Here is a 72,089-nt window from a genome sequence, read left to right on the forward strand (position 1 = left end):
CTACCTTCAGTTGGTGGCGATCTATAGCCCATTTTTATATTGTGTTGTCCCCTATAGTTAAAACGTTTTAGATTCTAGTTTTACATACATATCTGTGATATTCTAGTTGCTTTACTGTCCTTTGTCGGCAGGTTTTATAATCTCTATATATATTCTATTTCAAAGTCAAGTGTTCTCGTCACGATATGGCTGAAATATTGCCGATGTGACGTTAAATAATAACTCACAGTCACAGTCAAGCAAGTTAAGGTTCATATTTCTACAAACAATCATACAGATGTCTGCATTCTTCCTCAACTAGCTATATCAGTATATTTCTGTTTGAAAAATAACATCTGAAACTAAAATAAAACGTTTGGATACATTTATATTAAATGCACTTATGAAATGTCCTACTTGGTATTTGTCAAAAAGGCAGATTGGACACAAGAGATATTGCGGATGATTACCGCAGTTAAAACAGTTAGAAGGCTTTCAAATAGGCATTGCATGACAACATCAGGTTTTCCTCTGTTCCAGGCGTCCAGAACATCTCCCAAGGTACTCCAGCTCTCTTCTTGTCCGGCGTCTCAGACCAAACACCATTGGGATTACAGGGGGTGCAGCTCTTGAACCAGAATCCAGACTTGTGTTCTTGAGCGCAGTTCAGAAGACTGTCATCATTATCTCTATCGAAGGTAGAGAAGGGCTGACCCTTTAGTTCGGCTAAACAATCACCTCCATGTTTTTCAGGAAGTGTGGCCCCCCATGATGTTTGGTATGTCATTGTGTAGAGGCCGTCTTGGGATAGGGTGAAATGTTTGTATACTCGCTGTCGTGTAGAACTCATATCCTTAAATATAAAGGTAAGCATCTGAGGACGTTTATTTGTCAGGTAAACAAGTTTGTCGTTTCCAAGCCAGAAATCCTTGGTGACATCCCCAAAGCCATCTTTGTACTCTTGCCACGACCGATTGAAATTGGTAGATCCGTCTTTGTGCATTTGAATATATGTAAGGCCACGGTATTGCATATTGCACTTGACTTTGAAAGGACTGGGCGCCATATTTGGGTAAATTAAGTATATTCCGCTCCCCTTCGTATAATGGCCTGTGTCATATCCTTCAGTACAATCTGAAAAATGTCATGCATATTTTATTAAATGCTGTACAGGAAAAACCGTTGGTTTTAATGAGTGAATTCTTCCCAGATTAATTAAGTTCAGTGTAGTCAGAGGTAGATGCAATTACAAATGTATGTATATTAATAATCAACTTTCTCTTCGAATTATTCAAAAACAAGAGTATCTTCATCGCATGATTATGTCTGTACTACACACGTATGAGTAGAAATGACAGTTCAGTTGTGATTTAACGCCCTACCCTGCATGATTCTTTCACAGAACTGGCCGATATAGCCACCATAACATTGACAGCTTAGCTTGTCCTGGTCATATTCGCCCCCATTCATGCAGCGGTTCTGGACCTGTAAGTTATAAGCGTGACGTGTAAGTGTAGATATATTTTGGTGAAATGAGAGTTGCTGTGCAAAAATGGCAATCATGAAACTGTCCCCCTAGGCCCCCGTGCCCTCCAATTAAGGTGCATTCTGATGGTGAAATTATCTTATGGTGAAATTTTCCGATCAGTACTTGAGGTGGAGACCCGTGAAGGTCCGGGTTAGAATATTGATCTTTAGTAACGCATGCTTGTCGTAAGAGGCGACTAACGGGATCGGGTGGTCAGGCTCGCTGACTTGGTTGACACATGACATCGGTTCCCAATTGCGCAGATCGAAGCTCATGCTGTTGATCGCTGGATTGTCTGGTCCAGACTCGATTATTTACAGACCGCCACCATATAGCTGGAATATTGCTGAGTGCGGCGTCAAACTAAACTCACTTGCTACTTGAGGTGGAATTGGCAATACTAATTAACGGATAGATTGATTGAGATCAATCACATACATTAAACACAAAAGTAAATTACAGCAACCCAGACAGTGAAATATCAGGACGAGTACTGATCAGAATATTCAGTACATATGTCTTGGCACTTTCGGCTAGCGTGTGCGTGTGCAATGTGCATTCGCCACTATATGTCATTGCCTGGCCATATAACGTTCATCCGCCTCCCATCTCATACCCTGTGTGTAGAATGAGCACCCGTCTCTATATCTCATTGCTGGTGCTTATATTGTGATCCCACCCCTACATCTCATAACCTGTGTGTAAAATGAGCACCGGTCTCTATATTTCATTGCTGGTGTGTAATATTGTGTTCCCACCTCTACATCTCATAACCTGTGTGTAAAATGGGCACCGGTCTCTATATTTCATTGCTGGTGTGCATATTGTGATCCCACCTCTACATCTCATTACGTATGTGTAAAATGGGCACCCGTCTCTATATCTCATTGCTCGTGTGGATATTGTGATCCCACCTCTACACCTCATAACCTGTGTGTAAAGTGTGCACCTGCCTCTATATCTCATTGCTGGTGTGTATATTGTGTTCCCAGCTCTACATCTCATGACGTATGTGTAAAATGTGCACCTGCCTCTATATCTCATTGCTGGTGTGTATATTGTGATTCCACCTCTACATTTCATAACCTGTGTGTAAAATGTGCACTCGCCTCTATATCTCAATGCAGGTGTATATAATGCTCCCCAACAACTAAATCTCATTACGCGTGTGTAAAATGTTCTCATTGCCCGCGTGTATAAGGCGCACAGGTCTCTTCTTATTGCATGTGTGTAAGTTCTGTACCCGCGTCTTTCTCCGCGTGTATGATGCGTATCCACACGCATGAAGAGCAACTTCCTTCGTGTCGATCTTTTTCCTCGGCACCCTCATTCCTGGTCGTAAGAGACTGCTATACTGGACATCCCGCGACCCGGAGGACGGGAATGTGGTGGTTTGAGGCGTTGGAGACAGAAACATGATTAGTGACTCTTTTTGCATAACTTGGCTTCAAATGATACTGAATTAACAAGGGTATCCTGGTCGTAAGATACGAGCGAATTTGGCAAGCCGTGTCCCTTCGTCAGTGGAGAACGGGAATCTGGCACTGGTTCCGGGATGGTGTTCCATTTGCCCAACGTACCACGTTGACCCTTCCTTCACCTGCACGGTTGGTAGAATGGGCCAGGTTCTATCAATTAAATGGTGCGACTTGTTTATGTGCTTGAACATTTCATCAACGCTGTATTATTCGTTTTGGCAAGAATCCCACGGGCCAATCTGGTGACATATACATTTTACATTTTTCTTAAGAAACTTATCATGGGCCAAACCAGACATTTTTCTCAGGTGCCTTAGCTATTTAAGTCGTTATGTCCGTAATATAAAATCCCTGCAGCTCTGGTGTTGCAGTTTGGTCTATACTGCAGCATCGTCCTTGTTGGCAGTCGATGGCGTCCTTGTTGGCAGTCGGTTATCTATCATGGCTCAAAACTATTTCTCTTGTTCAGAGACAAATATACGAAAATATGTTTTCTACATCATATGATCACTTCAGTAATACTTGATTCTTAGTCATCGAAACTACAGACAAAAGTCCATTGACAGGAATCTCTTTGCTACCTTTCGGGGCATCAAATGTGTAAAATGAAGAATCACAAGCAACCAAGAATCACAATCAGTCTCAAGCTACTACCAGTAGAACATATTCAGCTGCCGTTTCGACCCCTGTTCATGCTCCAGTTACTAAAGTTTAAACTTAATGCCGAAAGCCTTATCTTGTATAAAGAACCAGATCCCAGTCAATGAACTGACTCAAATCTCCCAAAATGAGCAGGTTTTGTTCACCTCCGTATCACAGACAAAATCAAATAAATAATCAAAACCAGAAATGAAATAATCAAAACAAAGAAATGACCAGCGACTGACTATCCTTCAGGTAGGTGGAATCTTAATACGGGCAACTGGCCAATGCTTCATTAATATTCATTTGCTGTCGAATTCAATTTGGACATGTTGATCTATGTCAGTTGCTCCCGGAAAAAATATGACATAGCTGATGAAACTATTCTTAAGTGCTCTGCTGACAAACACATCAGTAATAACCCAGGGTTCAGGGACGATTGCAAACAAGCTAGAGTAGGAAACAGGCAGAAATATGTTTGCCATCATCGATATCCAAGTGTTTGTATTTTAATATAAACGGCAAAACCGTTTCCACATCCATAAGAAATCGTCTGTACAATTCCGAATAAATCATAAATCATACCGGAAATTAGAAACGTAAGGTACAAGTAAAAATAGGAAATTGTATCGGACATCACTTTTGTCATTGATATGTATACTTCTTGAAACCTTTACTAAGATTTGAATAATAAAGATCAGTAAAGATTAGACTTTGGTTCCATTGTGTATACCGCTACCAAGGTCTTAGATTATGTCTGGATTATGTTCGAACTGTTGACAGCCTTTATGTGTGCTGCCTAATGAACTTTCTTTGAAAAAACCGCGGTAAAACTCTTATCTTTAACCCTTTCTGTGATGACCACTTACTTAGGAAACACTAGCCGGCTCAAGCTGATTGGGATCTGGATCAAATCCCACACTACTGCTGCTAATCTTGACATTGATATCATCGCTCCTACCAACTTTTGACTACTGCCTCCCTAGCAGGTGGTCAGACCAGCAGTAGACCTTTCCCTTTCAAGTTTTAAAAGTTCTGATACAAACCCGCTAGTGTATATACCAGCAGGTATATGTACAATTACAAAGTAAATTCTATTCCCATCGTTCGATATTAACCTATCTACAATCACTGGATCGAAAACGACATCCTCTAGAATACCAGAATGTAGCGCTACTTTTACTGCTGACGCCCATGTTATTCTTACAGCCTTGATGTACCGTAGATATTTCAACTGGACAATAGGACTCTCAGTTACAGGATTAATAGACAGACATGTGCAAAACACATGATTTTATATATATTTAGAAACCATAAATATATACCATCAACTCCTTGATTGGCCACACGCAGGGAGAGTTGTAAAAGCAAACATATAATTAGCTATCGGATATTATTTGCAACTGATTACTTCTTTCTTCCATGGCAAACAATTCATACTTTGCTAGACAATTGATAACATCTGGGTTTTTGGATGATAATAGCTGATAAAATTTAGGGTATGTTGGATTAACAATATAATATCCAGGTAACAATTTTCTCAAATCTGACAAAAGGACATATTAAGCAGAAATGGTACTCTGTTTCAATACAGGGAACAATGCATAGGAAAAGAATTTGCTGTAGGAAATTAATGTATACCCTGTCTATATCCTGTGAGGGATGAAATCCCCATAATTCTGAGCCGTAAGCTAAAGCTGGAAATACTTTGTGGTCAAAGATGTTGAGAAGAACAGATAATATTAGTTTTCTCAAATTTGGTAGCTCGGGGGAAGGTAAAATATTTATCTCTTTCTGGGATTGATATGACCAAACATATATTGTGTTATATGCCATGACCCACTGCTTGACAACTGAACACCCAAATATTTTTGTTACTCCTACTTGAAAAGGGATATGAAGGTGATACTTCAAAACAGACCAGATGTTTGTTTTCGTTTTCGTCTGCTATGCCAGTAGCAGGCATCATGGCCGGTCTGTTGTCAGGGACATAACTCTGAGTGTGTGTGTGTGTGTGTGTGTGTGTGTGTGTGTGTGTGTCTCTCTCTCTCTCTCTCTCTCTCTCTCTCTCTCTCTCTCTCTCTCTCTCTCTCTCTCTCTCTCTCTCTCTCTCTCTCTCTCTCTCTCTCTCTCTCTCTCTCTCTCTCTCTCTCTGTGTGTGTGGTAGCATTTTATATGACGAGTCGGTACGTTCTAGGTTCCACTCTTTTACAACTTTTTCAGCAATATCAAGGCGGGGGACGCAAGAAATGGGCTTCACACATTGTACTCATGTGGGGAATCGAACCCGGGTCTTCAGCGTGACGAACGGACGCTTTAACCATAAGGATACCCCCACTGCCCCACAATTGTTTATGAAGCCAATATTTTGTTATGAAATTTTAGTGCTACTATTTGTCACTTAACTACTTTGAGTGACATTTTGAAGTTGGTGTGATGAACAACGGGTATTTGCTACCTGACATAATAAGTGCAAAGACACTAGATCATGGAGAGTTGTCAAACGCTTCTGACGTTTGTTAATGTATCGAAACGCCAAAGTGCTTCGTTTCTAAAGCAATTGTACAATAAAACACCCTAAAGTTTCCACTTACATTGAAATGGCGCCACCCTCCACTGTAGCAGACACCTGTCAGAAACATCTCACGGTGGATCATGCACGTGTCACCAGCCACAGACACGCTGAAAGCCACACATTGGGTTTCCGTAGAACACTGCACACCACACGCGGCAACGCTATGTATGCCTTCAATGACGGTAGCATTTGTGGTGGAGATGAACTGAGTGCACTCAGAATACGCTTTACTAGAGATAATCCTTGTATCATCACCAGCATTAATTTTGAAATGAAGGACCAAGGTGACAATAGCCAACATGTGTAAGGCTGCCATATCTCTTACAGGAATAACTCTGTTACTCTTCCACTTGCCATATAAACATGAGTGTTGATCGATCAGCAATTTGATATGCTTAGATGACATATGATAATTGTTTGGGAACGCCCTCAATTTAAAAATATCTTGATGTCATATCTTAACGAATAATCTGAAAAACACGCTTCTGAGATGAACAGTGTATTACTGGCGAACACTTGTAGCCATGAAGCATCACCGTGCAAATGGAATACCAAACGATTATGTTTGGGCTTGTTTTATAAAATTGAAGTATGTCCTTTTATCTCCCGATTCATCGACTTGATAGATGTATCTTCCTTTAATACAGTAATTTGTATTTCTTTAAATACCAACCGTAGCGCTATGTTTAATATTGTTGTGAAATGTATATCAGTTGAGATACATTATCTGATTGGCCAACCAAACTCCTGCACTCCTGGCCTATCCCGGCGGTCTGCGCTCCTGCCTACCACGGCGGTCTCCGCTCCTGCCCTATGTCGTGGTAGGGCAGGAGTGCAGACGGCGGTAATTGGGCAGGAGAGCAGAACGCCTGGGTAGGGCAGGAGGGCAGACCGCCAGGGTAGGGCAGGAGTGCTGAACGCCAGGGTAGTGCAGGAGTGCAAACCGCCAGGGTAGGGCAGGAGAGCGGAACGTCAGGGTAGGGCAGGAGTGCTGAACACCGGGGTAGGGCAGGAGTGCTGAACGCCAGGGTAGGGCAGGAGTGCAAACCGCCAGGGTAGGGCAGGAGAGCTGAACGCCAGGGTAGGGCAGGAGTGCAAACCGCCAGGGTAGGGCAGGAGTGCTGAACGCCAGGGTAGGGCAGGAGTGCAAACCGCCAGGGTAGGGCAGGAGTGCTGAACGCCAGGGTAGGGCAGGAGTGCTGAACGCCGGGGTAGGGCAGGCAGGAGTGCTGGGAACGCTGAACGCCAGGGTAGGGCAGGAGGGCAGACCGCCGGGGGTAGGGCAGGAGTGCTGAACGCCAGGGTAGGGCAGGAGGGCAGACCGCCGGGGTAGGGCAGGAGTGCTGAACGCCAAGGGTAGGTCAGGAGGGCAGACCGCCAGGGTAGGGCAGGAGTGCTGAACGCCAGGGTAGGGCAGGAGGGCAGACCGCCAGGGTAGGCCAGGAGGGCAGACCGCCGGGGTAGGCCAGGAGTGCTGAACGCCAGGGTAGGGCAGGAGGGCAGACCGCCGGGGTAGGGCAGGAGTGCTGAACGCCAGGGTAGGGCAGGAGGGCAGACCGCCAGGGTAGGCCAGGAGGGCAGACCGCCGGGGTAGGCCAGGAGTGCAGAACGCCAAGGTAGGGCAGGAGTGCAGAACGCCAGGGTAGGGCAGGAGGGCAGACCGCCGGGGTAGGGCAGGAGGGCAGACCGCAAGGGTAGGCCAGGAGTGCAGAACGCCAGGGTAGGCCAGGAGGGCAGACCGCAGGGGTAGGCCAGGATTGCAGAACGCCAGGGTAGGGCAGGAGTGCATCAAATGCCAAACATTCAAAGGAACTTGCACGTTAAGTTTAGTGATTTTGGAAAGGATAAGACCTTTTTGATAATGCTGTATTTTATGATTTTGCCTCATGCTGTGTCATTACAACATTTCCATTGTGTTCCGCAGAGTCGAAATACATTAAAGGTTACCATAACAAATTGCTCAGGGTTTCGATTTATGTCATAACTGATCCATGATTGTGTGGGTATTCTCCAAGATCTCTCTTCAGACATGTCGAGGAGGAACAAGTTTATCCGCTTAGCGTATCGTTCACCATCTGGCTGGACCGTTGTAGCTGAACTAGAGGGAGACGATATTGCCTCTGGGTCCGAGGAAGAACGTAGATTCGAGAAAGCTGAGAATAAAGCCCTCCGTAAACGACGTGCGTCCTCGTTCCGGTCCAGAGGAAAACCTAGCTATGTTTCACCAAGCGCTACTGTGTCTTCTGCTAGCATGGTTGATGCTTCTAGGGAATCTACAGCCGGTCACAACCAGCCTTTTCGTCCCATGATCAAACGAGGTCCATCTCCCAACCAGCAGTGCTACTTCTGTGGAGGTTTCGGCCACTGGAGGATCTCCTGTCCTGCGGCAGCTTCACTACGTGCAGCCCAGTCAGCCAGCTCCGATTCTGTACAGTCCAACCAAGTTGTCAAGAAGTAGAGAATTCACTTCAGGTAATTGTGTTGCTGTAATATCTGAAGTTGTTCCTTAGTCAATTAAACAGTGTGTATCTTTCCTGAGAGTATTCTTTAAAATTGTTTTAGATCGAGTTTCTGTGGGAAGTTGCAGTTCCGATGTTCAGGTGCCAGCAGTCCATAAAACCAAGATACGACAGAGGGATGCTACCTGTGCTCCAGATTTTGACATTGATAATTCTGCAGGTTTAGGAGGTACTGACTTAGATTCTGAATTCATTCAACTAAGGTCTTACGAGTTTGAATCCAGCACTTCGTGCATCGTGAAAGGCAGTTTAAAGAAGCATGTTTCCTTTTGGGTTAATATTGGAGCCCCTCAGTTTGTAATCGATACTATTACTGATGGTTATGTTATTCCATTCGTTGATAGTCCTCCTCCATCTTTTTCTACAAATAACCAATCAGCATTGAGGAACGATACTTTCGTTGTACAGGCTATTGAAGAGCTCTTAAGAAACTCTTTTATCGTCGAGCTTGATAATCCCCCTTTAGTTGTTAATCTTCTTTCGGTAGCTACACAGCGTTCAGGCAAAAAGAGGCTTATCCTTGATCTTAGGTATGTCAGTCAGATTGTTTCTACAAAAAAGATTGTATTTGAGGGCTATAAAACAGCGTTGGTTTTTTATGCAAGATACAGGTTTTATGTTTAAATTTGATTTAAAATCTGGTTACCATCACATTGATATACATCCTAGTCAACAACAGTATTTGGGTTTTGCTTGGAATGCTAACGGCATTATTAAGTACTACTGCGTAAACATCTGTAGTATACTTCGTGCATGTGTAAGTAGTCTTTTCTGCTGTTGAACTTGTTTTGCAGGGATGGCTGGAGGTGTAGACTTAATGAGATGGATACGTACTATAATAATCTGTCAGTTCTATGTATACTCTTTCTGTGCAATAAACCTGCTCGCCTGTGAGCTGCCATAGGCATTACCCATGCGAAGTGTTTTGTTGTACATAAATAAAAAAATTATGTTCGTTTGATCGAAGAGAATTAGAACATAAATGTCATAACTGAGCCATGTGATGAAACCAAGAAACTAAGCACATTCCATCTACTGACACCATTGATTTAGTTATGTGTGTGAACATCAGCTCTTATAATTGGTCAGCCATTATAAATGTATCGCAATCAATGGTTGTTTACTTGGATTAGTTGCCTTAACAATCAACACCGCATGTATGTGTAAAAACTGCATCTCATTTCAGCTCGTGCCTCTTTATCTCCATAACAATGACTTGAAGGCACTATTTCACACCACACTTCTCTAAAAGACTATCAGCCCTCAGGGAAGCTACCATATAATTAATTCCCAAAAACATTACGCATTTAGATTACAATATTAAATTAAAAAGTTCGAATGAATTAATGCAACGTTGCATTAAGTTAACTTTCACGCCCTCTATCGGCCGAATATTATTTCAAGTGAATCCCACAGAGTTATGTCCCTTTGAGCGCTCTTTACGAACATCCTTTAACTCCTTTGGAGACAGAACTTAGTCGTTGACAAAATGACGCAAAAACATAAGCGCCACTTGTGATTTAAACCAGTTAGGCAAACACCTACAACACCGCGTGCGACAGTTTTCGATGTACGGAGCAATTGTTTACATTCCACATATGGCAAGTGTTCCCTGTTTGGAAGCTGTTCGCCTCGAAGTTTCAATTATCGATTTCAGATAAGTCGTAAGGGATAATAACTTTTTGATTGCATCAATAGGAAGATAAAGTAAGTGCATATGCCCCAATATATATAATATAGGCCACAATATTGTCGTAGAAGTTCGTCCTTCGCATGCGAAGATGACCATTTAAAACTACGTATACTAGACCACAATATTGTCGAAAATGTGTGAAATTGTGCCTTTAAACCACAACACCCCTGCCAACATTTATGAACAAATCTTGTATGCATATATTTGCATGGTTTTAGCTTTGGTATATCTTGACCCACAACGGAGAGGCTTTATCATCAGGCCATTATTATGGCACACACATACATGCATACAGACCTTCATGCAGGTAGACCAGTGAAGATTCGGATTAGAATTGATCTTCAGTAACCCGTGCTTGTCGTAAGAGGCGACTAACGGGATCGGGTAGTCAGGCTCGCTGACTTCGTTGGCACATGTCATCGTATCCCAATTGCGTAGATAGATGCTCATGCTGTTGGTCACTGAATTGTCTGGTCCAGACTCGATTATTTACAGACCGCCGCCATATGGGTGGAATATTGCTGTTCATTACCCACGTGGTCAACATATGGGTAGTTGCATACTGATCTCGTACGTCACACGAGTGTCGTATCGCGTTGACCTGTGTCGTAACGACTTGACCTGAGATTCTAACGATTTGATTGGATAACCGATGACCTCTCAATAAGGTCACATTCTGACGTAACTATTTTTTCATTCATAACAAACACGCGAATTCATTCATTCTACAACTTAAATGCATTGTGGGAATGTAAACATTGCAATCGTTTGCCGTGTCGCTGTTTAATTGTGAGTCGAACTGAGACATTATATCCGTCGAAATACATAAACGCAATGTTTCCACCAGTGATCTTAGCCGAATAAAGCAACTGCAAACCAAGAAACGGGGTGCTACGGAGTAGTTTACTGTAGGAGGCTGTACGAGGCGATGACAACTGACATGCATCGTGACGTCGGTTACCAAGTCAGTGACGTCATTACAGTGTGACGTCATGCAAATATTGTACTACAGTACAAAACTCTTCCGCAACCTCTTTATGAAACCGGTTTCGGTTTGAAACCAAAATATGAACAAAAATAAGCTATTTTGTCAATTTAATGCATGTAAGACGTGGGTAATAAATAAAATACCACACTCGGTCTCATTACATAAGAATTATACGAAACTCGTGACCTTTCTATGTTATCTGACCTCGATTTCGCTCGGTAAGATACCATAGAAAGGACACTCGTTTCGTATAATTCGTATGTAATGAGACCTCGTGTAGTATTCTCTATGTGCTGCGTAAAACTAAACTCACTCACTCATGCAGACATACCTACAGCTAAACCTTGTGTTCATGTAAACATACGTTCGAAACTACATCAGTGTGCCAAAAGTTTATGAACAAATCCCAAATAGTGAGAATCATGAAATTTAACGGTTCAAACACAAATTCTGTATGACACAGGCGACGTACGGTCGTGAAATTCAACAGGATACTAAATTTAACCCTGCTCTTTCAGCACGTGACAGTCACGAGACGTTTGTGTCGTCTGCTTGTGCACGCAGGCGACATTCGGTAGCATTGGGGGGAAACAAGAGAATTGTCACAGTCTGCTAAACATTTGATTACTGCGAAGTTCCAACAGCACCAAAAATACAGTGAAATTGCCAGGGATCTTTGTTTACCTCGGAACACAGTTTACAGTGTTGTAAAGCGATTTCTGGAACGTGGAAGCACAGAACATCGCTCAAGAACTGGACGCCGTCGATCGCTGACTGGTCGGAAATAACCTCAAGATTTAATCAGAATAGGATCAGAACTGTCTCCGAGCGTACAATTCAAAGTAGTCGTTCGAAAGAAAATCCGGATTAGAGATGTGAATGTAAGAAATTACGGAAGCGTAGTAGGGCCACGGTGAAAAAAAAATTTGGGGTCACTATCTCCTACGTAGGACTTACTATCTCCTACGTAGGACTTACTATCTCCTACGTAGGACTTACTATCTCCTACGTAGGACTTATTATCTCCTACGTAGGACTTACTATCTCCTACGTAGGACTTAGTAGGACTTACTATCTCCTACGTAGGACTTAGTATCTCCTACGTAGGACTTAGTATCTCCTACGTAGGACTTACTATCTCCTACGTAGGACTTAGTATCTCCTACGTAGGACTTACTATCTCCTACGTAAGACTTAGTATCTCCTACGTAGGACTTATTATCTCCTACGTAGGACTTACTATCTCCTACGTAGGACTTAGTATCTCCTACGTAGGACTTGCTTTCTCCTACGTAGGACTTACTTTCTCCTACGTAGGACTTAGTATCTCCTACGTAGGACTTAGTATCTCCTACGTAGGACTTAGTATCTCCTACGTAGCACTTACTATCTCCTACGTAGGACTTAGTATATCCTACGTAGGACTTACTTTCTCCTACGTAGGACTTACTTTCTCCTACGAAGGACTTACTTTCTCCTACGTAGGACTTAGTATCTCCTACGTAGGACTTAGTATCTCCTACGTAGGACTTAATATATCCTTTTTAAGGATGGTCATTAAGTTGAGAAATGTTTGGCTATGCAGGACGTTAGATAGTCGAAATGTGAGTCAGTGAAATTCATGACACTAACGCAGTGTTACTGTACAGTGTTATTGTGTGTGTATTACGTTAGGGTGACGTTAGGACCCTGTTCTAATTGCAGTTATGGAGGTTTGGGTATGGTTATGTTTAATCTATCATACATACATCTATTCACACACACAAGCACACACACACACACAGAGGTGGGTGGGATGGTTGGGGTGAGGTTGTGATATGAAACTCGGGTTATAACACGGCCTTCGCAAGTTGTTGCTTGTCTTTATAGGGCTAGGTTGGATCGTATGCAACGCTCGTTTGCGGTTTGATTCGTAATTGTTTACAGGTTGACTTGACTGGGGTGGACAAGTGTTGAGTGTGGCGTAAAACAATACGAAATTCAAAAAGGCAAAGAATTGTCATTATAGTTAGTTGTATAAATATAAGGGGATACGTGCAAATAGATTGCCACCTATAGTCTAGGACACGTCTGTACACGCAGATTATAATTCATGTGCAACGACCTCTGAAATATCCAATGCATAATAGTAAAGTGTAACAAAGTGCAACATATAACAGTCAACTAACTGCAACGCGTAATAGTAGAGCAACCTGAACGCAAGGCAGTAAAGTATAACAGTCGGTCCAACACAGTACTAATGTGAAACAATTAGTTGAACACATGACTCTAATAGTAAAGGAGACAGTAGACTCTAATAGTAAATTGAAACACATGATAATAGACTCTAACAGTAAATGAAACACATAACTGTAGACTCTAATAGTGAATGAAACGAATGATTGTAGACTCTTACAGTGACTGAAACAGTGAAACAGGAGATTGTGTGCGTGTCTGGGGCTTTAAGTCGACCGTTTCAGATTTATCCATATCAACGTATATCGATCATCTCCTACAGGAAATATTAAGTACTATGTAGGAGAAACTATGTCCTACGTAGGAGATACTATGTCCTAAGTAGGAGATACTAAGTCCTACGTAGGAGATACTAAGTCCTACGTAGGAGATAGTAAGTCCTACGTAGGAGATACTAAGTCCTACGTAGGAGATACTAAGTCCTACGTAGGAGATACTAAGTCCTACGTAGGAGATACTATGTCCTACGTAGGAGATATTAAGTCCTACGTAGGAGATACTAAATCCTACGTAGGAGATACTATGTCCTACGTAGGAGATACTAAGTCCTACGTAGGAGATACTAAGTCCTACGTAGGAGATACTATGTCCTACGTAGGAGATACTATGTCCTACGTAGGAGATACTAAGTCCTACGTAGGAGATAGTAAGTCCTACGTAGGAGATACTAACTCCTACGTAGGAGATACTAAGTCCTACGTAGGAGTTAATAAGTCCTACGTAGGAGATACTAAGTCCTACGTAGGAGATACTAAGTCCTACGTAGGAGATACTATGTCCTACGTAGGAGATATTAAGTCCTACGTAGGAGATACTAAATCCTACGTAGGAGATACTATGTCCTACGTAGTAGATACTAAGTCCTACGTAGGAGATACTAAGTCCTACGTAAGAGATACTATGTCCTACGTAGGAGATACTAAGTGTTGGAACACTAACTGTTGTAGAAAGTAACATTAATGCTCATAAATACATTGACATTCTTGATTCCGAGTTGTGGCCTGTTATTGTCCGGCATTTCCCGAATGAAAATTACATATTTCAAGACGACAATGCGCCTATGACAGAGCGTATCGTGGCAGAATATATACACAGAAATTACATAAATGGCACTTTATGGCCAGATGCTAATATTATAGAGAACTGTTGGCTTTTGCTGAAAAACCGACTGCGACAACGTATTGTTTTCATCAATACCCGTGTATGACAAGTATTTTCTCAAAGGCTTTATTTTGAGTGGCACATGTACTTGTTGATGGCACTTGTTGATAGTAAAATAATAACTAAATCAGTACCGTAAGACGTTGCCCGCATCCGTAACTCCTGTATGCTTTTTAACATGTTAGAAATTACATTGACACAAGATTTAAAGAAACAGCTTAGAATTATTTAAACGAAACTGGAAGAAGTGCTTTATGAAAAATAGCTTTGATTAAAATTAATTTGATGGCAGGTTGAGGTAAATATTTATTTATATGAGAATCTTGTCCGTACGTTTGAAATATTGAATTATTTTAATTGTTGCTTGAAACACCGACAAAACACATCAAATGATGTGGACTATATTCCAATTCTATTTTATTCACCAAAGAAAATAAGGCCACTGCATCCAAGATGATTGATCGAGAAAAGCGACTTTAGGAAAGACATGGAATGTCAAACGTGACCAAGCTGCAACTGCCTTACTGTCTCTTTCTGGTGTAATTTAAGACACAGTATCTCACAAAATTCTGCTTAACCTAATGAATCGTGAATCACACAAATATAGTCAGTCCAAATGCATCCACATCACGTAAAATGGCATACTGTATTTTACACAGGGTTTAAATTTGCCTTAAAAGCCAAGGATCCAGAGCACCCTTCTTCCCAATTTCAAGGGCTCTGTAACGTAATCAGCTAGTGTACAGAACTGTAAGATGAAATCATTTAATTTACGTTTATGAGGGGACCTTTTTCTGCCTCTGGAGGAATTAGTTCAGTTAATGATATTTTCTTTCTACGCCTATTTTATACTGCTGTGTTTACGGAAACGTGACACATATCTCGTGTCTCGTGTTTTTACTGATAGTTTAATTGGCCGGGGTTTTTTTTCCTCGGGACAGGGTGAGAGGTTTTGGTAGCGTGTCCGTACGTACGTCCCGATTCTTGTTAATCATGAACTGCTGTACCCAGTGTCTTCAAAGTTGGTGACGCGATATTTAATGCACTGTTGTACCCAATGTCTTCAAATGTGGTGACAGCCTACATATGGGGGGTTACGCAGACACTAGTAAATTTCAGGGTGAGCTTGACACCAGTCGATTTCGGTGACCTTGACCTTATCTTTAAGGTCACCACGACACTTTGACCACTTATCAAACTTATGCAAACGCGATATCTCATAAAACGTTGCACCCAATGTCTTCAACTATGTTGACAGCCTACATTGGGTGATTACGCAGACACTAGTAAATTTCAGGGTGAGCTTGACCTTATTTTCAAGGTAACATGAGCCTTTTTAAATATCAACCGGCTGAATACCCGGATCCGTAATGATCATGTGACTAATAGATTAAAACAATTTAATATGTTATTCTTTCATGATTAAAAGGTTGTATTGTCTTTAAGATTTAGACATATTTTACTGTCAGCTGTTTTTAATATAATATTTCGTTAAGGTATATTGAAAAACTCGAAATTTTAGCCTCCGAGATGAAGAATATATTGCCATTTCAAAATTTTGATGTCCATAACGGGTATCAGGGTAGGGTAGGGTGATATGGGCTGGGGTACCCGGGTACAAAATTTGGACCTGTCTCAGTCATAGTACAAACTGATAGACAGTGGATATGTGCATCTGCATCTATACATTCAAATCTACTATATTCCTGAAATATCTTCAAAGTTAGGAGAAGATTCTGAGAAGTAACCATGACTAAAAACTACATCACACAAAAGATAATGTTCTATGTGACCGAAAGATAAAAACTAGTAAATACGTTATATTTCATTCTTCTTTAGCGGCGGGGGACATTGCCATGTTAGTGGCAAACACGTGTTTCACCCTGCCATAGGTGCACATTGGGACTTTGGAGTAGTTTAGGTTATTTAAAGGTATTTTTACTCCAATAACAAAAGAGTTAACAATTTCATACAATACACACCAAATCTTGACATTATAGCTTCTACATGATGTGGTGAACACAATGATGAGTTGCCATAACCCTGCGTGGTAGTTGGCTGTCCAGTTGCACTGAAAAATCCTTCCGGATTTTGCACAATCACTTGACATGAGTACTGAACATACCTTCAAAATACACTAGGTCTTTGCAGCATAACATCTGAGAGAAGTCGTGTGAACCCATCCACTTTCGAATAAAATAAATTGATTGCGCGCGGGCTGGTCCCACTGTAAGGCCCCGGTGTATCGATGAGATAAGTGTACAGATCGCCGTATTGTAGATCTGGCCATTGCGTCCAAATCAGTTCATCGATTGATAATAATGTATAGATTGTCATTCAAAGAAAAGGAGAGAAGATTAAGTTTCCTTTCTTAGAGAAGTTTGTCTGTGGTGGATAGACTTTAGTAGTTGGTAGTCATCGGTATTTTAACCAAAGCTGTATCCGCCCCTGGTATTGGGATGCCTACGTCTTGGCGAAATGTTTTACCTCCAAATTTCACAAAGATGTTATCAATGAGAAAGTCCAGCATTTCAACTTCAAATGACATTTGCTTTTACTTTTGACAAGTTGTCCTGAACCTCTGAAAATAGATATACGTTTGTTTACAAATACCACATGGATCAAGGGATGAAGTTTTTCCTTAAATTTGACATGCGGGATAGTGGTATACACTGCTGAAAAAAATCAAATGTTTTGAGAGTGTATAAATGTTAGCAAATCCTTTGAGGCTTTGAGAATCCACTTGGTATTAATTCCGCTTGTCTCAAAACCTTTCAGTGAAACTTTGAGTCTTGGCAGCCACATGGGGTGGATTTTAAATCGTGATCTGCCAAGTCCACATCCTGCAGCAAATTCCTGTAATTGAACGACCTGTATGAAATTGTGTTTGTAAAGGAAAACGATTTTCTTGGTTTTTCCTAAAATCTGATTTACATTAACTTACAGTGTTGCTTATATTTAAAGCAACAATTACCTTGTTAGCAAATTTCAGATTCAGGAACATGCGTTCGTTGTCTGTTTCTTGCTTCACCCAGCGTTTTGAAGCAATATCATGAACTATAGTCTCTAGTGGTGGTCCGATTAATTGAAATAATCGAAGATTGGTCGCAGTGACTAAACGACCAAGCAATTGATCATGTTTTCTAATAATCGAACACAAACAATTCTTGAACACTTGTTTTCATAAACAATATTTTTCACAAGGTTGGTTTTGTCTGTTACATTTCATAAGCACTACAAGCTCGTTTCAAGTCATGAACTACATGTTTATTCCTTATTTTTATGTGCATTAACAAATTTCATTAATGACGCTAACCAATTTTTTCGATGATTGATCGGTTGTAATAAACCAATCATCAATTATGAGATTTTAACCAATTCCCAGCACAAATACTCTCTAGTCGATATTGTGAGCTTTTGCTGTCTGTAGATCCACCCATCAGTAAAAGTTATGACTGAGAGTATAGACTTGTTCTCACTTTGTGTAGTCCCAATGGTTTCTGCAGGAGAGGCAACAACTCACCCAAGTGAATAGTATCATTTGGCCTTCGTCCTTTCTTGTGACTATGGCTGCGTCGACGCCTTTGGGGAAGCTGGAAAGAGACTGAATGTATTGACGTTGGCAGTTCTTCAATTAGAAAGTCAATGGAGGAGCGAGACAGTGTTTTGTCCCATATTATATTAAAGTATTTCATTTCTCTGAAAACATATAATTTCTCTTCCAGCCTTTCCGGGAATAGACATTAACAAACACAACATGGGATATCGATAAATTTACATTGATTATTTTTCTATATGTATTGGTTGATCCCAGACTGCTCGACATGAAATACTTGCAGTCTGTTAGGCAATCTTTCAATAAACACTCACGGTTAATTGTTTGTTTTCTTTTTGATTCTTAATGTAAATGCTTACCAGTCGATATTAGACCATATGTGTCATATTGGGATCGTAGGAATTGCATGGATGTTGAACAAAATAAATTCCAATCAATCGAATTCGTCACAAGAAACACAACGAGAGCCATTCATCCAATTCAAACATGTTTCAAAATGTAATTAAAACGCAAACAATCTTCTAAAGTAGCTCGCTAATTGAAATAAACATGGTGGTCTGTCAATATTTACTGGCATGCTAGTAATGGCCCCAGTTAGCAACCTGCTGACTATTGGTATCTTACATGAATTACTTAAAGGCCTGAATATTCTCGAAATCACCGTACACTTTCATCCTGACATCAGAGATATGTGAGGGGTATGGTTGCAGATTGGTCGGTCACAATATAGTTGTGAATCTTAATAATTAAAAGCTACCATTTCCATAATGATTAGAACAAAACCTCATGTTGTTTTTTTCAGCTGGGTTAATTCAAACAGAGAGGAAACACCGGCAACAAACTGAGAACATCCGCCAATGTATACTGTAAAGGAACTGTGTCATAAGTATGTGTTAACTAAATGCATAAAGGATATGTCCGAAACGATACGTCTGATTTTGCACATATTTACACGCACACATATGCGTACATATATACACACGCGTGCATGCATCCGGTACTCACAATCTTTATTAATGCAGACTTGTTCTCGTCACTATATGGCTGGAATAGTGCCGATGTGACGTAAAGCCCAACTCAACAACTCACATTAAAAGCTACCATTTCCATAATGACTAGAACAAAACCTCATGTTGTTTTTTTCAGCTGGGTTAATTCAAACAGAGAGGAAACACCGGCAACAAACTGAGAACATCCGCAAATGTATACTGTAAAGGAACTGTGTCATAAGTATGTGTTAACTAAATGCATAAAGGATATGTCCGAAACGATACGTCTGATTTTGCACATATTTACACGCACACATATGCATACATATATACACACGCGTGCATGCATGCGGTACTTACAATCTTTATTAATGCAGACTTGTTCTCGTCACTATATGGCTGGAATAGTGCCGATGTGACGTAAAGCCCAACTCAACAACTCACATACATACATACATACATACATACATACATACATACATACATACATACAAGCTTTAAGCATACATACACACACACGCGCGCACGCACGCACGCACGCACGCACGCACGCACAGACACACACACACATACATACATACATACATACATAGTGATTGGCGCCACCAATGTAGGTAAATTAAAAAAAGTCAACGATATCTACCAATACGATATCTACCAATGATATCGTACTGTAGTAAGTAGGCCAAGTAACTTCAAAAACTGTTTACGAAGCTGTAGACCGCCACTTTAAAATGTCTTTAAATCATTTAATTTTTACCTTTAACACTATCGAACTGAATCATTATACTGGAGCTACGCCCATTATACTTTGGTAATTCAGGAGCACTTACGTTTCGCTGTTCAGGGGAAAATCGTTAGAAAGATAAATTGCAATCCTTATACTTCGTTGAAGGTTCAATATGTGTGTTTTCGTGTATGTCTTTATTGGTTTCTATGTTCATACTATATTATGGTCCACATTTTGAATAAATTCAAAAGTTTAGAATATGGCGTACTTTTAGACAATGTAAAAGCCAATCTTGGAGAGGTTATGTATCCAAATTCAGTTCACGAACGTCGATATCAAAGATATTGAATATGATCAAGAAAATGAGGAGAGATCAGGTCTCTGAATCCAGCATTAGCCATCGTAAAGACAGAGACCAGTTTTAACTAATAAATCGGATATTGCTGATAAACTTGCTGAACATTCTTATTCTTCTAATCATGTACCTCCATTCTAAACATATCAAGATCATCAGGAAAATATATCTATTCATTTCAATTCAGATAATGGGAAAGATTACAATGAAATACTTTCTATTGATCAATATCACGTCCAGAAGCACATACCAGAATTATGTTTTACAGACTCTTTTAAACATTTTTTATGACATGGGGAAATTTCCTTCTTCGTGGTGTGACGCTATAAGTGTCCCAATACACTAACCTGGACCAGGTCATACCGATCCTTCAAATCATCGACGAATTTCAGTAACAAGCTGCGTTTGCAAGAAAGCATGATCAATAATGGATTAGATACTGGCTAATATGCAATGTTGTTTGCATAAAAACCAATATTGCGTTTGGAATCATTTGTTTAAAAGCATACGGCACTACAAGGAAAGAGGACATTTTACAATATTTACACGATATTGGATTGCGAGCATGTTTGCCTCAATATAAATTAAATGTTTAAAATGACGGGCAATTTCAAGTCCGCGTGGGTTCTACACTGTCTGATCATATATAATCAGGATCAGGGGTTCCCACAAGGCAGTATTTTGTCTGTCACTATATTTAGCAGAAAGATTAACAGTTTATTAAAGGTTTTAACTGATCATGATTCAGTACATGGGTCTCTATTTGTGGATGATTTCACTTTCAGGATTGCATGCTTGTGCAATTATGTTTAAGGCACTTGATATGTTAAACGATTGTTCCAGACTCGAGGTGGGGAAGGGACCTATCTACCCGTCTCCATTTCTATAGTGCGCTTATCCGTTCTAAAGTCGATTATGGCAACGTTCTATTTTAAACTAGATTCTTTCTTCCATCAATGTCTGAAACGTTGTCTTGGCTCTTTTCGAAATTCTCCTGTTGATAGTCTTTACGTTGAGGCCGATGCGCTATCTTTAAAACATCACCGTGTCCAATCATCTTTACAAAGCATCACAAAACTATATTCTTATGAGTCCAACCCAGCATACAGCTGTGTTTTTAATCTTTATGAGGATCATTACAATGAAATCTCTAGTTCATTCGGTCTGTAGGAATAAGAATATAACCTTTCATTTCTGCTGCTAACATTGAGCTCGAAAATAGATCTCCTTCCCACCTGCTTCCTTTTCACCCTTGGCAATTGGTCACACAATAGGTGGATCTTACATTACCTAAATTAAAGAAATCTGAAATATAACTACAATATTCACAGGAATGTATTCATTTACGAAGCACTCGTGACACTATATTTACAGATAGATCCTAGTATGTTGACGTTGCCACTGGATCCAATATTCTGTCTCTCAGAATACCTGATAACTGTTTCATTTTACCACTGAAGAAAATGCCAGTTTAACAACTTTAAAATGAATCAATGTACAGTCTAAACACATGCTGGAGAACCGTGCAGGGAGCAGAAGGATTTACGTCCCCACACATTGACGGTTTCCTATTTTACACGCTCTCTCACGTCCAGTCGCAAACAAGACGACCGCTTTTTGCAAACCTGGAAAGATATCTATGATACACATTCAATGGTTCTCTGTAGAACTATTTACAAATAATTTAAAATCATTACTGAGCTTCCAAGAGGTCTTGATATCTGGCATACCCATGACATGCTTTGACTGAGTTTCTGTGAACGCATCATCAGTGATACACTCAGTGATCTTCAGCACATTCTACGTTGATTTACATTCATATAGTTACATTCATATACAGTTACATTCATACTGATATAAATACTATAATTGCTAAATATGTAACAGAACGGAACGTTACGATTAATGATGAATGCAGAAGATGCGAATGTTGTATTTGATATTTTGCAGTCGGGGTAAGTAGCATTACAAAAGGAAGATATATTTTAACGAGAATATTTAATGCACATATTATACATTGTTTTTCTATGAAAATCGATATAGTCATTTCTGATAGGTCAATCAGTCACAAACGATCACCTCCAAATCCGCCATTGCAATTGTGTCTGTGAGCATGTGGTGTTTTCCAGTCGTGACTCTCACGTCGAACAGTATGCCATCATTAGTTTACGTCGCCGGTATTTCCCTAAGTGCCTTTACATACAAAACGTTTTGTATTTTTATGAAGGTCACAATCTACAGACGTCCAATCTTTTCAATCAAGGTTTCACAATCAAAGGCTTGGTGAAGCCAGTCCAGAAGGACGTTAACAGGAATTTACGAAATATGAAACCTTGCTTGTCAGCGTGACGTTGGTACATGCAGTCATTACAGAACCCACACGTGTCACATTACACTTCTGTCTGTTCGATCTAACAATAATTACGGGAACATATTATACAGTGAAAACCAGTAATGATTTGTGCACGGTACGCTAGTAGTTAATTGGCTGTTCTTATGAAAATAATAGATAATAGAATCAAGAGTGCTTGTCAATATCTCTGTATTATGTATGATAATTGGTCGTTATAGAAGTTCCCCTGAGTTGCTTCCACACACATCAAACCAGTATATGTTCATCTTTGTGGATGTGGCAGAAGTGTTTTTGGATACGGTTCGCTTTGCATCGCAAAACACATTGTGAATCATTTGATTAGTTCTCTGCCCGTGGATAGGGTAAACACATTGGTAAATGCATGTAGTCTTCAACATGCAAGACGATTTGAAATAACACCCGTAAAGTTATCAATGTGTTCCATATATATGTAATATGTGAGAACTATTACGTAGGTGAGTTAGAGCATATGGCGTTCATTCGAACCCACGCCTCAAACAAAAGTTTGCTGACAAATTATTTCAGATCTTATCTACGTTTTACATACATACAACATTTATAACCTCATTCAAGTTTATGGTTTGGGTCTTACTTGCTGTAAGTTATCTGGAACATGTCGTGCAACCTTCTGACAAACACTCCGTGTCCCTATCGATAGCTAGTGAAAGCATGTTCATTCTCACAATCCAAAACGTTTGTTTGTTTGTTTAATGCGTTCGTCGTTACCGCTGGGTCTTTACGTGGCTGGGTCTGGACCAGACAATTCAGTGATTAAGATAATGAGCATCGATCTAAGATACGTTTATTTACACCAACCAAGACCACTCGATGTCCTGAGGATAGGTATACTGACGACAAATTCTAACCCGGCTGTTCACGGGCAACCGAATTCGATCGCCTCTAAGACAAGCAGTGAGGTAGCCATTCTACATGTGACATGTCTGGTAGCTGAAGATGAAAGGAATAAGAAACAGCTATTCGATATGTAGTTGATAGTTGTGTTTAGGACCCAACGTTTGCAGTGTTAGGAGTTTGTTGTGTTATAGTTTTGTTGATTGAATCGATTTTCAACATTTTCGGTAAACCTTCATTAAAGGGACACTGAACAAGAGCAATTCCCCGGGACTGGTTGCTGCTTTTGTTATTGTTTTTTTTCTCCGCGACTACCCGGATGATATCCCAGAATTCTCGAATGGGTCGCAATTTCTGCTGCGCCACTCGCAAGCGCATTTGGTAGTAGAAGTATAATGTGTATACCCTTACATTGATCAACAAAGATGAAATACAGTTTCGTTTTGGAATTAATTGGAAAATGTAATCATATTTTATACTCATTAATATTTCCATCTTCATTATTATGATCACACACACACACTAGCACACTAACACACACTAACACACACTAACACACACACACACATTATGCCCGTGATAGAACAAACCCCGCGAGGGGTGTGAGTGTTCCTGCATCGTGTATACTGCGCAGCCCGCAAGGGTGCCCACCAAACAGTCAATAGTTTTGTGGTTTCCTTTTCCTTAAAAGAAGTGGGATACAGTTCACTCGGTCAAGACGTGCTCAGCCCTGAGCAATGTCTGAAACACAGATAAGGTTGGTGATAGTCTGATAGTTGGGGTATTATCTATCTGAGAATGCTACTTCAAAGCATCCTGTAATGATCCATGTTAGAATTGATCTTCAGCAAACCGCCACTTCAAACACCAACACCAACACCACTATCACACCATGGTTTAGTCAAATACTGCATCCAATTTCCTGGAGGATTTCCCTTCACATAGGAGTAGCTAATGGGTCCAAGGGGTATTACTTGTCACTGAACGGGATGATCATACATACGCCACTACGTGTACTGCTATCAAAAGGAAGAACTGTCAAAATCCGAGGACGTCCTAGATGTAACTTTCGGGTGAATGAGTTTAGTTTTACGCCGCTTTTAGCAATATTCCAGCAGTATCAGAGGGGACACCAGAAATGGGCTTCACACATTGTACCCATGACTGTGGGGAATCGAACCCGGGTCTTTAGCGTGACGAGCGAATTCTCTAACCACAAAGTTACCCACCGCCCCTTTGGGGTACAAAGCAAACGAGGCAGGAAGTATGCATCCCAATTTACACCAACTGTGCTCCACTTCTTACCTATCTATTTCTTTACAAAATGTGCTGAAATTGACAAAAGCGTCAAATTAATTTATTTGGAATTTTGTCAACAAAGGGTAATGTACACTGTGATGTAGGCGTATGTAGGTGAATCTGTAATCAGACATTAGTGACCACTCAGACAAAATTCACTTTGAACCCATATGCAAAACAAATACAACAGAGACTAGAGCTAAATAAGGATGAATTATATACAAATATTTACGTGGTAAATGTATTTCCAAAGTTTACAATCATGCATTTTGACCGGCAGTAACAAGGCCTCAATATATTTATATTTTATTGGCGCTTCTATTAACTGTTTGTCTTGGCGAGGGACGTGAAACGGGGAGATATGCTGAGGAATTAGATTGATATGGCACGGCGGACACATAACGTTAGACTAAGGCTTAGTCTCTGAATAACTATAATTTTGATAGTAACAAACAAGCCCATTTATATTGAAAAGGAGCCCTAGGGAGACCAGAGATTCAGAACCTGAGGAAATCTAGACTTGCTTTATTTAGGGCTTTAGCACTGCAGAGAGGGCTTGGCAGTAGGGAAATTAATGTGGTTCAGGGACTGTGAGACAGACTAACATAACGTCTACATGTCTCCCTACACGCTGACACTCACTGAAATAATACAGGATGGCTGACAAGGTGGCGGTATTGCCGGCGCAGGGTCGTAACCCTGCAGAATGGGCCACTGCAATATATTCGGAAACAAACATCCTTCCATATTTTCAAAATGGAGGGTGAAGTAGTTTTATCATACTCCTATATCAACACCAACACGTCATTGAGTTACAGAATGGATCGGACGTGAAATGGGGTATAACGTCGGGTTCCATTATGAGTGAGTGAGTGAGGTGTGTGCATGGGTGCGCACCAACCACCACCTCCACCCCTTTTTTTTGTCCTGCCAGTTTTTTTAATGAACAATAAAAACAGGTGAAAATTAAATGTGCAACACCCCCACCACCACCACCACCACTTTCTCAAAAAGCTGTATCCGCCCCTGTATGTTAACCTCAAGGCCGAACTGTATGAAATAGGGTTAACTTCGTTTTCGCAGTTCTCAAAAACTGAAGTACTTTAGGCCATGAACACTTCAATCAAGTTTCGTGTAAAGGCAACTAGGCTTTCAATCAAGGTTTGATATTTATTATGAAAGGTCTAATGCCAACGCCGGCGAAACATCTGTTCCGATAATCTGTCCAAACCGACCACACTACAAAAATGGTATGAAATTGATGACATGAAGACATGGCATGAGAGATATAAGTACATTATATTATGACACGATGTTTACATAACATTAACATTCCCCCTAGTCACTGGACCATAATTTAACAGATATAAATGGTCTGGCTCGGGTGCCTCGTAAACCTGGAGCGATTGTTCATATCACTAGGGGGCGGTGGGGTAGCCTAGTGGTTAAAGCGTTCGCTCGTCACGCCGAAGACCCGGGTTCGATTCCCCACATGAGTACAATGTGGGAAGCATATTTCTGGTGTCCCCGGCTGTGATATAGCTGAAATATTGTTAAAAGCGGCGTAAAACTGAACTCACTCACTCACTCATATCACTAGGGAGTCTGTTTCACACGCAACTGTATCATCAGCCGCCCTCATGCGGCAGGCGAATATTGTCGACAGTAGCGTCAGGCAACACAAGGCACAAAGTGTTAGTGGTGAGTAGTACCAGCAGACAACGGGCATGCTGTTATAACCTCTGTTGTCATCAGCCCGATTTTTATAATTCATTCCAATAATTTTACATAATTCATAATTATTCACCTCTACCCCTAATATATCTCGACAGATATTGAAGACATATTATGCTCTAACACGGGTGGTTTGAACATATTGTAATCGTACAGTGGACTCAGACGCGAGCTGAGATGTCTAATGATCCGGATTACCACTGTGTTGTAATACCCTTACATAGGATAGACTTCTGACATGTTTGTTGCCAATGGTCCCAAGGAACCTACACCCCATCTTATGCACAAGCAAACACCACCAGACTTACAACACCGCCATGTCCCATGTTTGTGATGGCTTGCATTTTTAAAATTTGATAAAATATAGATTAGAGCAATATTGATTTTCTGAAAAAGATAATCAGTCGGATGTACTTTGACACGTTCAATGCCAGGTTTCTGGTTCATCGATCACATCAACGTCTGCTTTGTTTAAAAACCGCCGTCTAATGGCAGGAGTGGTGCTTTGTGGCATGGAATTGTAAATACTCACTCTGTGTGGCAAATCGTGTGAATGGCGGGTGCTACCGAAGGGGGCAGGACGTGCTTACCCTTTAAAGCCAACATAGATTTCCACTTGATTATGGATATATTTTTTCACATGTTGGTTGGTCGTTGTTTAACACCGTACTCAGCAATATTCCAGTTATATGGCGGCGGTCTGTAAATAATCGAGTTTGGGGGCGCGGTGGGCGAGCTGTCTGAGGGGCCAGGCTAGTAATCCAGCGAGCTTGGAGGTGACGGGATCGAGCCCACCTGTGACCCGGTGTAAGAAACCTTGGAGTCAACTTTGTGTGCAGACTCCTTCAGTGTTGTCACAACCCCTAGTGTACAGTACACAACCCTGTGCACTTACAAGAACCCACGAATCCGTTGGTATATGACCAGATGGTGGCCACATGAATACGTGCAAACACCTAGTTGCGGGTACAGCAACGTACAGTGAACTTGGACAAAGTACTGTGACTATGTGTCCCAGTCCACCCAGCTGTGAATGGGTACCTCGTAAGGATGGAAAAGCCACATTAACTCGGTGCGCCTAGTATGCAGCAAGAGTTGTATAATCCCCAGGGAGTTGAGATTGAAAAATACGATGTGCCGTTGTGATGGACATCCAATGATCGAGGGAAAACAAAGTGCCTTTGAGCAGTTGTACTGGATATCGGCGCTGTACAAATGTATTGTATGTATGTATGTATGTATGTATGTATGTATGTATGTATGTATGTATGTATGTATGTATGTATGTATGTATGTATGTATGTATGTATGTATGTATGTATGTATGTATGTATGTATGTATGTATGTATGTATGTATGTATGTATGTATGTATGGACCAGACAATCCAGTGATCAACATCATGAGCATTTACCTGCGCATATTGGATACGATGACATGTGTCAACCAAGCCAGCGAGTCTGACCACCCGATCCCGTTAGTCGCTTCTTACGACTATCATGGGTTACTGAAGGATCTTCATGGGTTTCTCACAATATTATATATTTTGGCGTATTTTGGCCTTTATACTAAATGGAATTTGTTTCTGGAATCACGACTGGGTAATCGTTTGCTGTGATATTTTATATAATTCTAAAATAACTGATAACTGATGTTATTATCATGTATTGTGTATTACTATAGAGTGCTTCGTCCTTTCGATCGAGATTACCCACAATGCATCAGCGTCGGCATTTTGGTAGGCACGCTACTAGTACTCAGAAGTCATTTCACTGCATTTCTCATCATTGTTCTCTCGCATACCATTCGACTACTCGGGATTATCAACGATGCAGAATTATAAGGCGACACTCGATAAGCAGGCACATGCAAGGTATTTGGAAAAACAATAGCGGACATTGGAGATGTGGATCCATATCAGATCGATAAGAGTGAATGGAGCGTGGATCATGCTTTGTTTCCGAATGTGACCTATCTGGACCTCGTGAACTATCTTATCTTTCATCCAAGTCCTTATTATACCATGCAAGACTTTCAAAACTACAAGAGTTTAGAGGCTTACGATCGTTTTGTGTGCGGTTGGGTGAGGGAAGTGTCAGTACACGAGAACAGGACAGCTCAGAAGTCGAGAAAAATTATGAAGGCAAGAGTTATCCATTCACAGTCCCCGTCGGATCCAAGCTTACATCCTTGGATCATATGTGATGACAACAGGATTGTCTCAGCTCACTGCAACTGTAAAGCCGGACTTGGTGAGAGCTGTTCTCATGTTGCATCAGTGTTATTTTACTTAGAAGCTACAGTAAGACTGCGGGAAGTCAGTACAGTCACCCACCAGCCCCAGCTTACTGGATGCTTCCAACATCAAGGACATCTGTGGAGTATGCCCCACTGCATAAAACTGATTTCACTTCGTCCAAATCCCTGAAGAAACAACTGGACAAGAAGATTTGTGAAGCCCAAAGAAGGTGTTGATACAGAGATTCCATGTAGGACACCTGTCAAGAAGATGCACAGTAAAGTCTCCACGTCAAGACTCAACACTTTTTTTGATGCAATCAAGGATGAGGAGCCGGTCTGTCTCTCTGTAAACAGGACATACAGTAAGCTGTACACACCAAGAAGCCTGCAGACCCAGTACCCCCTTGTGTTGACAGAACTTTTTGATGCAAGCTGTGTTACTATGTCCAAAGAAGATCGCCTACAGCATTGCAGAAACATTTTGTCGAAAGTAACTGTATCAGAGGAAGAAGCAGCAAATGTTGAATCTGCAACCAAGGATCAGGCGGATTCACCTATGTGGTATCGCTTTCGTGCGGGTCGCATAACAGCTTCACGGATGAAAGCAGCGTGTTCAACTCCCTGTGAGGACCCTTCATTAAGTCTTCTGGGATGTATTTGCTATCCGACAGAAACAAAGTTCACCAATGCTGCTACACTTTGGGGATGTGGTCATGAGGAGACAGCTCGTCAAAAATACAACAAGGTTGTCGCCGTTGATCATCAGAATTTTAGATGCGACACAAGTGGTCTTCATATAAATCCTAAGTTTCCGTACCTGGGGGCGTCGCCAGATGGGCTGGTTGACTGTGATTGCTGCGGGACAGGATGTCTTGAAGTCAAGTGTTCTTTCTGCATGAAAGATGAAAAAGTCAGAGGAGGGAAAGGTTCATGTCTGGAAGAGACTGTCACTGGTCTACAACTGAATAAGAATCACCCATACTATTTCCAAGTTCAGACTGAAATTTATGTATGTGATGTGGACTATTGTGACTTTGTGATGTGGACAACTGAGGACATCTTTGTTCAGAGGATCGAACCTAATCCTGAACTGTGGCAGAATATTGTTGAGAAGTCAGCAAGGTTGTTTTCCACAGTTGTCTTACCAGAACTTGTTGGAAAATACTACAGTGCAAGAATATCCTCTGAAGAAGTGTCAGTGAATGCTGAAGCCAACAACTCTACTTCAAGTACACCTCGAACAGACGTCGATTCAAGAAAGAAGGCCCCAAAGAAGAAAACCCTGCAAGAAATTTCACTGAACACCAGGCCAAACAATCCAACCCCAAGCACTTCCGGAACGACAGTAAAGTCTACATCCAAAAAAGCCGCAACACGCCCAAAGAAGACAGTATCAAAGAAAAACTTGTCCCTTCATCTCAAACCACCCAAGACATTGAACTGGATACATCAGATGAAAACATTAGACTGTATTGTATTTGTGCTGGTGCAAAACAGGGGCGGATGATTGCCTGCGAATCAGATGATTGTCCAAATGAACCCTTTGAGTGGTTTCACTTCAAATGTATGAAGTTGAAGATTGAACCTAAGGGTGATTGGTTCTGTCCTGATTGCCAAGAAAGACAGTTTCTGACCAATGTTCAAGGGAAGCGTTAGTTATTGTCGACTTTGTATCAGAGCAAGCATCAATGATGTGTCTGTACAATAGCTTTGTATGAATTCACAGTGGAAAGAAAATGTTTTGGTAGTGACACTGAATAACGTTTGAAAAAAAAATACTGTAGCAGTGACACTGAATCGCAAATGAAAAAACATACTGACAATGAATACTCAAGAAAATTTATAGTTGCTATTGCCGCACACACAAAATGAAGGAAGAAAAACAACCAAAACATGATGAGAAATCCAATCTGCAGTTTTCTCAGTCTTTATTGATGAGAAATCCAAGCTGCACTGATGAGCCTTGGGGAGGCGAAACATGTTTATTGCATAGGGAATCATTAACAGGGCTCGATTTAAGAGGTGTTTACCTACTTGCACCAGGTGCAACCTAAGATAAAGACCCAGTTGCAACGTCAGAGGTTTCGGTGCACATAAACATATTTCCGTGATGTAGTACCTACGAAACTATAGCCACACAGAGCTGTCATACCCGAGACGTGTCTATGAATAGCAATGCTTCAGTGCCATAGCTATTCAGAGTATAGAAGAATAATGAGCTGACATACCAATGCCTATAATGTTAGAATTATTGTTGATTGATTTCTCAAAAAAAAATTACTTGCACCATGTGCAAGTTAGACTCATAACTTAGGTTGCACTTAGTAATATTGGGTTGCACCAGTGCAAGGGACAAAGCACTAAATCAAGCCCACATTAAGATCTGAAAGTACAAAGCACATTAATATATTCTTTCATTCCTACATTATCATGATAACATACATTTGCATAAACATCATACATTACAATGGTAGACATGGATCTCTGTAAAACCACTTTCATTCATTCTTCAGTAAAGTTTGTTTTTACTGTTAACAGAATTTGTCACTCAAACATGTTTCGCCCTCCCAGGGCTCATCAGTGCAGCTTGGGTTATCCAATCATGAAATAAGAATTTGTTTTCTTATCAAATTGGGATAAACTGCAGACACGGTTTTTTTTAACTTGTTTTGTTTTGTCTTTTTTTTCCCCTTTTTCCTTTAATTAATATTAATCAAGCCCTGTGACAATGTAACTGAAACGAGCTTCTGCAAGCAAACCATTGGTGGTTAGTCGAATGGTACAACAGAGCGGCACAAATTAGTTAGTGAACAACAAACTGTGACTATCTTGTCCTGTATTACATACTCTTCTTCAGGTTTAGAAATTAGATAGTCAATTGGTGGCACGAAGGATCATGAACTTCTGCCTGACTGTTCCAATAACCCTTTCAACATGTGTAAGACTTTGGTAATTGCTGTGGTTGCGTAACAATTACGTCTCACGGGAAAAGGGATGGGCAAGTGTGTCTATTCGCGAAGTGCTCCAGTCAAAGATGACACAACACAAAAAGACAGTAATAATATGTATTAAAATAAAAGTCTTGGTAACAGAGTTGCAAGTTCCGACTGCACAGTCCAGGTGAAACCTAAAAAACAAGTTGGCTTGTTGTCACCTCGACAGTGCAGGCAGAAAGAGCCATTGTGATACAATTATGAAAATCAACAATAATCCGACTGATATATAGGATGTGACGACAATACTTATTAGGGGAAACAATATTATTAAAGGACAAATAAATACAATATTGGTACAAAGGCATATGTGCATATATGAGCACACAATCCCATAGAGTATTTACATAAATAACTTTAATTATATAACCCGAAAGAATCGTCACACCCCTCCTATCAGAGGATTTACATAGGGCCCCACCTGAGATGAGGTGAAAGTCACATTCACTTTAAGGGCCAATGGGAAATATAAAAATACATATATATACACAAAGTGGGGCAAAATATATACCCAACACATCTGGAATATATGAAAACCGGTTTGATTGATATAAACAATTGCCACGACAGAACACCTCGCCTGTACGACACATGTGGCTAAGGGAAATGGGGTTCGACTGCCTGTTGGATGATCATACTAGTCAATATGAGGCTAGCTCCAACAGAATGTCGATTCACCCAGTAGGTGACGCGTCTACTCACAGATGCAGGTTGAAGCTTAGCTCGCCCAGAAGGTCCTTGCGCAGACCTTTGATTTCATCGTCCACCATTGGAAATACTCTGGTAGGTGATGTGGTAGTTGTTGCCTGAAGTCCTGCTGGACCAGCAGTCAGGCTAGAAACCTCTGGATGGGTCGTAGTTGCAGTCTGCCCCTCTTCGTGAGTGATTGGGATGACGTTGGGCAGCAATCGTAGCGTGTAATTCAACTGACGTTTGAGTTGAACGGCTTGTTGAAGTGATTTAATGCCATTGTCTAGGTAGAAGGTGCATCAAATTACCCTGAAGGAAGGGTGAAGGAAGCTCACGATAGGCTTGGTTACCCATGTGTATAAGCACGGGCCATGAAATTGCCAAACTGTAGAACCCTCCACTGATTTTTATTATGGTTGAACAGGAATCGCAGATACTTCCTGGACCCTGGGTGGATTGGCATATGCAGATATGCATCCCTTAAATCGATGCTTGCCAGAAAGTTGTTCTGTCTTTTCATCTGCTTCAGCTGTAGAAGGTAGAGAATTCCGAACTTCTCTGTCTTCAATAAGTAATCATTGTTGAACGTCTTCATATTAGTCTGGACTTTTCTGATAAATTGTTCTTGGGAACCAAGAAAATTGGGGAGCAGAACCCTGGGTCGAGTGCCTCTTGAGGTTTATTGCTTCTTTGGATAGAAGTGACTCTATCGCATATGTGAGCTTGGGTTACAGGGTTTCTGCGTAATGTATCTGTGGAAGATAGAGGGAGCGGTGGAGTCGTTTTCACTGGATGGTATATCTATTCCTAAAGATTTGTGTGATGAATGGGTCTTCCAGAAGGTCCCACTTTGGCCAATACTTCCTTGTCTACGTAGCAAGGTGAGTCCCGCCGATGCTGAGCAGATCTGGTAGGAGATAGACTCCTGGTACTTCTCCTGGATGACCATGGACAAAAGCATATGTTCTTTGTTGGACTGTGGATCTTTGAAGTGTGATATCATCGCCTTGTTGATGGATCTGGACATGGTGAGGCCCAGGAGGACTCGTCTGATAATAGTATCAAGCTGAGCTGCATTCTGGTAGCTTTGGTTCTTGATGACTTGCAAAGTTGCTCCAGTCGGTGGTAAGGTGAAGGAGGACGATCCTTCGATGGGGAAGCTATGGTTAACACGTCTGCAATCCATTTAGGTATTTATCATCGTAGATTGGTGTTGGCCCTTCATGATACGATTCTAACCCTGTTGGCACTAATATGAGAGTTCGAAGAGTGACAGGCTTGGTCAAGTGCATCCGCTGCACATATGCAGCTTGGAATGTGTTGGGGTGAGTTGCTTTTTTTCTATTGAAGGGGAACACAAGCACTTGATTTTCCACTACTATTCGCAAATGAGATCAGATAAGCAATCAGTATGAGTCAGGATAAGTGTTTGCACTTAATCAATTGATATCTACCACTAAACGATAAAACCAATTAAGTATGATTTGTACCGGAAAATATGACTGCTCCCTTGTGAAAGACAATCTGAAATATCTCCCTTGTTTGACCTTGAGCCATGAAGTTGGGGAATAATCACAAAGATTTTGATTGTTAAACATATCCAAGACTTTTTTTATTGTGCTGCATTTCTTTTGTCACGTATTATGCTCATTTTCAGTCATTTGTAATCAGATAAATCCCAAGCATGCAAGACATTTTCTCAAAGAGTTCAATAGTCCAAACAGCTGTCTGCAAGACGCCATTTTGGGAAGAGGGAGCGTTAATTGTTTCATAATGTTTTTGTATTATTCTAAAATTATGTATTTTTTGTCTTTTCATGAACCTGTAAATCACTATTTATGAAAATTATAGGTGTGTAATGAATGGCAATACAAAGATGGAAGGGGAAACGCTGAAAATAGTATGTCATAGTTGATGTACTGCGCATGCGCACAAAATACAAAATTTGAGGTGCCTCCATATCTGAAAGTATTTCAGATATGTTCTTTTATATGATGACCGATTTTGGTGCTTTTATCATCAAATGCACAAATCTTATGTAAAATTGATCTTAGCCGCTCCACTATTACTAGCAACTGACAGTGTCACCAATGTATCAAAATTCCAATCATTCTGTCGCAAAGCTCTTACTTTATTTTTCTCAAGTTCTCTGTAATTTAATTTTCCATATTCGACCGCAGGAAACGTAGATATCACCTTTCCAATGAAGACTGCCAATTCTCTAATTGTAATTTTTCTTGTCATGTAGGAGCTTATGTCCTAAAAACACCAAAGTGCTTGCCTTCTCATCATCCATGATTACCTTCATTCTGACAGAGTCAATGGTAAATCCTAGAAACTTGATCTATTGACAGGGTGTAAGTTGAGATTTGTTAACATTCACTGTGAACCCAAGTTTTGTGAACAATGTGATGGCACTGAATCCATTTTCTGTACAAAGTGATTTATTTTCGTCTGAAATCAAACTGTCATCTATATAACCTAGGCAATTTATGCCTTTCTGTTTCAGAGATGAATAAATTACTTTTGTCAGTTTTGTAAAGATACGAGGGGCCGATGCCAGACCATTTGGCAGACAGGTAAATTGATACAAATTCTCATTGAATCGAAATCTCAAATATTTTCTGTGTTAGTTGTGTATGTTCACAGAGTAATATGCATACTGTAAATCAACAGATAGCATGTATGTCTCTTTCGTGACAAGTGACAAGGCTGTTTCCAGTGAATCCATTTTGAAACGATGGTATTGTACATGTTTGTTCAATTCTTTAAGATTCAATATCATTCTAAAAGAACCTCTCTCTTGTCTCTCAGAAATATATTTGAAACAAATTGCCCAGTTTCACTGTGAACTTTTTCAATAACATTATGATCAAGAAATTGTTTTATTTGTTCGGAGACAAACTTTCTTTCTTTCTTACTGAATTGTATTGGTTTTGGTTCTGATTTTTGCACGGGTAATTCATTATCAATAAATTCCAGTTTTACTCCCGATACAAACTGTAAAATTATCTTATCACTTGTCAGTTTAGCCCATTCATGGGTACAATGTTTCAAGCTACCGGCCATATTTGTGTTATTCTGATCAATATCTGGCATATCCGAGGTACACTCACCTACCTGAGTGGCTCTATCCTCCAGCTCGCTGGGGTCGTCTACTCCCCCCTCCCTCTTTTTTGAAAGTGTTTCTTGAACCGGAACGAATTGAACTGGTTCGGTCCGTTCTCTAAAAAAGAGTTTGTCTGGGAGGCGTCCTGAGGGAAACTATCATAGCTCTGTGACCGTCCAAAACCTCTACCTCGTCCCCGAAAACCGAAGTTATAGGGTCGATTGCGATTGAAACCACAGGTCCAACGTCTCCTCGGAAATCTTCCGCCTCTGGCACCAAGACGATGTGCGACACCGAGATCTTTGAGATTTTTCACAACTTCGTCACCAAACAGTAGTTCGGGTGTGCTGCATGATGCGGGCGAGCAAAGCGCTCTATATTCCGCCGCAATGTCAAATCGCAAAAACTCTTTGCGTTTCTGAACTGTAGTAAGTTGGTATATCCCATAATGTTCAACACGTCCCCGAGTAAGGTAAGCATCTTCTCGAAGTGGGCTTTAGCAAGCTCTGATTTGTTTGTAAACAGCAATTCCATCGCGCGGACCGCAGCCGTCGAACTTTTGACAACACCATTTTGTATTTTCTGCATTTTTGTGTCAACCGCACGTGCGTGACCCGAAACATTGTCCCATATCAGTTTATTGAGTTCAGGAACTTGCAGTTGCGGGCAATTCGCCGGCTTCAGGTGAGTTTTCATTCGCTCATTCACAGTAGATTCATTTTTGACTTCCTTGTTCGGTTGCAGATCAAATAAAGAGGACACAATGCCAACAAGGTATTCTGGGATATTATCCCCTTTCTCTGCAGCTAAACCCAGACTTTCTGTCAGCTGATCAATGCCATTGATATCACTATTTTCACTGCACATTTTGTCGGAATCAATATCGTCATTGTGTTTGTCAAGCAAAGCTGCAACAGGGTCTTGCGTGGAAGAGTTGACAGGTAATTGTCCCGAATCTAGACCGTAACCATCATCATCCTCATAATATTCAACTTCGTCACGACAGTTGTTGTCATAAAGACCCTCACTCAGTTTAGTGAAATCATTTTCCATGTTTCCGCTGAGCTGGCTCAAACAAGAGTTCATTTTCTTCATTTCCGACAACATGACCATCATTGTCGTGTCAAGTGACACGGGGAGTGAATCGTCTTTAGATTGTTTTGAGGTAGACATAGACGTAGATTTTGTTGATTTTTGCGAGTCAACTTTACTCTTCGATTTCTCGTCAGATTTGGCGCTTTTCTTCCCACGTGGGGACGAGAGCATGGCGTCAGCCATGTTCATGAAACTGATTTCGAACGAAATACTTCTCTGAATGTACACACGAATCTTCAAAGTTTTGTTATGACACCTCGGGTCATAAACAGGCTCGCCTCAAATACGTGAGTATTTGAATCAAATATAAAGACACCTCAGGTCTTTTCATCCAAATACGAGCTCGCTCAAATGCGTCTGATCATTAGCGCGAGTCGCGAGTGCTCTGACTAGCGCATGCTCACTTGCCATCTCATGTGACCTTCGGCACGAGACTGGTTGGTAGAATTACTTATCCTGCTAACAACATAACTATGCATTGAAATTTAATACAGAAGACCTAGTTGCAATATGGAAGCAAACTGAGGTTCTTACCTAAAAAACAAGTTGGCTTGTTGTCACCTCGACAGTGCAGGCAGAAAGAGGAAGATTTCAGGCTTGGGGGTCCCACGCTCCCTCTTGCCCCTGTCATGTGACAACATAGCCCCTGGGGATTGGCTAAAAAAAACTGTTGCTATGGAACCCATGGCACCAGTGCCTTGAGCCCCAGAACCCTATCAGATAACTGGTAAAGGGCAGGATATTGGGTTACTTGTGCAAGGGACTAGGACAAAATATCCAGCCTTTACACATGTATGCGAACATTTGCAATTGTCCTTGTTCCTTCTACCTCTGGTCCACACATTTGCTGTTTTCCCTTCATGAATGCAGGATATTTCACTTCAGCGCCAATAAGAACAACTAATTCTTTAATGTCAAACCCTCTGTCAGCTAGAATAATGTCACCATTGCTGAGATAGTCAAGAAAGTTTGAGTGGGCAGTCACAAACTTGTCACTGGTTCTTCCACCCTATCCTTTGGAAATATAACTCACAGACCCTTGTGGGGTAATTCCAATTAAGTATTTGGGAGTATTGTGGTGCTTGTAGCTGGACCAAGTTTGTGTTCTTGCTGTCAGATTTGAGGGGCGATCAATAAAAACTTCAAAGCAATCAATAATGCAGGTAACTTGCTTTCCAAAGTGTTTTCGAAAAACCATTGGCATTGTCTCGTAAAGTTCATCCCTGTCTGGCCAACGCACTAGAGACCCCATGGTATCATGCATCAAGTGCAATGTATCTAAGAAAACCTTTGACACTGTGGTTCGCGAAACACCAAAACGATAGCTGAGATCTGTAATTGGTAAATTAAGTCGCAGTCTCGTGAGTGTCAGAATTATTTTCTGGAATTTGTTCAGTGAGCTATTTCTATTTTCATGCATATCGGGTGCTAGAAGGTTGAACAGTTCCATCAGAATTGTAAAACGTGGTAAACCTGTGTAATATTTCACTTTATCATTGTCATCTTCAAAATCCTCAGGTAAATTGGCTTTCATTTTATGTACAATATTCTGCAATCACTCATTCTGCTCTTTCAATCTTGCATTCTCAAATTCCAACTCGGAAATTCTTTGATTTGCAATTTCAAGCTTTTCTGCATCTGTTAACTCAGTATCGGTTGCTTCTGTACTGCCAACACCATCAGCTTCGTCTGCACATGGAGGTTCAGAAAACGAGGCGCTTAGTTCCAAAAGAGACATTGCAGCTTCATTCATCTTAATTGTCTGTTTTCGGTTTTGTAACCTCTCGTGGCGGATCGCCGACTTGGTTGGAGATTTCACATCATATCCCAGATTCTTGTTCGGAACCCAGTCTGGGTTTGTTTCATCATACTTGTTTCTTGCACCTGAAATATCATACGCAAATGTTAAACACTAACATTTACCCGTATTATTTTGTTGCAGTGATAAAATTTCAAAATCGAAAATAATGTTAAAGTTTCAAAATCGAAAATAATGTTACAAAATCAGCTTGACTATCTACCTCCGCTTGAGACTCAAATTGTTTTGATATAGATGTTAGATTAAAGACCTTTAATTATTTGCATGTGATACCTCATTTGAAAAAACCCCAACATAACACATAAACTTTGTTAACTTATGACAATTTCACAAGTAACTACGATGTAAACATAAAATCAAAACATCACAGTTTACTGAGTGAAAACCGTGTCAAACTTTCTTTGTAGGACAGACACGGTTGATATACATTTCATTGAGGTATTATTATATATCTACTGTACATATGTTGATTAAATTGTTGCCATTCGATCAATAAGCAACGGAAAATTAAACAGAAATTATGTGATTGTAGGTGAGATGATTCCTCACAAATGTGCAAAACTTGACTTGGATCTTACGAAAATTGAATTCATGAAAAATATTTAGGCTACACTAAATTAACATGTAAGTCTATGGAAATGACGTCAAGTGTCCGAATACTTTTTGCACGACTCTGTATATGTAAAAAGTCTGTTGAATATATAAAAACGTGTGTATAACAAGTAACTGATATGAAATGATCAGAGCACTCACGAAGCTGGTTGCATGTTTTTTCATCGACATCTGCCCGGTTGATTGCAGCAAGCCAGAGTCGTCTACAACGCTCGCTTTTCCTTTCAGTTGCTTCGCCTTGACCTTGATGACAATTGGGATACGATAAAAGCTAACCTTATCGCGACCCGACCGGTTGTGACACTTAACAACGGCACAGGTAGTCGGCATATTTGCCTATCAAAATGGCGGCTGGTGGTGCATTGTGGGTAATCGGGAAAAGGTCGGAGCACTCTACAGTACTACCTTGTGAAATTTATTTATCGTTTATATATTGATGTGTAACAAAATGTGTGTATGCGGTTAATGTACGTCCTATGGGCCTGTGGCCTTTGAATTGAATGCATAAACACTTTACCAACAAATGACTGATACTTACTTAATAGATACATTTATATAGTTGTATAAATACATTTTGAAACATAAGAATAATAATAAAAGAAATTCTTTATCGATCTTTTGTGACAGAGATCTCCAACGTATGCACTTCTAGGAAGTTTTCCCTTCACTTCATACATGTAGCCCAGGTGCGGTAGGGTAGGCCAGTGGTTATAGTGTTCATCCTCACACTGAAACTGAGGTGTCTCCACATGGGTATAATGAGTGAAGACAATTCCTGGTGTTCCAGACCTTGATATTGCTGGAGTATCGCAAAAAGCGACGTAAAACCATACTTACTCACTAACTTATACAGGTAATCCAAACCTGGCAGAAACATGGAGCGTTCGACACCAATACCAATATGACATAAATGGAATACTCGTATTTTAAACAAACATGTCAACGAGTATTGGATATGAAAAGCATGGAACGAAAGGATATATTACGTGCTACTTTTGAGACAATGAATTAGGTTTAATTCCGCTCTGAAGTATCCCAGTTGAATCAGGTGTGTATGCTTAATGTGGGGGTAAAAGCAGATGTAAGTCTCAGACGTTTAGCGTAAAACTATGGTACGGATACAGTGCCAATAAATGAAATTGCCGTGACAAAAGGTTTGTGAGTCCCCTTTCAACCAGCAAAATAAAACACAGACACGTTTATGATATTCAATAATATATTGAAAAAACAATGAGCAAGGCTACAATGAATGACAGTACAGATTTCTATTACAATACTATTGAGTCTCAAATCTAAAATATTGGGTCACAAATCTAAAATAGTAACTAAATGCCTATAGTTACAACAGTCTTGAGTCTGGTCGATGTACTGATTAAACATTGAAGACGGAAGTTGAGACGAAGGGAGCGGACGATGTCAGCAGACAGATGAGCGTAAATCCAAAGCAGTCCTAGCTAAGATACATAATGTTCACTAACATGAACAGTTCATGTCAGTGAACGCTATGTATCTTAGTTAAAGCAGTCCTCAAAGTCCTGTCTCTGCAAATATCCTTATATACCTATCACACAGTTCTCGAGACTTCTAGCAGTAGCTACGGCTCACTACGTCCATTTATATCACACTACGGTCATGTAGAACTCACTGGAATGAACGCCACAGTCCCATACCGGAAGCAGCAAAGAGGAGATAACTCTAGCTTACTCTCAACAGGTAAAAATACATAGCCTATACTAAGTTCAAGATGTGAGTTCAATCAAACTCAGCGCTTTAAATTTTTGTGACCCATAATAATGAAAATTTAATCCCTGTGACATCTTAATTAACGAAAACACATTCTCATAACAGGGATCCGAGCTTTAGCGTGTCAAAGGGACGCAACTCTGCACAACACATCGCGGCGCGTTTGACGACCTGAAAATATATGATCCAAGGCCAGTTACCCCTTCCCTAGCTGAATAGTACTTTCTACAAAGGGACATTATTGAGAAGCCCGCCAAATTCCTATGTGATTTTTAAGAAAATTATTGTCTAACCATTACATAGCTAAAATCAAAGTGTAACTTTAAATAGAAGCGACAATACCCTTTCCACACCAAGTTAATGAAGAAAAATGCTTATTTGCAAATAACCGCTGCATATGATCAATGTGCTACAGGCAAGGTTATCTCTCTCCAGATATCTAACAGTAAGATCAGGGCGCGAACTCGGATTATGGATGTGTCCGCTGTTATACTTGTATATATGCATCATTGTACATGTCTTGTTTTCCGAGAATAAAAAGAAAAAATGATTATGGATATTCGCTCTTGAACCACCTAAACTAGCTTTTCACTGACATTGCGAGAATTACAAGGTTAGGTGCTACTCCAATAGAATTAAAGGAATGTTTATGTGGACAGTTCCCCACGAAGAAGCTGAAAGAAATCGCTAATGAGCTTTACTGAGTTATTTCTTTTCAAAATGAAGATTATGAATAATATAGGATATACGTGGTTATCAACACGTATATTCTTTTTTATGTTTTAGCAACGACTCTGCTTTAAGCAAAGATTTCTTATGGATGTTGAAAGGGTCTGTCGCTTCTATTCCAATACAGTTTCAGAAATAGAAAATGGAATGCCTATTCACACACATGCATGCAGAAAATCAGTTATGTGATGACTGCACATTATGATGTACGAGTGAGGTCATTTATCTTGTTACCAGAGTAATTTTCAGTTTCGTAACTTTAGGTAAAAAAATCTCCAACTGAGCTCAAGCCCACCATAAGACACCCTTGTTTTAACAGCCGATTGAGTTTGGTTTTACGCCGCTTCTAGCAATATTCCAGAAATGTCATGGCGGGGGACACCAGAAATGGGCTTCACACATTATACCCATGTGGGAAATCGAACTAGGGTCTTCGGCGTGACGAGCGGACACTTTAACTACTATAAGGCTACCCCATCGCTCCGTTAAATGTGTGTGTCTGTGCCTGTGGAGTAATTGTGGAGTGCACACGTTAACTAACATGAAGAAAATAGGATTTAGGTGTGTCACGTCTCACCAGTACAGGGAACAAGTTTCAAGTCTACCCCATCGCCTTTGTTTTAACAAATACATGAGTGGCAGGTGGTCCGACACATTTGTTTGATATGACGATACTGATGGTGTGTACACAGTCATTATATACTAGTATAGGCAGCGTACGTCTAGTACTCTCTGAAGACAGCGAGACCGAATATCTGTATTATCTCTAGTGAGTATGGTTAGACCAATTTGTGAATATGCATCATACAGGCTCATCACATAATGGAGTTGGTCAAGATAAACACTGTCAAAACATGTGTAGAAGATACCCGTGACGAGTTGTGGAGTCGCCGCGGGATACCTGTTACGAGTTGTGGAGTCGCCGCGGGATACCTGTGACGAGTTGTGGAGTCGCCGCGGGATACCCGTGACGAGTTGTGGAGTCGCCGCGGGATACCCGTGACGAGTTTTGGAGTCGCCGCGGGATACCCGTGACGAGTTGTGGAGTCGCCGCGGGATACCCGTGACGAGTTGTGGAGTCGCCGCGGGATACCCGTTACGAGTTGTGGAGTCGCCGCGGGATACCTGTGACGAGTTGTGGAGTCACTGCTACACTGTCAGTAAATATCAAAAATCGTTGTGAATTCCGTCAACGAATGATGAATTGTGCCAGTGCTTAGTCCAGCCCATAGTTCATGAGTTCCATTCACAAAAAGTAGCAGGTTGAAGTCCGAAGCATGATGAAGAGAATTCTCATTTTCAGCTACAAATCTATCATTTGAATTCAATGGACCGTTTGGTACCGATACCCTGCAATGCATTTTGCAGACAGTTGCATCCGATAGTGCTGGTTTTGCACATTGTGTACATTAGACAGATAGTGTACGTCGGGTTTCGCCCTTCACGTAGCCAATTGTACTCCCCGTGCAGATGAAGTCGTTGATTGAAAGTTGTACAATATCAAAAGGTTATTCCGCCTCAACGTAAGACAGGACAAGCCTCTTTTCCGAACGCGTGAGGCAACGAGAATGCTTTTTGACACATTAAATGTGACCGTCCTTGTATCTGTGTCTTCACTCGAGGTGTAATGTTGGTAGTCAGGTCATTGTTTTCCACTGTTTTTCGTTGACTTCTGTTTTGAGTGATGCACCCCACTTCACGAGTCGCCGTCACGCTTGGTGGACTGTATGAATAATGACTGCTTCACAATAAACCGTCACTTGTGTTGTAATTCTTTTTCCTGATGTTGTGTGTAAGTCATCGTAGCTTGAACTTTTTCCCGCTTAAGAGTACAGAAGCGTGTTTGTGTTTATATTATCGATCTCCCCATCAATAGCACATGTTCTCTTGTCAGTAGGCATTATTGTTCAATCAATAATCCAATGTAAAATTTTAACTTTATTGCTTTTTCGATTCACATCATCTCTAGCATAGATATATCATGATTTATACCAGCTTCCCAGGATTGATTTTCGTGAGCTAGGATTTTCAGATATGCAATTTACTTGTATCTGTCTCCAAGAAAATCGATCATCTGACACATATCTTTGTCACATTTTTCTCATTAACTTTATCAAAACTCGTGCATACACATTAGTGTTCTGAGGGAACATGACAATGTATCGTTTTCCTTCTCTGTGTAACTCCTAGTTGTATCCAGAAAGGCGATATCCATATCGGATCTAGGTTTGTGTTTTGACCTGTGAATATATGACATTTGCAGACAAAGACCCAATTATGAAACTGTACAGCAGATATACATCTGATGCATTTTTCAGAGGAATGAGCGTAGCCTCTTCACTTTTGATTTGGGATCCGTGACGAATGTCTTTTGTGTCAAATTTTGCAACATTTTACAGAGAAGGTCTCATGTGATTGCGAGCTTTTTTCCTCATTTCTGCACACCAATATCAGTTCATCTTCACACGTATGCCTGTCGTGTTAGAGAAACATAGTTATCATGAAGTTCTTTAAGAATACCATATTCCAGGCAGGTTGGCCTCTGTGTAGAAAGTTGGCGACGAATTTACTTCACTCACACTTAAATAGTCGTGGCTGGTATGAAAAAAGGATTACTTTATAATGTGCCTTTTTATGGTTTCTCTAATATTCTGATCCGCAAAATTGCCAAACAGACAAAATGTTTTCCAGGGAAATGAATATCAATTGTATTGATTGCATATTGATTTAGAAAATGATGATTCCATTCGCGTGTTTTGAATTTCGTGCATACACGCCAATTTCGTGCAAGCGTTTTCATGATGTGCACGAGACATTTACAATGAAACGTGTCAGTGTGTTACTCTACTGGTAGGACAGCACATGCTTACCCCTTTACGTCGCTGTAGCAATATTCCAGCAATATCTCGACGGGGCACACAAGGGAATGCAGTATACCCCTACCTTTTTGTCTAACATCTGATATCATCGCAATTTGAAAATCAGTGATGACACCAGGTGTTCGGGAAAAGGGTAAGCATGTCCTTTCCTGCCGGAAGCACCAGCCATAATAAAATGTGCCTAAATATGGAAGTATTGTTTGCTTGACGCTTCACGGTAGTACTCATGCTACGGCGGCGGCTTGAGAACAAACTTTTCAACGGCAACATGAAGTTAGAAACGGATTGGGGATTGGGATTGGGATTCGAATCCCGAATCTGAATGTTTTGTTCACATTCGAGATTCGAATCCCGAATCTAATTTTTTTCAAATTCGGTATTTTGGCAGATTTGACACTCGGCATTCGGTATTCGGTATTTGAACTCTTATTATGCACTTCCTTTATACATTTGGAATTCGGAACTTCAGCGTCCTTGTAACTAAACCCTTTGCACCTTCATCTGTCAAACTTATGTATGGTCGACGTTGAAGTGCACCCTCGGAGATAGTGAATGGTCCTGAAGCTCTTCCCTGCTTGCAGGCGTCGACCCTCGATGACGATCGAAGAAAGACGAACAATGTCAATATTCATTATTTCATCCCCCTTCTAATGTACTAGGTGCTCGTTGTATACCTGAGTAACTGAAATACATAAACAACCAAACTACAGTTTTCGATATTTGAACCTCAAATCTGAGTTGTTTTAAGCATTCGGGTTTTGGGATTTGAATCCCGAATCTAAATACTTTTTGCATATTCTGGATTCGAATCCCGGATCTGAATATTTTGTTTACATTCGGGATTCGAATCCCGAATCTGATTTTATTTTTCATATTCGGTATTTTTGCAGATTCGACACTCGGCATTCGGTATTTGAACTCTTATATTTCATCCCCCTTCTAATGCACTAGGGGCTCATTGCATACCTGGGTAACTTAAAAACATAAACAACCAAACTACAGTATTCGATATTTGAACCTCAAATCTGAGTTTTTGTATACATTCGGGTTTCGGGATTTGAATCCCGAATCTGAATTTTTTCATATTCGGTATTTTTGCAGATTCGACATTCGGTATTTCAACTCTTATTATGCATTTCTTTTACACATTTGGAATTCGGAACATCTGCGTCCTTGTAACTATACTCTTGGCACCATCATCTGTCAAACATATCTATCCTTGACGTTGCCGTGCACCCTCGGAGAAAGTCGAACGGTCCTGAAGCTCTTCCCTGCTTGCTGCTTGTATGCATGAGCTCTCGTTGAAGATCGAAGAAAAACCAACAAAGTCAATAATTTGAAACACACTTTTATTGAGGGCAATAATGCATCAATAGCTATCTGAGATCAAAGGGGAATTAAGCAAGGAGGAAATCTGTTTGTTTGTTTTGTTTTGTAATTCTGGTAATTGTATTAAACATTCCTCCTCACTGATTATGGAGTGTGATTGTAAGACGTTTATCCATTCTACAAGGCCAACTATGGACTTTGCTCATGAGCAAATTTGAGATTGACTCATTTTAGAACTGAGCTCATTTAGAAACAGTATATAATAACCCCCGCACCTGCAAAGGTTCATATCCAAAATGGAGGTTGAGATAGAGTTGCGTTTCCTGTATGAATTGTACACCAACAAGCGAGTATTAATTCCAAGAGATGGATATCAAAAGATCATAAATGAATTACTGGAAGCTGAATTGTCAACAAAGAAGTCCTCCATCAGTATTATCTGCCCAAGAAGTATGCAGTCCTTCAATGCGGTGGTGTGAAGAAGTTGATTAAGAATAAAGAAGAAGATGACGATCCTGTATGTTTTAGTCTCCATTGAAGACACTTTTGGCACATATTGCAACAGGGCATGGTGGTAGAGACAATATGCTTTAAAAAGCTACCAAGAAGTATGCCAACAATCCCTGATTTTCTTCAAGTCTTCCAGCTTCCAAAGCCAACAGAAAAGGAAAAGGACACTACCAAGAGCGTTGTTGTTCGCCCAATCATCCTCAAGGACTTTGGTTCACGAGGCGATTTCTGACATGCAATCCATGTGTCAAGGTCAATTCAAATAGATTATGCATTATCAGGACCATCTCACTAAGTTCTGTGTGCTGAGACCGTTGGCCTCCAAGAAGTAGCGTATCAATTGGTCGGCGTCTTCCTGTTCATTGGTGCACCAGCCATCTTGCAGAGTGATAATGATTCAGAGTTTACTGCTGCTGTCATTGAGGAGGTGTCACAGATGTGTCCTAGCATCAAGATAATACATGGTAAACCACGCCACCCCCAATCCCAAGGTTCCGTTGAGCTGGCCAAATGTGATGTGAAGGACATGTTAACAGCCTGGATGTCTGACAACAATACCACTGATTGGACCATGGGACTCAAGTTTGCTCAGTTCCAGCTACCACAGCGGAATCAAGCAAACACCATTTGCTGCCTTTACAGAATCAGATGCACCAACTGGGCTAAATTCCTCCAAGCTCCCAGATGATGTCATTGCAACACTGAAGACGGAAGAAGATCTCCAAGATCTCATCAATGCCATCATCGCCATGACACCTCCTTCAGACCAGCCAGCAGCACCAGATGCGCCACCAGTTACTGCAGCTGTTCCAGATCCCTCAGAAGAAGCAGCCATGCCAGATCCCGATCCACCTGTTGTAGCAGATATGCCAGATCCAGCTCCACCTGTTGTAACAGATATGCCAGATCCACCTGTTGTAGCAGATATGCCGGTACCAGATCCACCTGCTGTAGCAGCCGTTATAGATCCACCAGCTGTAGCCGCCGTTCCAGATCCGCCATCATCAGCAGAACTCCTTGTTGCAAAGAGACGTCAGCAGATCAGTATCCAGAGGAAGAGGGCAATAGACTCTCAGTTGCAACAAGCCGAGAAAATGGTGAAAAGAAGTGAAGTTGTTCTCTCTGAAGTTCAAGTTGGTGACAACGTAACAGTTCCCATCCCATCCGTGGACAGAGGTAGAGCTGATCCCTGCAACTTGATTGGTGTGATTACTGACATTAATGACAGTGGCATGTACACAACTGTTGTCAAAGTGTCATGTACAAAATATTCTCGTAATCAATTTGATGTGTGCGCCACAACACTCTACACCTTAGAGATATGAACCTTTGCAGGTGCGGGTGTTATCATATACTGTTTCTAAATGACCTCAGTTATCAAATGAGTTAATGGGAAATAGACGTTTTTTAAACAGATTAGGGGTCAGTTTTAATGTCTCGGGCCAGACGTTTCTTTTGTAGTCGACTCGGCACATAAATATGCTACTGAGCTTAGGATGAACCTCGAGGACTTCACTCCACGGGCAGAAACATCGACCCAGTTGAGCTAAATATAGAACGTCGGTGAGTATGTTTTGCATGTGGTTACATGTGAAGTACAGTCGAGCACCGTTGTGTCGAACTCTGATAACTCGATATCTCGGTTATCTCGATATACCATCTCGGTCCCGGCAAAATCCTTCATTATTTATCATTATTCAAGCTCTTTTAACTCGATACGGATGTCTCGATATTTCGGATATCTCGATATAATTTCATGGTCCCAACAAGCAAAATTACTCTTTTAACTCGATATTTGCAAGAAACGCGATATTCACCTACCTTTCATAGGCAAGTATCCCTCTGAACTGAGGTCTCCACACGTTTACACACGGTGCGGCATGAATCAAAGGGATGCGGTACTTTAAACTAATTAGGGCTAATTGAGTTGAAGGTGTCAGTTGTTTTTTATTTAATGAGGATTAACTAAGAAGGAATTGATTAGGAAGTACTCACTGTTACGACCAAACACTACTGATAACGGATGATAGTTTTAAATCAAAACATGCTGAGAATCCAATGAGGGTTTTGTGCAAACACGTGACTAGCATGTGATTGTTGAGTTGTTTCTAAATTGCGGACTGAGAAATATGGATTAGGAGTCAATTTGAAAGCTATTGTGTTGTATCGAGAGTGGTTAGCTACTATCGCTTTCATGCCACTACCAAATGCCCGTCAATCTAAACTTTCAGAATTCTTCGTTTCGTCCGTTGAATAAATCCAACCTTTGTATAATTCAAGATGGACACTTAGCATAAGCTGCGATCCCCGTGAGTAAGTAAATATATGTACATGGAATAAACAGACATGAAATCTACTTTTTGTTGTGTTTTCTTTCATAGTGATGTGTGATGATATGCCCTGGTCGGATGTCTCGAAGTTCGGATAACTCGATATTTTTTCTTGGTCCCATGAATATCGAGACAACGGTGCTCAACTGTATATGGAAACTGTTTACATGAAACTAAGTGAAGGGACTCCAACTCTATCTACCCGCCCCTTCCAGATCGGGTGTAGGATGGGGTGTCGGGGGTCAGATAAAATATGTCCTTTTTTATATTCGTCCATATTGTGATATTTTAACAGGTCAAGTATGGCTTTATGATCAAGTTGTAGACACCATGTGACCCCTTCGGTGTCTTGTTAAGGAATATAGATGATTGAGAAAGTAGTATTCCTGAAGGAATGTTCTGGACCCCATTAAACTGGTGATACAAAACAGGAAATCAAATCAGGTTTACTCAGCTCACCTGCTGACATTTATGTTTTTATGTTCACTGCTAACGTATTGGCGTCTCCAACCTATCATTTAGAATCAAAGATGTACGCGCGCGCACGTACTCACTTGTACACGCACGCACTCCACAATTACTCTCACACACAGACACAGACACAAACATTTAACGGAGCAGTGGGGTAGCCTAGTGGTTAAAGCGTCCGATCGTCACGCTAAAGACCCGGGTTCGATTCCCCATATGGGTACATTTATGTGAAGCCTATTTCAGGTATCCACCGCCGGGATATTGCTGGAAAAAGCAAGGTAAAACCATACTCATTAACTCACACACATAACTGTACATGTATATAATAACTGTTTACGATGAAGCAAATCATCACAACAGTACCTTTCCACCTCCTTCACCTGAGCAAATATTAGACAGTGTAGTTTAGTATCGTCGCAACAGACTGGGGCAGAGTTGAATCAATGACACTCCTACTGGAAATAATTGTTCCTGAGTTCTGAGATTTTCTCTATGTTTGCCAGCACTTGAAAGTCATGCACGACTATTCACTGAGTTTCGAAACATATCTATAGGCCACTAATGCAGAAACAAATCGATTGGAATTGACAGAAGACAGTAAAGGTCACGTGCAAGCACATTGATTTCAAGTTTGGAATATTGATGATGTTCCCTGAAATCACATCGGAAACAGTTAATGACTTTTGCGCTGTATTAGACACGTACAGGGCAGCGTCCACACGTCCAGCATGTCTACTTCAGTGTTGGCTTTTATCGTTGTGAAGCTTTTGGTTTTAGATTTTCAAAGTATTTTAGGGGACCCATCAAGCGGGATTGCTGCCTTTATTCAGTATTCCCAATGTTCAGCTTTTCAAGCACCACCAGTCAGTGGAGGAGTGCACACGGTACGTACAAAGACGGGATGTGCCAGGATGTGTTCTGAAGACCCGGCTTGTGTGGCTTACAGTGTCTCTGGACCTCTATGCCGGACACACGAGGAGTTGTTCCAGACTGGAGAATGCTACAGTGGAGGCTGGAAACATTATAATGTAAGTGGGAAGCTACACCAGCGTTTGAGACACAACAATGTTGGTAGAATACCATTGCAAATCTTGGAAAACCTACGAGGTAATTCTGGAGACTGAAATTACACTATCTTCCCATGATAAACAATTGTACATGCATTATAGGCGCTAAATAATTGCGATGAATATACAGCGTATATAGTATCTCATCAACATAGGTTGCTGTTATCTGTCTTGACTTAGATACAACATGTTTTGTAGAAAAGACCGCATGAACCACAGAACAAATGATAATATACCTTTATGTTACAGAGTTACTTTGTTGGTTCTTTTGGGTTTCTTTAACACACCCAAAAACTATGGAATCCTTGAAGGGACACTGTCGTGTTGTTGACCTCTCAAAATCAAGAGGCAAAATTAACCGAAGCGCGACAATGCGACAACGCGACATTTCGGCCATTTGTCGCACTGTCGCGTTTTGAATGATCATCCAAAGGGCGACAACGCGACAGAGCGACAATTTTCATATGTTGCATTGTCGCATTGTCACCCATCTAAGATGTGTAAAAAAAGCCTTAAAATGCGCGAGAGGGGCGGTGGGGTAGCCTAGCGGTTAAAGCGTTGGCTCGTCACGCCGAAGACCTGGGTTCGATTCCCCACATGGGCACAATGTGTTAAGCCCATTTCTGGTGTCCCCCGCCGTGATATTACTAAACTCAGTCAGTCAGTAAAATGCGCGACACCCGACAATGCGACAACGCGACATAATGAATATGTCGCAAGACAAATTCTTTGCGCTTCTATGCATTGTAAGTACTGCACAAGGTGGCCCTCTCATTGTAGGCACTTTGGACATTTCTCCAATATCAAGCTGACAGGCTGTGAAAAAAACTGAAATATAAAGCAACAATGAAAAATTTGCATCAAGTTCAAGAAAAGCAGCCCCCCATAGCATATACTACTTATTTTTTATAACCATTGGAGGAAACAAAAGTCCCCTGAAGTCTGAAATAGAGTATAACTTTCTGCGCATGCGTAGACTAATTGACTTTCTACAAATACGCACGAGTACTCGAAAAGGGCGACAACGCGACAATGCTACATTATATCGCGTTGTCGCACATTTTAAGGCTTTTTTACCCGTCTTAGATGGAGCAACAACGCGACATATTTTGACCTTGAAACTTGTCGCTATGTCGCATTGTCGTCCTTTGGATGAATAGAAAAAATAGTATTCAAACCGCGACAATGCTCAATTGGCACAGTTAAGATTTGTCTATGTTAATGAGATTAAATATTTGACATATTTATCTCAACATAATAAATCTTTATGGGATTTATAACATAGTAAAGAATTACTTTCGAGTAAAGAATGTCAGTTGTGATAAGCTCACCCCTGAATGCGTTCACTTATTGTATGTATACAATGGTCAGTATCACCAACAGCAATAATACACATCGGGCACACATCTTTCATGCTCAATAATATGTGATGACATTGGAAGGGATATCTGTTCTGCTGCATTTATATTACCTGATCAAATTCTTTTAGCAGGTAATATGATTCTTCTATTCAAGATTCATAAACGCTGCAAGAATGAGGGCTACACTGGCGTGGCAACACGGAAGTGTAAGTGTTACGGTGGATACGTCGGTGACGACTGTGAGCGACTAATGATCGGTGAGTTGTTTACGGAGAACACACAGTGTTCACTTTTAGTTTGCCTCTAACTTCAAGCCGAATCTGTGACAGCAATAATCGAGGCTGATTATCGATGGCGATGAATATGAACGGCAGATGTGTTTTGTATGATCGAAAACGAAATCAATCAACAGGCAGTGATTGTTTGAGAATGTCTGTCTCTATTGATCTGCAGAGTCGATGTTTGACGGAGATTCATAATTTCCTCTGAAATATTTGAAATCGTTGCTTTTTCATATGCACGCTTTGCGATCAAGGGCAAGTTTCACGTGCAATATGAGTACTCGTCTTTAAGCACATATAAAGTTTAGTTAACTGTTCTTAAGGTTCCTCGTCAAATACAGCAAGTATAATACTCATTTGTGAGGATTCATAGTAGTCGTTTTCAATGACATGATGTTATATCTAATGACTCTCAACAACCGACCCTGCTTGTCCTCAACGCAATATATTGTCGGCTTAAAATTAGATCTCATTGTTCGAAGCATTGCAGCATTTCGGTCCGACTGTCCGCGTATTCGATTAAAGAGTCTCCCTTCAGAGGAGACCCAACACGTCGGTAATACATGCGACACTCTTTGGATAGAAGGTATAGCGTTTCATATCTCAGACACCTATTGCAGAAAATATCTTCAAAGTGTCAAAGTCAGTATTCTGTAACAAAAAGGCCTCCACCAATCGGAGGAACACAACCAAGACATGTCCGAGACGATGTATGTTTGACAATTCAGGAAAATAGGTCAATATATCTTTTCAGATTGCTCTGAGGGTTTTACCAGCGGTCACTATGACGGAGAAGATGGTCTGTTTCTAGTTCACCCTGTGTTGTCTCCGGAACCCTTTCAAGTCTGGTGCAGGATGGCGCATGGCGGTAATACATATATACAGAGACATGAGCGTAACTCCACAAGTTTCTACCGTACGTGGCAAGATTACAAAGATGGATTCGGCGATCCACGTTATGACTTCTGGCTCGGAAACGACAAAATCTCCCACATTGTAAATGGACGTGATCACAAACTTTTCTTTAACTACATAGATGTTTTCACTCTTAAGTTCAGACAGCAGATATACACTGAATTCAAACTAAACAGGAACAATGATTATCAAATGACATTTGTGTTGACTTGGGGACACTCGGACCCTTCACATCATGGGGGTGATTGTTTGGGCGCATTGAAAGGGCAGCCCTTCTCTACCTTCGATAGAGATAATGATGACAGTCCTTTGAACTGTGCTGAAGAACACAAGTCTGGGTTCTGGTTCAAGAGATGCACCCCCTGTAATCCCAATGGGGTTTGGTCAGAGACTCCAGACAAGAAGAGAGCTGGATTACCTTGGGAGATGTTCTGGACGCCTGCTTATGGAGATAACCTGATACTCTCTTGTTCGATCTTTTTGGTGGCCATGTAATTCTGCAGATACATTCTGATGGATACATTTCAGATACGTACCTCCTCGTAAACATTTCAGATACGCACCTCCTCGTATACACTTCAGATACGTACCTCCTCGTAAACATTTCAGATACGTACTCCTCCATTTGGGACCGAGTCCAAGGCTCGAGATAGCGTTGTCTCGAATTCGAGATAAGCTAGCAAATATATTGTACAGTAATGAGGTCGGGACCAGACAAAGCGTTCGAGGTATCAGTACGTATGATATGATAGCGTCATCATACGCCAGTTTTGCGTACAAGGGAGCGCATTGATGCCACTTTTGCTTGATTCGTAGAAATGTCCAGTTCAGTTTCGCTGATTCACCCACTGGAGTTCGAAATAAAAGATTTAGATTTTTGCGTAAAGATTCCGAGTGTAGAAAAAACTCTGTGTAAGACTGTGACAAGAGAGATGATCTGAACGTTCCAGTAATCAACCATCCACTGATATCGAGCAATATTCCTGCAGCCGAGGTACAATTGAGAATGTGATTTCAAGGATCAGCATACAAGCCTTTACAACGTTTTAACGTCGACATGTGATGATTCCATCGAGGACTAAACTTATAACATATGGTACATATTCAAGTTGCAAAGTACGGATTCTACGTACTTTACCGAGAAAGTGCAATGCCGGATGCAGCCTGTGCTACATTTTGCGACTTTCTAAAAGGAATTGCCTATTCGCATAATACTCGACCTGTCTTTGTATATACTTTGGCGGGTTCGTCCAATGGAACCTGATACTCTCACATCTTATCATCATTCACAGTGAATCATTAATACATGTTAATGATATAGCTGCATGCAATGGATTTCGTATCATGTAAACGACATCCACATGTCTGGAATTAAGACTTTTGAAAGTTTTATGGAATCACAGAATGTAGTAATCCTGATCAAACATGTTTTGAGCAAGCCCTTGCTTTAATCTGAAGTCAAACATTTCCATTGTGCAAACTTAAAGTTGTTCCAGATGAGAGCAACATATCCAATCTGAGTGGAATAAAGTGAATCAGTGAATAACTTTCATATTTTCCTCCGTAGGATCATACGCGGGCAAATGCATAATTTACGATATATAATTTAGTACTTTTGCATATTTTATTACCTATAGTGAAAGCATGAGATACAAGCTTATTAAATTGTCAGAGTACAATTTGAAGCAGTATTGAGCATTTTTTCTAGTAGATATACACGAGCTGTTTCTTTAGATGCCACATGGAGTAACAAGTTTAATTTGTTGTATGTCCAAGTATCGTAATTAGTTTCGTCAGTTAAATCATGGATATCCGCGAGGTGACACACGATCGTGTCGGTAGGCATATTCACATATCAATCACCATCAAGTCTGTCAATCAGACATGCGAAAGGAAATGACTTTTTGATAATATGGAGAACAAGCCTGTGTAAATGTATATGAATGTTATGGCATCGTGTGTCCACCTTACGCACAAACTTCCCGTATTCTGATCTGCGAACCTCTATCACACATGAGGACGATCACTGGCGGAAAAGCTGAAATACCAGTCATTTCGAATATGCTCCATGTCATCAAGCCATAGATTGGAGGTCAAACCTAACCTTGTCGTTCTCACCATGATGGCGTTGTGATGCAGCGGTGCTGCATTGGACACAATCAGTAAACACATTCATTTTTAAGGTGAAGATGCACCTTTCACATCCCTGGCAATGGTCAAATAACTGTCGGGCACATTTTGCTTGAATCTGCTGATTTCGCTCCTATCAGACACAATTTGTATTAGGGGTGACTATTGAGGGGGAAACACCTATTGCGATAGCGCTAGTCTATTGCAACATACTATTGCGATACCGATAGTCTACTACGACCAACTATACTGCACCCCACCCACAACCACCCCACACCCACCCCTTTTGTCCTGAAAGTGTATTGAATGACCATTGAAACTCTCATGAAAATGAAGTGTGCAGCCCCCCTTGCATTATTTCAAACTCCGAGTCGCATGCCGTGTTTGCCGCCATGTTTGTTTAATGAGAAACAGATAACTCTAAAAAAAAGTGAACGAATTTGGTACTTCCTGTATTTTGCGCTGTGCATTTATCAACGAAAGTCAATTACTAAGCTATCGATAGTCACACATACTATCGATGCATCTATAGTTTTTCGTTTCTGCCGTCGATTAATTGCTATCGGAGACTCAACAATTGCAATCAATCGATAGTTTGATGCATCGTTACAGCACTCATTTTTATGATAATGTTCATTTATTACCTAAAGCGGCTAACCACTTGATTTTAACAGATTCAAAAGAAAGAAAAGCCTATGAAAAAATATGGATTATTATTTCAATATTGAGTTTTTACGCTTGAATGCTATATTTGACTGAGATTATAGTAATTTTTAATATCACTTATGTTATGCTTAATATACTGCAAAACATAAGACAAAGTAAATAGCGAGAAATCGCTCTGTGTGTTGCAATATTCTCTCTGTAAATGGTATTATTAAAGATCTGGCTTCTGTGCTAGTCTTTGTCCAATTGTTTTTCGTTCAATGCGGGAAATAGCCAGGCTGATAAGTAGGGACTAAACCACAGCATAGTTTTTGGATGTAGTGATCTGAATGATATTTTCAGCTGTACGTAGATGCAGATTGTTATGTGGCAGTGTTGTACCTGGTGCATCAATGTTCCACGTGTAAAACAATGTACAGTGGGGGGTGGGGTCAGTTATATTACCACCAATGGCTTGCTAACGTGCAGCATCCACGAGGTAATTGGTAACACATGGCGTGGAGGTCCACTCTTCCACAGACACACACGTTTGCTGTGAAGGTTGATTACTTGTTACTTCTTCAAGGCACTGCATTGACATGATATCGGGTTTCAAATTAGCAATGGCTTTACAGAGAGTATTTGGATGTAAGTATTTGATACAAACAAATAAGCTTTTGAAATGACTAAAAATGCTAAACGTGTAGGTACACTTCCAAACATGTTGATGCCCATTGGGATTATAGTTTTACATTTCATAAATAATCTAATGACTGTAAAGTTGCATTATGAGCAAATTATTTAAGATTGATTGTTGTTGCTGATTCTTTTGAAGAAATGATCCATCAACATACAAATACCTCACACCCCGACATCCCTCATCCCCATGATATCATCAACTTCAAAGTAAATTCAGGGTTTTAATTTTAACTTAAGGAGGACAACTAATTTTGTTAATATTACGCTTACATTGACAGGTCATAGTCATTCACAATCTGCTGGAATTAAATAAGTCGCCATAAGGATACAATAAGCTGCAGGCTCTTTCCAAGGGTATCTGAGGTTATCAATTTATACCTGTGTAAACATCAGTCCACTCATTCAGTTGAATATTTTAACATTCTTATTATAAACATTCTGCCATTTTTCTCGAGTTTCTGCAGAAAAGCTTTCTGAGAATTAGAAACCTGAAATCTACACGTGTAACTGTCCCCGGTTGACCTTTAAACTCAGCTAGGTTTAGTATTGCTCACTGTGGCACATGTGTCTTCTCTTTAATGTTATCCTATGAGATACGGAGAAAACGGACCAAAGCGAAAACGGACCCCAAAATAATCGAGAAAATGGCCACCGCGCTAGAGAGAACGGCCTCTGTGTCTAGAGAAAACGGCCAACATAGTTGCACAAAGATCAAAGGAGATTATAAGATTAATTTATTCTAAATAATAGAGATTTACTTCATTGAGGATAAGCTTTTAAACATTGATTGATAGGGTTTTTTTCAGTTTCGATATTAATATCGGTTTAACCATTGAGGATTGATAGTTTGTTTCGATAGTTACGATGAGCAAACCATGTGAATAAAGAACTGTCTGTTTTAACTAATTCCAACTTTTGTTCTTGTAGTTCTGCCATGGTTCCCAATGTGGTGAACTACCTTCAGTTGTTGACAATCTCTATCCTGTTTTTATATCGTATTGTCATCTATAGTTTAAATGTTTTAAATTTAATTGATTTAAATTTGTATCACGAGTCACCATGAGTCAGGTCAAGTTATATAATCACCCCGCTACTCCCTGTGTACTGACTGACGTGAGAGTGAGAAAACAGGTTGACAAAAGAATTAATACATCATCTTTTCTAATGGTGCTCCAGGTGGCGTATGTTGGTGAATATTCAAAAAACTAAAGTCGTTCATAATCGTCCCTCTTCTGTTTCCAGGTCAGGTTTTACATTCAATATTGGTTGTAATGTTTTGGAATATAACTCTGTCATAAGTATCTTGGAATTTGGCTGCAGGAAAATCTGGTTTTATACTTTACAGCTAAAGAGATAGCAAAATCGGCCAATCGTGCTCTTGGATGAATTATTTGCAAATTTAGGTCAGTAGGTGGCATGGCTTACAATGTTTATAATATTATAGTTCAACCTATATTGACCTATGGCGCTGCCATATAGGGCACAAAACAGTTTAGTTGCATTAACGCAGTTCAAAACCATGCCTGCAGATTTTTCCTGGGAGCCGGATGTAAAACACCTAATTTAGCAGTTAGAGGAGAGATGGGGGTGGAGCAGTGCTTTCTGTAAGCAAAAAATAGAAATACTTAGGTTTGGGCGTAAACTGAATTGTATGGCAGACTCTAGATAGTCAAGTTTCATTATGCAGTGGCCTCGACAGTTTAACGGATCTTGGGTTAATTCTGTCTATATTTTACTTTCTAAATTACAGCATCCAGTTGATGACATCTATAACATGACAGGGCTTGATGTTAAGTTATCCTGTGAGTGGATTCAATCTCTTGATGAACAAGAATGGTTTAGAGAATTGTGGAATGATCGTGGACAGTTGAATGGAAATAAACTACGAACGTATAGACTTTTCAAAAGTTCTCTGGTGGCTGAACCGTACGTTACACAGTTAATTCCCAGATCCCACCGCAGTGCTCTGGCTAAGCTGCGTTGTAGTTCTCTCCCCGTAGAAGTTGCACTTGGCAGATTCATTCGACCTAAGTCACCTCTGGAACATCGGTTATGTAAGTTCTGTGACTCCCACTCAGTGGAGGATGAGATTCATTTTTTGATCAGTTGCCCATTCTATTCAGATTTGCGTTACAGTTTTCTCATGGAGTTAAGTCAGCTAGAATCAGCTTTCTCGCTGCTGCCTGCCGTTCAGCAGGCTGTGTTTATACTGCAACACACAGCAATGGTTAAACGTCTTGCCGCTCTTGTCAACCGTATGTATAGGAGCAGACTATATATCACTTAGAACGGGGGTGGGGTGGGGTGGGTCTGGGTGGGTGCAGCGTTAGAAATAATCGCCAGCCCGGAGGCCCAGCGCCGGTTGTTATTGTACCGGGCTGGCAGTTTCAAATATTTCCAGGCCCTAAATTATCTGGGGAGTTTTCAACTTTAATCTTTCCCGTAATTATTTTCTTTATTAAAGTTCGGAATATTTATTAAGTGAATAATGATAAATATATATAAGGTAAGGTATATGTTGCTAGATTGTTTGGTATAATTTTGTATGAATGAGATATTTAGTGAGTGGTTTAATTAATTTGGAATTTGTTAGAATGTGCTTGAAATCAGAAGATAACTACTGGTTTTGGTATCTACATACCCCAAAAATGCCTTAAACAATCCTATAATCTCCCGGCAAACTCCAGTATCTCCACAGCAGAACTCGCAGCCATAGTTCAGGCCTTGCAAACAACATCTGACCAAACAAACACTACCATCTGCATTTTTACGGATTCCTTAAGTTCCATACAGGCTCTCATAAATTACTCTACAACAAAAAGACCATAAGATCTAATACATAACATATACAGGAAAATACTATACCACCAAAACAAAAATAATCAAATACATTTTATCTGGGTCCCGTCACATATCGGAGTCCATGGCAACGAAATGGACATCCTTGTCAGTTGTGCGTAATTGTGAAACCAGTAAAAGACTGTAAAACTTATCAGTTTTTCATGATATATAGAGAATCTCACCAGAGTGTCTTTTGATATCAAATATATCACCACGAGTTGATAAAGTAACAAATTTTTATTTTTATCAACGAGTGTTGATATATTTGATATCAGAAGACACGAGGGTAGGATTCTATTTATCATCAAAAATCACTTTTCATTAGTTTTCAATGAATAATGTACATCTCTAAACACAGTACTGCCATTAGATTTGCAGTGCTGCGATGTCATAACATTGTGACGTCAACAAGTTCATGACGTCATAGCATTGTCAGGGCATTGTACAACATCTACTGTCAAAACGATATCTCATAGGAGATATCGTCTGATCTCACACAAGCGATATCTACTGTGGAACACAGTTTTGGATGATAAATCCATGTCTCCATGTAACGACAGAGAATAAACCAACCAACACTTGTCATTTTTTAAACTTCTGTAGGTAGAGTGGGAAGACACCATAGAAAAGGTCAGGGCCCGGTTGTTCAAAACTCGGTTATCTTTTAACCAGTCGTTAAGTACATTTAACCGACCGTTTAACTAATAACAGAGGGTTATCTTGTTGTTCAAAACTCTGTTAACTTGAAACAGGTTGTTAACGTGACGTTAAGTTAACACACCTAAGGACCGCCGCTAACTTTTTAACAGTGTGGTTAACACGCAAATGGCGTTCATGGCTAACACTGCTTTCATGAGGCCAGTTCAGCAAAGAAAGGATAGGGCGTATCGTGGACTGGACTTCGATACTGGAAATTATCCAGACGAAGTGTTACATACGAAACTGTAACTATGCACTTGATAGGAACTAAAATACATGTTGTACAAGAGCATGATGCCTACGTTTCATCTTTTAACACTTGTGTAAAGGTTTATATATGTTTTACTACACTAATACTACACTAAACTATGATACATGTTTTCCGACCTTGAAGTCATTAAAAAGATTATGCATTTTCTGCAGTCATTTGTGAATTGAACTAAATGAAGGTTCATCTGATTAATGAGTATCGAGGAAATTATGTTCATCTATAAATTAGACGCAGCTTCATGTTTTTCAAGACATCTTTCCGGAATATGCATCTGTGAAGGGGTTCAGATAATGACGATATTTGCACAGTTTTATTCATGAGATTCCTGTCAACAGTAAGGTTGAATAATAGATCGATTTTATTCAGCAGTGTTGGCCCTGGGGCCTATAGTACAATTACAGTTTGATTACTTTCACGTGGTGCTAATAACATATTAAGTTTCTTTTGGCATTGAATGCAAAAAACAGATAAAAGCTAATGGTATTATTGTCAATATTTGACAGACTTGGCAAATAATTAATAAATGATATTGATAGCATCTTAATGACTTGGCCATACAGTCATGACAATTTAAGGAGTGAAAAGTGAGCGATAGGTCTTGTTGGAATTCAAAGATTCATTAAGACTGTAGCTGTCTAAGCGTAACTCCTGTGTGTAATATTTATAAATATCCTATCCACTGAAAACATGCTTCTACTATTAATATTACATGTATTTTCATGGATTCATCATATTTGATCTATAGCTGTGCTACAGTTTCTCATTATAATGTCTTTTCTGTCGGAATATAAGTAAGTCCCACACAGAGCAGGGATCATATGTCTTTGAAATATATATGCAAACGTCTGGAACCTTGTGTTCCCATTCAAGCGTTCGTAGCGCTACGACATTCGCATGCCTATGATAAACTATAGAGTTGGTCTCAACCATTGGCTGGATTACATTCTCATCGTCAGCAGAGAAATTTCGACTTCTCTTTTTCCTTGGGGTGCAGGCGACATTTTGGTAATCCGGAAGTAAACAGAAAACGGAATTGTGGGATATATGAAAGCTAACCAGTGACGTTAACCACACTATTAAACTTTGACGGCGACGTTAGCTAACGGCATGACTAACCATGTTTTAAACAACGCATATTTAACGTTCGGTTACCTAACGGCCGGATAAGGATTTATCCGGCCGTTAGGAGTTAACCGGCGTTTAAGATAACCGAGTATTGAACAACCGGGCCCAGGTCATTAACCAAGTAACTGGTCAAGTTGATGTTAGCAGGGGTAGAACAGGTCAGAGCGGTGTATTCACTTCCTGATCATTGGACCCTATCATGTTCTGTAGGCAGTATTGGAATACCCGAAATAATCCTTTCCGGTCGGCTGCCGGTACTGTTGAGGAGGTGATGACAGGCACGTTTGGTCCTGGGCCCACTTGCACAAAGCGATCTTAGCGCTACTACTATCTTAAGCCTGTTGGAGAATGTGAGTTACAATAATTGTAGCGCTAAGATCGCTTTGTGCAAGTGACCCCTGATCAGCCAGCCGGTGCCCACTTGTATCCCTTTAATAAAAAATTGAAATACTATTATTTGATAGATAAATAAAAGCTAAAAGCAACATAATATACATGTAGTATTCTGTTATATATAATGGCTGTTTTCTCGTGAGCCGTGGCCGTTTCTCGAATTAATTTTTGGCTGTTTTCGCTGGGGTCAGTTTTCATTATAAGTTCATGTCGCATGTAGTTTGCCATTGCAGCTGATTCTTGCTTAACTAATCATAGGAAAATTGATCACATGTGCTTCGTTGTAGAGCAGGACTGAAGTCCTAGAAACTCTCAGGAGTCAAACTGTCAAACACGGTCACTCATCCAAGACACTCCGCGCCCTATGTTGCTTAACTTTTCCTCATATGAGACCTGAGCTCTTTTTGTTTTTGGTTTTTAACCACACAGTCTGTAAAACTACATCCACATTGTACCATGTTATAGTTGGAATCACTTTATTCTACCAACTTACTAACACCTGGTGTCTCATAGGCCTACTGGCCGGGTGATATTTATATTTAGTTTGACCTGTCTGTATGTCTGTATGACAGTATACTGTGTGATTATCTCTCTATCATTATCATTTCATTGCACTGCAATTGAATTCCCCATAGTCTCTGCATAAGTTGAATTATATTTATGTTGCAATTGTTACAACCGCAGAACCGCTTGAAAGGTATGTGCCTCTTTTTGGCGCTTATTGATATGAACGGCGTAGCTGAGAAATTAAGCTATAAACTATTTTCCACAGTTTTCATAAAAATGTTTATGTTCAACACATCTTAAGACTTTGAGATGGTGAGGATCTGGCATTTGTTATATCATGACGTGTTAGATAAACCACCCTCAGCTTCTCTCCCTTTTGGGATATAGGACACTCCGATGCACCTAGTTTACATTTAACACATTTTCACAGAATATACGAATGGTTTTCTCTCATGAAAACGACCATTAATGCAGTATGACAAGAGATATTGGATATTGCAATGCAGATTTATATGATGTAATATGATTTGATATATTTCCAGTTAAAAATTTGAATCTGATGGGTACTGTGTTGAAACGTTTCTGCAAATGTACGTACATACAGAATACTAACAGATAGCAGGTATATAGGGAGCATGTTCCATTCCTTCATATCATCAACTAAACATATACACACACAATGAAGGTAACAGATAGCAAGTATATAGGGAGCATGTACCTTTCCTTCATATCATCAACTAAACATATACACACACAATGAAGGTAACAGATAGCAAGTATATAGGAAGCATGTACCTTTCCTTCATATCATCAACTAAACATATACACACACAATGAAGGTAACAGATAGCAGGTATATAGGGAGCATGTACCTTTCCTTCATATCATCAACTAAACATATACACACACAATGAAGGTAACAGATAGCAGGTATATAGGGAGCATGTACCTTTCCTTCATATTATCAACTAAACATATACACACACAATGAAGGTAACAGATAGCAAGTATATAGGGAGCATGTACCATTCCTTCATATCATCAACTAAACATATACACACACAATGAAGGTAACAGATAGCAGGTATATAGGGAGCATGTACCTTTCCTTCATATCATCAACTAAACATATACACACACAATGAAGGTAACAGATAGCAAGTATATAGGGAGCATGTACCTTTCCTTCATATCATCAACTAAACATATACACACACAATGAAGGTAACAGATAGCAGGTATATAGGGAGCATGTACCATTCCTTCATATCATCAACTAAACATATACACACACAATGAAGGTAACAGATAGCAGGTATATAGGGAGCATGTACCTTTCCTTCATATTATCAACTAAACATATACACACACAATGAAGGTAACAGATAGCAAGTATATAGGGAGCATGTACCTTTCCTTCATATCATCAACTAAACATATACACACACACAATGAAGGTAACATATAGCAGGTATATAGGGAGCATGTACCTTTCCTTCATATTATCAACTAAACATATACACACACAATGAAGGTAACAGATAGCAAGTATATAGGGAGCATGTACCATTCCTTCATATCATCAACTAAACATATACACACACAATGAAGGTAACAGATAGCAGGTATATAGGGAGCATGTACCATTCCTTCATATCATCAACTAAACATATACACACACAATGAAGGTAACAGCTAGCAGGTATATAGGGAGCATGTACCTTTCCTTCATATCATCAACTAAACATATACACACACAATGAAGGTAACAGATAGCAAGTATATAGGGAGCATGTACCTTTCCTTCATATCATCAACTAAACATATACACACACACAATGAAGGTAACAGATAGCAGGTATATAGGGAGCATGTACCTTTCCTTCATATCATCAACTAAACATATACACACACAATGGAGGTAACAGATAGCAAGTATATAGGGAGCATGTAACATCACGGAATAGTAAGACAGATGCATTTTCTGCCCAAAGGCGTGACTGAAATCTGACTGGTACTTTTATCTTTAAATCATAGCATTCACTTTGCAGAAGTTATATATTTTTCACAGCATCATCTTTTTTATCCCACCTTGTTCGCCACATAGGCTCTGCACCGCACGGCGCTTAGATGTGCCAGTAGACTGTATTATTGACTCAGAACTTCAATATTTCTCTTCAAATTGTGTCGCTTTTTGTACTGTGTGCGTGTGCGTGCGCGTGTGTTTGATTGTTTATTTGTTGTTTAATTTGTATGGGTGGAGTCTATTTAATATACAGTTATTTTAAGCAGTATACATCGATTGTTCTGCGACTACCACACAAGTGGCGAATGAATAAAACTTTTGGTTACTGGTACGATACGTTCCCGATTTTTTTCTGGTGACTTGCCTTCGCGTGTGTTTGTAGCTGAAACCAATGGTATGGCAGAATAGGCTCACATCAACCCATATGTAAGCAGAAACCCACAAATGCCAATTCTATTCAATGTTATATCTGACCATTGAAGACATTTTATCGCTTTTCTAAATACACCGTGGTGTGTAAATCATAGCTTGTAGCAAAGACACATTGCAAACACAGCCATGAAGAATTATAGTATATTTTAAGTTTGTATTGTGCAAATTCAACATGCAACCGTCTAGGGAGTGACAGTGCTATTATTATTGTGTAAGGCCGCATCAGCTGTCGTGCAGCTAGTCGCGGGTACGGTTCTCCCACGATTATGGTTTCTTATTTCAGTGAGTAAAATGAAGATGGATGTCCCGTTATCTTGAAACTTGTTCCCTTTACTGGTGAGATGTAATACACCTAAGTTTATAAATCTCTTCATTTAATCATAGTTGTTATTTTGTAATGTTTGCAGTGTAAGATGATCAACTTGTATTTATATTTGTTTTTTGATGGAATGTGGAAAGGCCACCAGAATGCTTTACTATAACGTGTGCGGTGGCATACGTAAGTGTGCGTGTCCCTGTACATACATTGTACGTGGGACGTGCTTGTGTGCTGTCTCATTTAGCTTTACATTCTCCAATTACTCGTGAGGTCGTGGGAATGGGGAAAGGTGGGGAGGTATTTGTACGAGGTCTTAAAGGTACTGATACTTCTACAGACCTCCAGATAAGCTGCATAAAATACGCAAGCTACATATGAAAACAAGCATAGCTCATTTAACTTTGAGTTACTTGCGCAAAGATACATTGTACGCACGAAAAATTGAATAATGGAAATGGTGATCAACGCTGCTGCATGTAGGGACCATGTATAGAAGAATTCCACTGCATTATTGCAATGTTGTCATGTCTCAAAAAAACAATAAACCGGAAATGGGTAATATTTGTTTGCGCAATCTGAAACCCGCGTGAATTTAACATTCAAGCAAACGCTTGCCTAAAGAACTGACAACCGATTGAAGGGAAGTGTTTCAGCTGTTGACATCATGGAAATGTGTCAGCTTGCATAAACATGTTAAAGGCTTCAGTATTTGTGAAGATAAAATAATGTGAACCCAGTATTTCATACAGCGAGAAAATATGTGATCATCTTGTTTTGGTACAGGCAATATGAACCTATAAAAATTGTTCCAATACATACCCTTGATATCCTGAATGATACATATATTTCTAACGCACGACAAAATTTGAAAATCTACAAATGTTTCCCCACCAAAATCAATGTTCACATTTCAACCTTAGTGTACTTTTTAGAAAAGATTTGGAAATTTCATCGCCTATTACAATTGAAAGGAATGTATTGGAAATAATCTGTGATCAAGTATTTTCACCTTTTGAATTCATGCTTGGAAATGTCTGCAAATCCGGTCATAGCATACATGGAAAAAGTACTTGTGCATAGGGCAATATTCGATGAGCATATGTCTCAAAGGCGTAGATTCATAGAGGCCAAACATTTATAGCATGTATTTCCTCATGCATTTTATGTTTATTTCAATGGAGTTTGGTCTCGCATTAAGCTACCAAACAGAACCATATGTATACTTTTCACATAATCGAGGGGCGGTGGGGTAGCCTAATGGTTAAAGCGTTCGCTCGTCACGCCGAAGGCCCGGGTTCGATTCCCCACATGGGTACAATTTGTGAAGCCCATTTCTGGTGTCCCCCGCCGTGGTATTGCTGGAATATTGCTAAGAACGGCGTAAAACCATATTTCAGTCAGTCAGTCACATAATCGAGGTAGGTCAGTGAATGGTAATTAAGTGTTGGTATTTACGTGGATACGTTTCTTGTGCTGTGTTTTGCTGTGATGTGCCTTATCTGCACTTGATATAATCTGTCTAAGGACACCCGGTCTATATACTTTCGAAAACGGAAAGGCGGTCATAGGTTACTCTTCCCAAATGTTTATATTTATTTTCCACTGCTGTGGGGAGCATATGCTGATTGTTGTAAAATTGGCATTAATCGGAAAAGGGTTCTTGAAGTTGTTTGTTTGTTATTGCAGAATAATCGCCATGCAACTGATGTAAATTATAAATATATCCATCTCCTGACATACTGGCAGGGTAGAATACCCAGTGTTGTATCCATTATATCTGCTGACATACTGGCAGGGTAGAGTACCCAGTGTTGCATCCATTATATCTGCTGACATACTGGCAGGGTAGAGTACCCAGTGTTGTATCCATTATATTTGCTGACATACTGGCAGGGTAGAGTACCCAGTGTTGTATCCATTATATCTGCTGACATACTGGCAGGGTAGAGTACCCAGTGTTGTATCCATTATATCTGCTGACATACTGGCAGGGTAGAGTACCCAGTGTTGTATCCATTATATCTGATGACATACTGGCAGGGTAGAGTACCCAGTGTTGTATCCATTATATCTGCTGACATACTGGCAGGGTAGAGTACCCAGTGTTGTATCCATTATATCTGCTGACATACTGGCAGGGTAGAGTACCCAGTGTTGTATCCATTATATCTGATGACATACTGGCAGGGTAGAGTACCCAGTGTTGCATCCATTATATCTGATTACATACTGGCAGGGTAGAGTACCCAGTGTTGCATCCATTATATCTGCTGACATACTGGCAGGGTAGAGTACCCAGTGTTGTATCCATTATATCTGCTGACATACTGGCAGGGGTAGAGTACCCAGTGTTGCATCCATTATATCTGCTGACATACTGGCAGGGTAGAGTACCCAGTGTTGTATCCATTATATCTGCTGACATACTGGCAGGGTAGAGTACCCAGTGTTGTATCCATTATATCTGCTGACATACTGGCAGGGTAGAGTACCCAGTGTTGTATCCATTATATCTGCTTACATACTGGCAGGGTAGAGTACCCAGTGTTGCATCCATTATATCTACTGAATAAGATAATGTGGGATGATATTGGATTTTGGTACGTTACTTAACTTGACTACTCATTCAGCCTGATCAGGTGAATTCGATATCATTTATGCACAAATACAAAAACATTTGCAATATATCGAGTGGATCATTAAACCCTAATCATGAATTAATGCCAGAGTTCGGAAACATTGATGAAATGAAAACGGGTATTTCTATGGTTTAGCAGTCAAGGAAATATATTGTCAATGGATCGATGTATTTGTTGATGTGTCTCCATGTGAAAGCAAAATGTTAATATTCTGCTATTGAAGTACATGTTTTGGCATCATGCGTCGAACCTTGTAGCAATAAAGTTTATCATTAAGTGTTTTATCGCATAACTAACATGTCATTATTACTGCCTTAGTTGCCACGGGTGGGCAAAATCAATCCCCAGTGATCATTCCCATTGTGCGTAGTTGCAGATCTGCTTTTTTCTCATTATATTTTCAGTATGGAATTGATCATAGCAGCATTGTTCTGTTCACTATATTGTTCACATACTTAGAGTTGGGTCAATATCACATATTCGTACGAGAATAAAGCGAGAATAAAGACCAAAATATCGGAACAAGCCTCAAAGCCATTTGGATCATAGATATAAAAAACCCTCTCAAATTATATACAACACAATGGGCCAAAACAGAACAGGAATCAGAATGTATAATTCTAAGATGCCTAGCGGTTAGAACAACGAAAAAAAAATACATTATGAGACAATAACGGTATAGTTTTTTGATGACGTAACAACTGAATGACGTTATCCCGTCACTGTGCCATTCTAGTGTGCCCCCTCGTAATCGAATTATTTTACATTACGTCACAATGTAAGTGACGTCACGATGCATGTCAGTTGTCATCGCCTCGTACGGCCTCCTACAGTAAACTACTCCGTTGCATCCCGTTTCTTGGTTTGCAGTTGCTTCACGCAGCTAACATCACTGGTGGAAACATTACGTTTATGTTTTACGACGTTTAAAATGTGTCAATTCGACTCACAAGTTTTCAGCGACACGGTAACGTTCGCAATGTTTACATTCCCACAATGCAATCGTGGAATGTCGCTTGACTACTCAGCTTCATCTGGATGTACTGATCTAAACTTACGTTGGTAGTAGAAATGCGACGTTCATATTGCCCCATATGGTTTACGTTAATGACAGATGTAATTCAAATAATTCAGAGAAGATATTTAATCCGAACATAAACCGTCATCAAACTGTTATCATTTGGTTTTTTCTGGTAACGTTCGTCTTAACGTAGGGGGGCAGACACATCAATAGGACAGCGCACCAGTTAGCCCTGTGCGAGGATTCTTAATTTAGGTCACCGACACCGTCATTTGTTTTCTGCCTTTTATTAATCGTAATTATCCTTAGAAAGTATTAAATTTAGCATCTTAGAAAAGATGTAAAGTTCGCTCTACCCCAATGTGTTTTGTAATAAAGTATAGTTTTGCCCTGAACTATTATAACATCAAAGCACTCGGACTACCGTCCTCGTGCTTTAATTATAATAGTTCAGGGCAAAACTATACTTTATTACAAAACACATTGGGGTAGAGCGAACTTTATTTCCTAAACAACCTGTAACTGTCAGCTGTCATCAAAAATAGGGCTACCCAACATGAACGACTGACAAAGTTCGAGCTACACGGCCGTTACATGTAATCACTCAGCCAATTGTTCGACCAAACATGTTGGTGTAAGTCACATTAGATAACGCAACATATGAGACATGTATGTTAAACCCAAACCAACTTCAATACTGTGAAAATATCTTATTTTCAACTTTATACACAACAATCACAACAAACGTGATGAAACGTTCGTTCCTTGTCACTAAACGTGTTGACTATAGATAAATAATCCTCTTTCTTCGACAATATCAAAGAGCATCACACTGACTCTTGATCAAAATCTCAAAAGCAAGCGTTCGTGTTCAATACGGCTCTGTCTGCAGCGGCTGAAGACACTTAAAATGTCATAATGAAAGCAAATGTCTTTTCACATCAGTTGTGGAAGTGATGTCAACGTGCTTGTCTTCCTGATTGAATACATCTAAGTTAAACTTGGGAATAAGAGTTATTTCACGTATTGTTTTTTCAAACTTACTGTTTCAACTTGTGAAAATAATTTTCAGGTGCTCCAGTTGACATTGACAGTATTTTGAAATATATAGCTACCGAACATGAATACATAATTATTAAGAGTGCACACCATTACTCGTCTCTGTCCAAGGCTGCCTAAACAGTACTTCATGGTGTGTGTGCTGTTCCCAAATTGCACGTGATTTTGATTTAAACATATTTATTCAAGAGAATGGATTGGGTACAAGTTATGCCAACTTAGTGAAACCCTCTCCTATTTACAGTGCGTACATGCAAAAGTGAAACAAACTATATGTACAGGGATAGAAAGATATATACAAAATGATATATACAATACAATGAATACATGAATTATTTAGATCATACATATTATATCCAATCACTGAACCTTTTGGAATTTGATATATATTTTTGAACTTCTTTAAAAATGTGAATATTGTCATTATACAGAAGATCTGCACTGCCATTTAATAGTACGTGACCATTGTGGACAGTCACGATGTGTTAAAGTGTTCAACATTAACCTCGTGAACCCGAAGATTATAAGCCCATTGCCAGACCCAGTGCCAACGGCAACAGTCTTAAGTCCGCTGAAGCATGGCTGAATACCGTTGTGTCAGCAGAGAGCGGCCCTCCGTGGTGAGTGTGGCAAGAGTATATTGTATCGAACGGTATTTAGTCTGAAAATGAATGCATAATGTTTGAGCACTGTTGTCACAGAGAACGTGTGAAGTGTGCCAGAGACTGACATAGATGTGACACAATATTCCGACATCGAACTTATAAAGTACTGGAGGGGTATCGGCAATTGTTACATGCGCCAATGTATCGGGTATCGCTAGATCGAGGGTAAAATACGGAAGTATTTGTGGGAATGTGTGTAGATGTTAATTCTGGGGTTACTAATGGACTTGTATACCTGATTTTGATTACATTTTGACCATTCAGAATCAAATATTCTTCGGTCTCATGAACGAATTGTTATGACTTGTGTCAGAATCAGTTTTTCCCGAATTGTAGAATATCTCCCTATTGATATTCAGTGAAAATAAGTCTCCTTAGGTTGTATCAAAAACAACGAAATGTACATGAACATGTACAAAATGTGAAGAAAATGAAAACAAACGTACACTCTCACCTTGCACAGAAACTAGTGGACAGAACAAGATTTTATATCAAATAAAATTCAAACGCAAAAACAAGAAAATGGAGATAGAACTGAGTGCTTGTTGTTTTGAACAACACCCCGAACAACAACCACTCTTCACAATTCCCCACGCTCCCTCACTCCCATCAATCCGAATATCGAATGGCATATATAGCACACCAATGCAAATAAGACCCTAAGAAACCATCCAGTGAATGTTGGTTTACAAATACTATTTCAGTTCATGTGATAGTAAGTCATAATATACGTTGTTGACAGAAATACCGTTCGAGGAGCTGTGAAAAGCGAATCATATTTCGATATGTTTGTAAAGATCACATGAAAATAGTTTTGACAATGAACCTCTAGACTAAATACAAATAGCGACATTTTCCTGATGTTTGTAAAGAAAATCCCTTTGCTAATCCACCAATACTTGAACGTCAAAATCCAAGTGATTGCAATAACATATTATAAATCCGTCCATTGAGTTTCACGAGTTTTCTTTAAGCTTCATTATATTTATCTTGGTACTTGGAATTTGTAAAACGAAGTGATAAAATGTAGTTAAAGATTTACTGAAATTGAAGTTTGTGTTCGGGTGCAAGAACATTGATTTCAGTAGCACTTTTAGCATTACTGACTTCACAGTAAAAACAGTTGAGGCATTATCGTTATGTGATGCCCATACTTTATCTGACTCCTTCGTCCACTGTACAGCAAACACCATGGCTAATTCAGTGCTAGTTGGTATCGTCTTGAATCTGTTCATGGTTGAAAGTGAAAGTATTTTGGGGAACTCATCACGCAGTATGGCTGCCTTTATTCAGTATTCCCAATGTTCAGCTTTTCAAGCACCACCAGTCAGTGGAGGAGTGTACACGGTACGTACAAAGACGGGATGTGCCAGGATGTGTTCTGAAGAACCGGCTTGTGTGGCTTACAGTGTCTCTGGACCTCTATGCCGGACACACGAGGAATTGTTCCAGACTGGAGAATGCTACAGTGGAGGCTGGAAACATTATAATGTAAGTGGGAAGCTTCACCAGCGTTTGAAACACAACAATGAATGTAGAATTGTTTAATTTGGTGAAACCCACGAGCAAAGGTAAGGTGCTGACACACCTACACATATAATTGGGGTGAACCGGGAATCGAACCCAGAATCATATTTTCTTTTGTGTCATAGAACGCAACTCTGAACATATTGTGGCGCCACCCGTGCCGCTAGTGGGTTAAAAACATTGAAGGCAGAATGTTACGACAGAATTTGGAAATTTACACGACAGTAAAAT

General features: G+C 40.2%; 4 protein-coding genes across 4 annotated transcripts; 2 read left to right on the forward strand and 2 right to left on the reverse strand.

The window, feature by feature from the left end:
* Window positions 1-255: 255 nt before the first annotated feature.
* Window positions 256-6,301, reverse strand: LOC124273874 (techylectin-5B-like). The gene is made up of 3 exons (XM_046709217.1): window positions 6,222-6,301; window positions 1,362-1,464; window positions 256-1,113 (listed from the first exon to the last, which is right to left on the reverse strand). The coding sequence occupies exons 1-3, from the start codon at window positions 6,282-6,284 to the stop codon at window positions 464-466; spliced, it is 816 nt and encodes a 271-aa protein (XP_046565173.1). The 5' UTR covers window positions 6,285-6,301; the 3' UTR covers window positions 256-463.
* Window positions 6,302-7,013: 712 nt separating this feature from the next.
* LOC124273853 (leucine-rich repeat extensin-like protein 5) lies at window positions 7,014-7,991 on the reverse strand. The gene has a single exon (XM_046709168.1). The coding sequence runs from the start codon at window positions 7,989-7,991 to the stop codon at window positions 7,014-7,016; it is 978 nt and encodes a 325-aa protein (XP_046565124.1).
* Window positions 7,992-39,589: 31,598 nt separating this feature from the next.
* Window positions 39,590-47,760, forward strand: LOC124273856 (lysine-rich arabinogalactan protein 19-like). Its single transcript, XM_046709180.1, has 2 exons — window positions 39,590-39,613; window positions 46,972-47,760. Exons 1-2 carry the CDS (start codon window positions 39,590-39,592, stop codon window positions 47,758-47,760), a joined length of 813 nt encoding a protein of 270 aa, XP_046565136.1.
* Window positions 47,761-49,904: 2,144 nt separating this feature from the next.
* Window positions 49,905-53,355, forward strand: LOC124273866 (fibrinogen-like protein 1). Its single transcript, XM_046709191.1, has 3 exons — window positions 49,905-50,264; window positions 51,819-51,921; window positions 52,700-53,355. Exons 1-3 carry the CDS (start codon window positions 49,965-49,967, stop codon window positions 53,353-53,355), a joined length of 1,059 nt encoding a protein of 352 aa, XP_046565147.1. The 5' UTR covers window positions 49,905-49,964.
* The last annotated feature ends 18,734 nt before the right edge of the window (window positions 53,356-72,089 follow it).

The sequence above is a fragment of the Haliotis rubra genome, unplaced genomic scaffold, assembly GCF_003918875.1.
Source record: "Haliotis rubra isolate DU_JTF1 unplaced genomic scaffold, ASM391887v1 Scf1038, whole genome shotgun sequence".
NCBI classification, from domain to species: Eukaryota; Metazoa; Mollusca; class Gastropoda; order Lepetellida; family Haliotidae; genus Haliotis; species Haliotis rubra.

What these genes read in the sequence shown, in the direction of transcription:
- LOC124273874 (XM_046709217.1), bottom strand. Translation starts at nt 6,284, where the DNA reads ATGATCCACCGTGAGATGTTTCTGACAGGTGTCTGCTACAGTGGAGGG. An exon ending in GAGGGTGGCGCCATTTCAAT is followed by an intron (nt 1,465 to 6,221) that starts GTAAGTGGAAAC and finishes TATAACTTACAG; the next exon opens with GTCCAGAACCGCTGCATGAA. An exon ending in CTGTGAAAGAATCATGCAGG is followed by an intron (nt 1,114 to 1,361) that starts GTAGGGCGTTAA and finishes GACATTTTTCAG; the next exon opens with ATTGTACTGAAGGATATGAC.
- LOC124273853 (XM_046709168.1), bottom strand. Translation starts at nt 7,991, where the DNA reads ATGCACTCCTGCCCTACCCTGGCGTTCTGCAATCCTGGCCTACCCCTG.
- LOC124273856 (XM_046709180.1), top strand. Translation starts at nt 39,590, where the DNA reads ATGGCGGCTGGTGGTGCATTGTGG. An exon ending in CGGCTGGTGGTGCATTGTGG is followed by an intron (nt 39,614 to 46,971) that starts GTAATCGGGAAA and finishes ACATGTTAACAG; the next exon opens with CCTGGATGTCTGACAACAAT.
- LOC124273866 (XM_046709191.1), top strand. Translation starts at nt 49,965, where the DNA reads ATGTCTACTTCAGTGTTGGCTTTTATCGTTGTGAAGCTTTTGGTTTTA. An exon ending in GAGGCTGGAAACATTATAAT is followed by an intron (nt 50,265 to 51,818) that starts GTAAGTGGGAAG and finishes CTTCTATTCAAG; the next exon opens with ATTCATAAACGCTGCAAGAA. An exon ending in CTGTGAGCGACTAATGATCG is followed by an intron (nt 51,922 to 52,699) that starts GTGAGTTGTTTA and finishes ATATCTTTTCAG; the next exon opens with ATTGCTCTGAGGGTTTTACC.